This window comes from Crassostrea angulata, unplaced genomic scaffold (assembly GCF_025612915.1).
Source record: "Crassostrea angulata isolate pt1a10 unplaced genomic scaffold, ASM2561291v2 HiC_scaffold_170, whole genome shotgun sequence".
NCBI lineage: Eukaryota > Metazoa > Mollusca > Bivalvia > Ostreida > Ostreidae > Magallana > Magallana angulata.
Genome location: NW_026441723.1, coordinates 1 through 65,000, shown reverse-complemented (window position 1 = coordinate 65,000; position 65,000 = coordinate 1). Strand labels below are relative to the sequence as shown.

The window sequence follows — 65,000 nt, the reverse complement described above, 5'->3', positions numbered from 1 at the left end:
TTTGAATAATGTTATACGCCGCACACTAGCAACGTCATTTTTGAATTCTTGACATTATATAAAAAAAAAAACAAAAAAAACTTCGTAATTTATTTCTTAACAAAGAATTAACCGTGATTCTTTAAAATCATATTTTCCATTTAGTACATTACCAAAAAAAAAAATATCTTCTGTGCTTGAAAGAGTCGTAAAGTGGATTATTTGATGTGTGACCAGTTTTCAAAAAAGCCATAAACGTAGCCTCTGGTCTTATGATATTGCTGGTGATATACGTATCTAGTAGCGTTAATTTTCCTTCCGCGCGTAATTACTCTATCGATTTTTTTAGTCAGCATGGCATAGGCTTTAAAAAAAATATTGAAACCATATGGAGGGTACTCTCTCTCTCTCTCTCTCTCTCTCTCTCTCTCTCTCTCTCTCATGCATGGACATTCATAGATCTAGAAACAAAAAAAAAAGCTCTGAAAGCGTTGTGTAGTTAACCGAAATGAACGCTTACGATTTTCTTATTTTTAAAATGTCTATGTTAATATATCTATTTTAAAATAATTTGTTGCTTAAAGTTTTTCAAATTTAATCGTCATTTACTCTGAAATAAAAACCTTTAAAAAGGCATAGGTTTATGATGCGACAGTGTCACGAATATGATGTTATTAACATATCTTTTTAATCATTCAACAAGATTTAAATCAATTTCCTTATTCGAATTAAAATTTTTACATGTCAATTTTTTTATTATATCATTTTATATAATACATCGCATACGATAAGCGCGGTGCATTGTGTGACATTACTTGTATTGATGATAGAAACGTTTTGTTAATCATGCATATGGTGACGGATTTTATTTCGCATCTTTTCATAAATAAAAAAAAACCTGTTGCAATTGATTTGTGTGCTTTTATAAATTAGAACAAAACAACAGTATGTCTTTGTTATATCATATATCCAAAATCTCTTTTAGCTCTGATCAAACTTATCTCTATCTTATTTTAAAAGAAAGAACTAATGATAAAAGAAGCTGAAAAGGATTAGGCTCTATGTGAAGTACGTTCCCCGACAAACAATAAAAAATATCAGTCGGAATTCCTGTTTCAGATTGCATGTACTAATGTGCTCTTGAGCACATTTTAAATCATGTTTTCGTTTATATTGTAAAATGAATTTTATTTAAAAATTCTTTCATTTAAAAGAAGTAAAATGTACCTCGATGTGCTCAAATGTAAAATCAAAAGTATATAGTTATTTTCATATCCAAAAGAATATTGTTTAAAAGGGATAGATTCATGAAATATTCTTCTGTCCCACGCGTGTCACTTGACATAGATATTGTTATGCATTTTTTTAAGGACAATGCACTTTGAAACAAATTGCAGAAAAATGCATAACCTCGCGCTAAATGGTTATTAATTAGTAATGCTTTTTTTCTGCAGCGATCGCTACGCTACAATCATAACGAAGAAGAATCATTGAATCATCTATACAATTGTTTATACTTACATCTTATATGTAAACAAATTAATGAGTTGATTGATAGAAGTATATGAAATTATTCAAGTCCTGTCAGTTAATTTCTACTAAACTATGAATTACAATCAATTTTCGTAAGAAACCGAACGAATCTTACCTGGTGTTCGTAAATATACATAAATAAATAAACAAACGATCTTAGTTATAGTAAAAGTTTATAACACCTGCGATCAATGATTTTCAAAGGTTTTCTTTTTTCTGAACCGCAATCTCGCTTTTTAAAATAAATACATACTTCTTTAAGTTGCTACGAGAAAAGATGCCATTAAATTATGTCTCATGTGTGAACGTAGTTAATAACAACCGCTAATTGCCTAATGAATTCACCTGCTTACACCAAAGCGCAGGGGGCTCGGGTATAATTATCACACCTGTATGAAGCCATTGTTGTTATACAGGTGTCAACAACAAGCTCCATTTCCTGTTGGTTTTACAATGTTAAAAGAGCCCTAAAACAGTCCTTCATTTCTTTCCAGTTGTGATTTAAAACCGTAATCAAATTTAACGAGCTATTGAATCAGCAATTATTTTCAATACAACGGGTGGAAATTGATTACTTCACTTGTCGTAAGTTTCAGTAATTTTTAAGCAATTATAAAATGATAACTGGTTAAAAAAAAAAGATACGTATAGACACAACTTGAAGATAAGTCAAGATAAAGAAATAATAAATAGACCCCGGACCTTTTATTAGGGCGGACCTTTTCTTATACGGGCCGGACCCTTTTATAGCAAAGGCGGACCTTAAATGTTAACATTTATGGTCCGCCCCGGACCATTTTACAGGGCGGACCATAAATTATACGACACCGGCATACGTCACGGATAAAAGTTAAATTTTCTTAATGATATCACCCTTTTCAAACATTTTCGTCCGGTTGTAGAGTTTTCTCACGTCAAATATTTTTTAAATGAGAAAAACTAAAGATTTGAGCTTTTTGAAAAAGATTTTCTTTATTTTGATGTCAACTATTTTTGTTCGGTAGAGTTAATTAACAAAATTTCAAAATACAAGTTTTGTTTTATTACCTTACGTCATGAGATCAGGCGTATCTAAGGTTTGAAAGTAGCATTCTCCGAAATATTGCAAACAATGGGAGCAAGAAATATCAAGATTTTTCATAAAGAGATAAACCAATGCATGTTTAATGTTTCAACATTTACATTTGCAATTGATGAAAATGTTATATAGGATGTAATGAGCAACAGCCATATTTGAAGGGTGCGAGGCTGGGGTGTCAACGAAACAAGTTGTTACACATTGCCTATTACGGTACACGTACAATGCAAGTAATAATTGATGTTGGATTATCATCACTAACAACGAATCATCATTTTGAATTCAAACAAATTCATGTATTCATGTAGCTGGACTATTTACTGGAGGAACAAATTCGCCGAAGCGGGGTGTGACCCGATTTTCGATCAATTGGGCGAGTTCATTCATCTTGAAAAGGGTGTTACTGACGTGTCATACTAAAAGTATATTAAACAATTACAACTCAAGTGTTTATATATGTTAATTCGATAATTTCTTCTGAAACATTCGATCCAAAGTCTGATATATGTTGTTGTTACAAAACAAATGTCAAAAAATCAGTTGATCCCCTTCAAATAGATCTCTGCCAGTTGATGAGTTCATTCAAACCATTGGAGATCATTTAGTGCTGCGTGAATGGTAAAGCAGGGCTTCACGCCATAATGTGTCTCATTCATAAATTTTGCGTGCCGATTAGTTGACAAGTTCAAATGGGGATCATAAAAATACTCCAGAACACACCGTATATACACATCACAGGCACGCAACATCGGGGGTAGGTGTGCTACCTCTCCCACTATTTTTTTTTTTTTACAGCAGACACGTTTCTTAACTTGACTTATTAAAAAATTTGAAATGTCATGAATGCCCCTTACCCTCCACTTTTGTCGGAGCATGTAATATATGACACTGAAAAAAGGGATTTCAATTTAATTGAATTGAAGTTACAATAACAACTACCCGCCCCTTCAACTCCCTCCCCCTCACCACGGAATAGGATTTTTCTTCTTGATTTTGAGAATTCCTTCCTGTTTTTTAATTGCTTGTCAAGAAGATAATACGTGCTTGACTATCCTTTCCTATTTCCTTAATATTTCTTAATATAACAAAAACAAATTAAAATTTGATTGTTTTATCTTCCGCTTTCAAGCTCACATGCTTAATTACTTGAGTGATACACGCATTTGCATTCCTAAAATAAAATGAAATTATTTACTTTCAATTGATATACATGTACCAGATCAAAGGAAATGACTGAAATATCTTCTTAAATAATAAACGTTCTGTTTATAAATTTATGATCAGCAGCGAAAATTAAAATTAATTTTTTAAAAGATAGCGTCATCGATTCATGCAGGCTTCCATTTAATTGTCAGGCAAGCTTTTTGGAAAGTTATTACTTGTATAATAGAAATTGTTGTCTACAAGTCTGATGCAATTTTAAATTTTTAATATTTGTCTTGTAAATAAAACAAACATTGATGATCAACCTAAAGTCTGATATCCATAAACTATAACACATGTGATAGTGTTACATGCCTTATAAGCTAAAACAATGTTTAATTATGATAGTAAAAATGATCGTATTTACAGATACAGGGTCAACTACATGTACACAAATGATTTATATATGTTTTGACAATAAACATATTGAAGTGATTACAAACTCATGAATAGTTTTTTTTTCTTCAAATTTTTGCAAAGCTACATACTTGGCAATTGGGCGTATTTTTCTTAATCACGCAATCAAATCAGTTTGATAAGATAATTAAAGTGAAGAAATTAACGTATTTCGTATTTTAGATTGTCTGTCAAGAATTTCTCAATTTTAAAAATAATTTTTTTTTTACTTGTTATCATGATTCTTATACGAAATAGTTGTATAACATTTCAAAAAAAACTTATTCCTGAAATCGGTGTGTCTGATATTTCGTACCACACACGAAGTAGAAAAGCGAACAAATCTGTACTCTTGGTTCGCTGACTTCATTTTATTAGTAAACATGATAAAATAACAATCTAACAATCAGCTTGATACATTGTTTGATTTGTTCTATTATTTTGGAGTTCTTCAACATTCAATATAGTTTTATTTCTGCTAGTATTAATCTGTTGTTATAGATACTGCACTAAGCTAATCATAGTTGTTCTAGAGTAGGATAAACAAATATGAGGAAGGAAATCTGAATTGCACAAGCTTTTTCTTATGAATCGTGTCTGTTTCAGTGGAAAAAACTTAGTTTTTATTATAGATAAAGAGTGTATTTAACAGACGTGCGATTAAATTACATTTCAACCCTCAAAAGTATAATTATTTTGAGAAAAACGCTTAACAGACAAACAGACAGACAAACATTATTGTAAATTTTTTGCTTCATATCATTATATATATAACCAACAAAAACAAAAATCGTATTAAAATGTTTAAAATTGATAATTAATTCGCGAATTTTACATTTATTTTCAGATTGTACATTTTTGGTCGTATTTCAGTCATTAATCTTTGACCGTTAATTATTTTAAATTTTGACCGTAGTAATTTCTACGGCCGGGTGAGAATTATTATTGGATAATATAAATTCTTCCCCCCCCAAAAAAAAAACCAAATTGAAGTAGGGTGGTACATTCAAATAAATTTTTTGATGATATTGTCACTCTTCTATAGGTTTTCAACAAAAACAAGAAAGTATCTTTCTTTATCATAAAATATTGAAGGTTTTACATTTGTCGAGTGACAAAGGTAGATAAAGTTGCTTATTTTTTGTGTTGAATGGACCGGCATACCTCAAGGCTGGAAGTTATTCTTTAAGATATAACCCTCTCCAAATATTCTGACGCGGGGATGTCAACAAAAAAATATTAGGAATCGATTTTCTCCACTTCAGAAAGGGGAACAATTTAGGGTATACATTTTATAGGTAATTATAACAAGTATTCCAAAAAATATATACCGTGCAGAAGACTGCGATAGTCAAACATTGTGTTGGTCATTAGTCCTTCCGAGTTCTCTGTGCATCTAGTAGTCTAAAACACTTCGAAACTACTAGTTTTTAAATTCAAATTCATGATTATCAAGTGGTCAAAATATGAAGAACTGTAAAATTTTCTACTTGTTTTAGGTTACAGACATTTGAAACAGCCGAACAATAATCAACCGTGTAAGTTCAAAAAACAAATTTTAACATATCTGACTAAAAACAAATAATTGGGGCATTTATCAATTACCTGTATGTCAGTCCGGTGCTTGGGCTGGTGTTCCTAGCTCTCTCACATTCTACTAGACCGAGGAAAACTCAAGTTTAATCCTGAATGGTTCCACTGTACAGTTACCTAACGTACAGAGGAACCGTTCTGGGACCTACAGATGTGCAGCAGAGAACAACTAAAGTAATGGATAGAAGAAACACACAGTCAAACCATGACTGTTGCTGTTCTTTGTGAGATGTTTGTATATTTTTCATTTGCATGGTATGCTAAATAGTCGAGTAATCATGTGTTTGTCAATTTCTTTTTTTTTTAAGAAGTCTTTATTTTATAAGGTTAGATGCATGATACAGAATTCAACACAAATTCTTTAATGAATTGACCTAACTTGGAATTCAAATCTCCTCAAATGATCTTAAAATTGACAATATCGCGTGCTTCTTGTTTAACTACTGGAAAAACATGTTTAAAAGTAAATAAAAGGAAGCATAATTAAGATATTTTATGTATTTTAAAAGCATTTTTACCTTTCACATGTTTCTTTCTGCAACGAAAAAATTTTTACAAATAGCATTTTCAAATATAATTCAACTTTCCTTTAATGAAAAAATGCCATTCTTATTTTATTTATTTCTCTTTTTTTTGTTTAACCTGAAGTTTTATTTGTATAAAAGTGCTGGCAAAGAACAATATCTGGAAATATTTTTATTTCAGTTTAATTTTTTTTCATCACAACTTAATGAAAATGAGTTTGTTACAGCAGGGTCAGTCCACGCCAGCTGTTGTAAGTGTCGCTACAGATAAATGAATATTTAAAAGAAATACTCAATAATTCATTTTCTAAATTAAATAATATTACAATTAAAATACGTTCTCTTAAGAAATAGCAGAGAGTATTGGGATTCATTTGATTAGAAAAACGTAGGCTAAAGGAGGTTGGCACCTGAAATACTAGTAATGTCAATCATCCAAAAACATCTTGGACAAAAAGATGGTTATTTATTTTCTTTGTTACCTATGTCACATGCCATTTTTGAACACATGTAGTGAGTATAAAAGTAATATTCAAAACAAAGTTTAATAAAAACTTGCTTTACTGATGGCATCAAATGCCAGTACATAATAAATACAACATCAAATGTAAAGATTATTACAAAATTTTGGAGTTTTTAAGTTATATCTCAATTAAAAAAAAAATAATAGTAATGCCATTTTCCCAGACTTTTGCATACAAACAGACAAACATTTAATGTCTCATGTAAAAGTAAAAAAGAGTAGGGGTCACATTTAAAAAAATTGAGATATGACGTGAAGTAATATAATTTTAGGCAAAAATTAATTATTTTTTCTTGACCTCTGGAAAATATAAGCTAAAAACGTCAAAATATTGTTTTAAAATGTTTTACACAATGTCGTTATACAGAAAGAAAAATATAGTACTCTAAAATTTTGGAGGCATGAAAATTCATTTTCTTCTTGAGAACCTTCCGCCATAAAATCAATCTAATTAAGATTAGATGTTTGATCCGCTAGCTTACTGGCTACAGAAAAATCTAACAACATCCCATAGAGGGTCACGTCAGGGGTCAATTTTGCGTAAAAATAGTGACCAATCGTTTTGGAGACGGAAATGCCTTCTTAACCAATGAGAAACGTCTTTCTTCTAATGTTCGGTTGTGCAAGCAAAATGGCGGCGAAAGAGACAATGAACGAAGCAATTGAAAAGGTGTTGAAGAAATTTAATATTCCGAGTTTGAAACGAGAACAGAGACAGATATTGCAGTGTCTAGTGAACTTGGAAGACTGTTTGGCGGTCCTTCCTACAGGATTTGGAAAATCTCTGCCATTCCAGATGGCAATTCCTGTCCGGAGAGAGATGGGCATGAACGTTGGCAAAATTTTAGTATGTTGCCCGTTGATTTCTCTTATGCAGGACCAGGTGGCATATTTACGAAGTATTTCCAACTTGACTGCAGCATATAAAGGTTGGTGTATGAAAAGTTATATTGCATATTTTGTTCTGCTTTATTAAATCGGCTTTGAATAAGATACATTGAAAGCAATGTGCTTTTTGACAGATTATAAAAGAAAAATAAATCGGCACATAGAGTTAACCGAAATGCCCGTGATTTACCGAAATGTCCGTTGAAAACACCGAAGTGCCCCTCAAAATTACCGAAATGCCCATTATAACATCGTATAACATCGTAATATTTTGAATGAATTTACAAGAACATATCCCGGGTATTCAGAATCTATTGAAATATTTATCTTTAGGGTCCAGTGATGAGGATGATAGAAATATTCTTGACGGAAGAGTAGATATTGTGTATGGCTCCCCAGAGGCATTGGTTGGCAACCCAGAATGGAGAGAATCAATGCGTAGTAGTCTTGAAGTCTCAACGATTGTTATTGACGAGTTTCATACAATAGCAACATGGCAAGTGCACATATTTTCAAGTTGCACATTGATACATAATATAGCAAGTGTCCAATTAGGTGGCCTGTGGTGTACATGCAAATGACTGATAGTGAAACATTCTAATCTATATGTTGGATTCAATTAAAATTTCTTTAGAAGAATGATTATAGAGTTCATGGTTAATATTGAATAAATGAAGTTTGAAATGGTTTAGACATGTTGGAGAGCTACGATCATTATTTCCAAATGCCAATGTGTTGGCTCTGAGTGCAACATGCACGAAGAAAACAGCCAAACGTGTAAAGAAGTGCCTCAATCTTAGTGACAAATCCTTAGAAATCATTGTTTTACCTGATAAACCTAACATTAAATTAGTTGTAAAAAGGTGTCAAAAAATATAGAAACTGCCATGTTTTGGCTGATCGACCCTCTCCAAGATTTATGTGAAAATTTCCTAAGGGTTATAATTTATTGTACTTCAATTAATGATGCGTCAAAAGTGTATAATTTTTTAATTGAAGAGGTGCCATCTTGTGTCCATCATATTGACTTATATCATTCAGAAACTGAAGACATTAAGAAAGATTTCATAATTAATGAACTGAAAGAGTTGAACAGTAAACTTCGTATACTAGTTTCAACAAGTGCACTAGGTATGGGTATAGATGCCAAAGGATTTAACAGTGTTATTTTATATGGTGCACAGTCAAATGTCTCAGATTTTGTGCAAGAAATTGGAAGAGTAGGGAGGGACAACATGCCATCTATTGCTTTAGTAATGTTTAATTCGTATCATCAACGATTGGCTGATCAAGCCATTAAGAAAATACTTCTTACGAATGATTGTAGACGTCTTTGTCTTTTGGACAATTTTTTGGATGACCACGAACTGATTAAAGTAAAAGAAAGTTTAGTGGGACAGCATGCATGTTGTGATAATTGTGCCCTCAAATGTATGTGTAAAGAATGTATATTATTGCCAATTGAAAAAATGTATGATTTTAATGTGAACACAGAGGAAAGTGTTGATAGTGACAGTGATAAAACAGAGGAATATGAATCTGATTAAGACTTATATGAACCATTATAACTCTATCCATCAATGTTAATTTCTTATTGATCTTTGAAATTCATTGTTATGTGCTGTCTTATTTACTGAAAACAATGTGTATAAGTCTGAATTTGGAATTTATCTTGAAATCACTGTAAAGGATTTTCAGAGTCTTTTGATAGAGAGTGTTACTAGAGAAACATGTACAGTACTTCATTTCATACCAAAACATGTTCAACAATGATTATATATGCATAAATTTGTTGAAGTTAAAATTAGTTTCTGTTTCATTATTTAGACATGATTTTAGACATAAGCTAGGTATTTTGGCTTTTTAAAATTCTAATGTTTTCATAGATCTCTTCTTCTGAAGGAGATTAAAAAGAGTCTTAAAATGATCGGACAATATAGTCTCTTAATAAACATTTACAGCCTATATAATCAATGTAATTAGAATTTGCTACCAAATAAAATTATAGAGCAAATGTAAACCAAATGTATCGTAATTGAAATAACATTTACAGTGAAACATCAAATAAGGTGGCTATAAAATATTTATTAAAGATGCAATGCATATTTTTGATATCGTGATACAATCACAATGTTGCTCATTTATAACTACCCGTATGTCTGATTGACTTGATACAATGCACCAAAGTTAGGTTGTACATGTAACAATACATGTTAAACAGTAAAAAAAAACACCATAGAAACAGTGTGTAATACATTATGCATGATAAATCATAAACAACAGTACCTACCATTTCAAAAACTAGTAGCAGTCATTACGTACTGATATATGTAAAAGTTGCAGTCATAAGGAAGAAATGGCTAGAAAAGTTTAAGCATAAGACAGTTATACCCGTGGATCTCTTAGGCGAATAAATGGTTGGCTTGGTTTATGTCTATGTATCATAGTAGATAATCCAACAAATGCATTGTCAAATGGGTTTTTGTCCACTGAAATATCTTGAGACTTGAATTTTCGATTTGGAACAATAGAAAGCATATTAGTATTTTGTAAATCTTTTAAGACCTTTAAAACATCTTCCTTGTAACTAGGGATGTGATGGAAGCCCTTTCTGCTATGGATTTCAGTAATAACATCAAAGTGACTAACTAAATTTATTAAGTGGGGATATTCCTTTGAATCGGCAAGGATGCTTTCTTTTGTTTTATGGCCAGAGCAAGCAATCTTACTGTCCCTATTTAACATTTCAAGGTATTCGTCCAATGACACATTGTTGTTTTTTCCACCTTGTAAATTTACGAAGCGGTTGGCTACTAGGCGTTACTTTTGGTCATCAGGGAGAATGCCAGATGTTAACGATATCAAATGAATCGAGCTAATAGAATACTTTACTTTGTTTGTCAGATGGTAGACAGGAAGTTCATATTTTGCTGATTTTACAGCCCTCTCACCGTCACCCATATCAACAGCAGTGTCTAAATTCTTGTGCAAAATAACAAGCTTAAACAGCATGACAAGGTAATCGTGCATTTGGTCTTGAGTTTTATTCTTCGGTTTTTTTGATGGCTTTGCAATGTGAATGTCATGAACCTTCTCTTCGTGGGTTTGTAAAGAGAGAACACGTGCATATGTTTTGTCACAATGATGCCATTTAAATCTTCCACCCTCTAGTGTTGATGTCCAATAGTTTTCTGGGTGTTGTGGGTCACACACAATGTTACGTAAATTCTGAAAAATGTCATCTGTACTGTCAAAAAAATACTTACTCAGAATGTTTTCACTAACAGAGTCAATGTACTCTATTTTTTCTTCATCTGACATAGCTGCAAAGTTTCTTGGCAGTTCAATTGCATGTTCAATGTCTGGAACGTCAAAGAAATTCAGGAAAAGTAGCAAACAGATGGCATCCAGGATCACATAGTACAGCATCTTGTATGCTCTGTAGGCATTATACACTTGCCCTTTCACATTTCTCATGTTCAGGAGGTTCCTACAATCAATTAAATAAAAAATAATTCAAAGCCAGTAACATGTATTTTCACAATAAATCTGTTATTATACACACATTAAATGTATGACATACGAGTCAAATTAACTTGCTTTATCATACCGATAGTAATATACTGTGCCTTGGTCAACAGCACTCTTGGTTGAATATGTCAGTTTGTGTATAGCCTAAAAATAAATGGTACCATGAATTTCAAAGCATTTTAGTCTTCTTTAAATTTTACTTAAAACAAACAATTCTTCTATACACTACTGTCAATCAAGAAACATACTACATGTATTATGTATCAAATACATACCTCTAAGAAATCCATGAGTCTGTGGAAGTCCTCAATTTTGGACACAAAGCCTTGTAATTTTTGCAGCGGTGTTTCAACATTAGCCCAATCTGATTAAAATCAGCTGTTCTGATACGCCACCGCTCTCGAACATCTGAAACAACCCGCATAGAGGTCACGTCCGAACGACCTTTCGATAAGCCAATCAACTTGTGGCTAGCAGAACTCTGCCAGCAGACGATTTCCCATAAATCTGTGCGGTTATATTTACATTTATCCAAGATGGCTGCTCCATCTAAAGAGACACAAACTCCTAAAAAAAACTTACAGTTTATGCAACATGTGCATTATTTGTGGGTTCTCGTTTATCCAGACAATTAAAGACTCGTTTGGAAAGGAGATCACTAAGAAATATTTCGATAGAAAGCTTAAGTTAACGGAAGAACGTAAGAAAATAATAAGCGATGCTATCGGTGTTGATACATACGATGTAGGTAACGACACGGGAGTATGTCAGAAATGTTTCCGTAGTGTTGAAAAACTTAGTAAACTTGAAAAGGAATCGACAGAACTCAAAGATAAGCTCAAACGATCAATCCAAGGGGTGAAGGAGAATTGTTTTCTCTCTCTTCCGTCACCTAAACGAGCAGATATGTGTAAAACTAAACGAATGCTCCGCAGTCCTGGGTTGCAACAACCTACCAAGAAATTGACCCCTCTGTTGCCCATAACCTGCATTCAGCCTATATGTATACAGACATTTGAAGATATCACCAAAGCCGAACAACCAAAGGCAGCAGTTTCTGTACGCAGGTCACTGACAACATCGTTTACTGAAATCTTACATGGGGAAGTGGAGGTACGTCTCAATTTTATGTTGTAATAGTTATTAAATTATTACTTGGTGTTGAATTTTTATATAGCAGCCAATAGCTTACAATGTGATCATATCAAAGCTTGAAAGTTTTCAGTGACGAATAATTTGTTGTTACAAATTTAGTAAAATAAGCTTGCAATAAATCAATAATACAACTCATGACACACATTATTAGTTTTTTTCTTTTTAAAAATAGAGATTAACAGCAGACACTATTTTTTATCATTTATGACTTCTACATGCTGTATATGATCATATTTTGTATTATACCTCAATACAATTTATAGTTTTTATTACATGTTCAGAGTTGATTAAAATAGATGATATAGTACATTTGTATTTTTAATTATAGACCAATTTAACTGATATAATAGAAGGCATCTTTAACCCCACCCTACCCTTTCCAATGTAAAGTTACCCCCCCCCCCCCCATTACCAACTTGTTACACTTAATTGCTAGTTAACAATTTCAAATTTTTAATGTTTTTTTTTATTCCAGTTGTGTTCAAAGTTTATTGTTTGCATGCTGTTCCAATTCTTGTTTTCTTTAACATTTCAGGGTCATTTGTTAATTATTATTTGGTTCAACTGAGCAGTCATGAAGAGGGCAAGGTATTCATATATAATTATTTATGCTGTAAATATTTAACTCAATTTCTTAATTTTATTAAACTGATTATAGATAATTTTTATCAATTATTCATCTTAATTTCAAATGAATAAGTCATGAATATTTATTAATAGATTCCATCAATCTGATTAAAATCAGGCGTTCTGATTCAATCAATTTAATATCAATGTTTAAGTTTTGAATATTGATTTGTAATAGACCAATTTTAATGTAAGTGTTTTACATTTCTTGTATCAATTAGATAACAATTTCCTATCCAAGTGGGAAAAGGACAGCGCTTATTGTGAATGAGGCTCACCAGAAAATATGTAAAGCTATTTTCAAATCAGACAAGGTTGAAAAAACTGTGCTGGATGTGCTGACAATCTCAAACCCAGATGAAGTTGTTGCAGCGGCAGCTAACATCGTGAATGTAGAGTCCAAAGAATTATGTAAAAGAAATTCAGGGTCGCTGTTGCAGAAGAAGGACCATGCCAGCTTGATGTCTTTTACATGGGATAAATTTCACAAGGAATTGGAAATTCGAGCTCCTAATCTTTTAAAGGTGGTCAGTGCAGTTGTTAGTGATATACCAGTAGCACCAGCAGAAAAGAAATTCATGCACATTTTACACACAATTGCAACTGGGTTCCATGGTCGTAGTCAGGAAATGTCTGGGCTACATTAATATTATTGCACTGCATTTTTGCTTGTCCATGGGGGATGTACTCAGAGGGTAATACTTTTATACTGAAATATATTTTACTATTTCTCAAATGATAAAAAAACTATTTTGAAGCATGAGAATAATTATAAAATTCCCTCATATCACTTAATAGTTTAAACAATCATTTCATGTGAAAAATAATCTGTTTGCTGGTCTTGTATATTAAAAATTATTTTCATGATATAACATTAACAAAATCAACTGTCATTAATCTAGGATATCCAAAGACTAGCCAAACTTGGTCTGTGTGTCAGCCCATGGTCTGTACATAACAAGTTGGCATCCTGGATTGACAAGTTAGACGAGGAGATTATTTGTTTGAGAGAAGAATGGGCCAAAGGAAGGCAAGTGAAGTACCAGTTAGTTGGAGACAACTGGGACAAAAACATAATCCCAGCTTTTAGGTAAATTCTTTAAAAAATGCTGCATATAAATTTTTGAAAGGTACATTTCTCTACTATAAGTCTCTATAGGAATTAATTGATTTGAAAAAAAGAGATAGTTTTCATCTCAAAGTAATAGCTTTTTTTTATATACATATATGAATTACATCTGCTGTTTTTTGCCATCTTTTTACTTTTATTACTTTATTCTTTTAATTATCTGATTATAATCAGCCATTCTTATATGCTACCGCTCTCGAGAGCTGCATATCGGAATGGCTGATTTTAATCAGATTGTTTACTAGATAATTGATATGTTAATACTTTTCAAGATGAATACGGCATTTTCTTTCTTTGTATCACTGTCAATGAACATGAATACAGACATTAAATGTGGCACCTTCTTTAACATCAGTAGTCCACTATATTTTTAAGACATCACAACAGAAAACATTATCACGTCACCTGTTTAATGTTGTTGTGGTGGTGGATCGAATAATTCCTACTTTTACACGTATTGGAAATGAAGGAGACCGGAAAACAGACGTACTAGGAGATAAAGAGATATTCATACCATCAATTGAGGAACAGAGTATTCTGATGGATGAGCTGGTATTCCTTTTTGCTACTTCAGTTATCCAAAATGTTCCTCAGATGAAAGCAGAATTTTTGAGCATTTATCCAGTACATCTTCATCATCGATATACTGCACAAGCAGGAGAAAAAACCAAACAGGTATGACATTTGTGTTATATATTATGATTGATCTTATTTGCTGTTTTAAAAGTCTTTCTGTAGCCCATTTAATACATTGAATTGGCTTCTTTTTTCAGTATCCGTTAGGATTATTTGACACCAACGAAACAAAAACCGCAGATATGATTCAACTTCTAAGGGACTTGCAATCAAGATACGTCCCATTCCAAAATGATGAAATTGTGGAATCTGTATTTTTTGGTGGTAAGAGATGTAGTTAGTATGTTTACTTGAAGGGACATTTTACCTATTACTCTTTAAACCTACTCCTCTTGATGACAGTTTTACACACAATGGCTAAGAAGGCATATTATGAGTTCTAAATTTTCTTTTTAAGGTGACAGACTAACGGATGAAAGGGTGCAATGTGCACAACAGTCAGTTCTTAATGGAGACACAGCATCGTCACGATTAGAAGGATTCATCTCAAAAATCGAAGACTTTCATCGTCTCATGAATTTCTTGGAGGTATTTTTTTTTCAAATTTACATTTCTTTGTGAAATGAATGTCTGTTATTCAGAAATGCAGGTTGTTCATAAAAAAAATTTGAGAATTATGTTGATGTATAGTCTTAAACATTAAATTACCCCAAATTATATCAGATTTCAATGATAGGTAAGGCTACATTAAAGCATCTGTAATAGCTTACATGTCACATGGTTTTAACTTTTATTTATTCGCACAACATTCATTTTCATTCAGGCAATCTGCAGACTCACCTATAGCGCAGAGTCAGCAGGGGATAGAGGAACTGCAGCTTACTTCAGAAATTTGTTAAATGCTGTAAATGTCAAGGGAGAAGTTAGAAATGCCTATCGACCATACAAACTTCTCTATTATACAATTTTAGATGCCATGTGTAGTGTTTTATTTTTCCAAAAATTCAGTAAAACATCTGATGAAGAAATTCCACTGCCACATAACTTTCAGAATTTATCATCTGAAGAAAAAATAGCTTGGTTCAATGGAAAATGTTGTGAAATTTTACAAGAATACTTTTTTGAATTCCAAACAGACATTATGAAAGATCTTAGAGAGATTTTAACAGACATGGGTCATCCTGAAAACTATTATCTTTCAAATCTTGAAAATGGAAGAGTACAATGCCATTTTTGTCCAAAATCATACACATGTATGGGTTCCTTGAAAGTGCATGAGGAAAAGGTTCATGGTGCAAAAACTCCAGAAACAAAGAGATCAACGGAAAAGGTTAAAGATGAAGTAGGAAACTATTGTCAACTCTTTTTCAAACTTGCACTGCTTCATAGAAACTTAGATACAGCCGTTGACATGGCAGATGGACACCGTAGTGTGCGGTCTGCAAAATATGAACTTCCCATCTATGTTAAAACAAACAAAACTAAATATGCCATTGGATCTATCCATCTCATTTCTTTAAGGGTGTTATTTACTCAGGGTTTGAGTTCTCAAATTCCGATTGTTTAAAAGTTCAAAGTAATGAGTACAATTTGTTCTAAACACAAAAAGTATTTATGAAATAAACTATTATTGACAAAACATTTTATAGTTATACTTTATTATGGAATTATGCTCAAACACAAATTAACTTTTAGCCAAACAGAGGAAATTCGGACTAAATTTTGCAGATTTTGTTTTCTGCTAAAAGTTTTTTGGCAGTAGTCTAATATTAAAAGTGAGGATTTTATATTTAAGTCTACGTAATTTTGCATATTTTCCGTTGGTTTTACCTCACTTATTCATTAAAAAAATCTTATGGCACGAATAATAAGAATATTGAAAAATGCTTAAAAACGATAAAAGTCATCATATCTCAAAATTTTGATCATTGACCTCATATAAATTTTATGCCAACAGAATAAGGTCAATATAAGTAGTTCAATATCATAAAGGTTTTTGTATTATCATCATTCAATTTTTTGTAAAATTGAATCAAAAATGGGTAGGGATTTGAAAACTGATAGAGGAAATTCGGACTGAATTATTTTTTGAAATTGATGCTGAAATCTTAATGTTGTGTACTTATTTAGTGCCACTACCATTCATAAACTGTATCTTATTTTTTAAAGTGTTTAATCATTTGTAATATTTTTATAATTAAGAAAATCTCAATCGTAGTGTAAAAATTTTATGGGATTTTTCTTGATTTTTCAATATATATTCAATGGCCATTAACTCAAAAAGTAGGTCATTGACCTACTTTTCTGAAAGTGAAAAATAACAATACAAGCAATGGTCTATAACACACAATAGATGGTTTTTCATTATCATCAGTGGATTTTTTTTCATTCTGAGTAAACGTCATCCTTAACAGAAGGAATACTGGATGAGGAAGAAAAGGAAAGGCTAATTGCAAATAGGTGTGTAAACCTACAAGGTGGAAAGAATAATAACATGGCGTTAGACGAATATGTAGAGTTATTGAATAGAGACAGTAAAATAGTTTGCTCGGGTTATCAAACTAAGGACAGTATTATTAGACACTCAAAAGAGTTTCCACACATTGTAAACTTTGTGAAACACTATGATACTTTCTGTGGTGTAACAACCAAAAAGGGAATACACAACCTCCCTTCTTATGAACAGGATGTTAAAAAAATTGTTAAAGAATTAGAAGACTTGAATGCTTTTTTGCATGTTGAGGGAAGAAAATTGAAATGCAAGACTTTATGTACAAACAAAAACATTTTTAATGATTGTTTCAAAGGGTTTGCCACACTTGTCCATAGACACACACCTCTTGTTGCATTTCATCGTCTTAGAAACAAAACAATTTAAAATGGTATTGTTTAAGCCAGCTGTTGTGATACTAATAATGCATAATATTGATATGATGTTTATAACATTTTTGTCAATTTTTTTTTATATGTCAGGTTTATCCCATGTGGTTTCATCAATATTGTTGAGCACAAATTTAAGTGCATTTTGTTATTGACAAAGTAGTATATGTCATAACAGATGTTATCATTAAAACTATTACCAAAATCAAATTGTGTATTCAATATACCATTACAGATGTTTTCACTCTAATTAAAGAGTATGTCATTCCGTCAACTGTAGCTATAATATAAGTATAAAAACAGTTATCATTTTTTAAATGGATTACCAAAAGTGTGCACTGTACAGGTTTTATTTTTTAACATGATTAAGGAGGCTGGCTGGTCAACTAATTACCCATCAAATATACCATGGAATTTTATATTTGATTTGTTTAGCTGTAAATTATAATAATTTAGTTAAAATAAAAATTCTATTAATAACTTTAGCTTTAAAATTTGATTATTATAAGCTCTTCTTCTTAAGGAAATCAGAAGTCTGAAAATGATCATTCAGCCCCCTTAAATAAACCAGAAGTGTGTGTGTGAAAGTTATTTGAATATTACAGTTTATAAGAACATTTAGACATATATATTCAACTTGTAGTACACAATTATGCAATGTTCAACACACTTGATGTTATGATGTATAGTTTGAAAGATTTTGATTATAGATAAAATAGTTAAATGAAGAAAAAAAACTGTGCAACTGATTGTTATTTATTAAATTTATATCACTCTTTAAAATGAGTTACAATTAATCAGACACAAGATCATCAATATTGTCGTCAATCTCATCAGAATTATAAGGTTCGGTATCAGATGAACTAAGGTCACTAAATTTGACAGTACCCACCATAAAAAGTTTCTCTATAGGGGTCAAATCACATGTCCCACAGTCACACCTGTCGGCACAGAGATCACAGCATGAATGTGATATAGTCCTTCTCTTTTCTTTTAAAAGTTCTCCCTCTGATAGAAAGGGCTCCAACATGGAGACACGTCTGCAGTCTTTAGAGGTAAAAACGTCCTTTACCTCAGTGTCAACTGTCCTCAGGTGGTAGGAATTGAAGAGAAGAAGGGCTACAGAGTCCTTTCCATCACGCCCCACCCTCCCTATTTCTTGCACAGTGTCAACTATGCTCTTGGGGGCACCATAAAGAATGACACTATAATACTGTCTAATGTCCACTCCCATACCTAGTGCACTTGTGGCTATAACAAGTTTGGTGGCACTTTTTTCATCCAATAAATCTTGTAGAATTTTGTTCTTGACGTCCTCTGGGGTTTTGAGGCATCTTTTATTGATGTACAGTACAGAATTGTTCTTGGTAACGTCCCATCCGATAAAGCATCAATAATCCAAACCATGGCCATCTCTGTAGTATTTGGAATTTTTTTCACAACAACCTTGATGTTATCTCTGTTGGGTGAAATTCTAATTTCGGTTGTGTCGATGCCAAGTTGGAGAATTTTTGAAACTCTTCTTGATATTTTCTTGGTGCACGTAGCACTCAATGCAAGCACTGAGGCTTTGGGAAAAAGTGATCTCAGTTCTCCAATGTGCGAAAACCATTTGCGGAATGCTTGTTTTCCCTCCTCTTCACCCCTATAAGATAATACATACCAGTAACAGTTATAGTATATTCCAATCAAATAAGATATAAATCACAGTTTGTTCATTAATCATAATACATTGAGTTGAACATATTTAAATGACTATCAAGTTCTTAAAAAAACTTTGATTGTCCTCTCCTGGTTGTATACATAATATTTTACAATGCCATACAGTTAACATTTATAACAATTATAGTACATTCAACAAATTCAATGAAATAGAAATAAAATACTTGTTTAAAATAATTTAGAAAAATCTGTAACACTTCTGTATGTATGGGTAAAATTCTTTAAATATTTCCACATTTTTAATGTAACTTATAAGACAAAGATTTGTAACCCATAGTATATGTATTAAATAAACATATGGGGTTATGTACTTAATTATGCTTACCAGGTTGAAATGGTATGGAACTCATCAACAACTATCGTGGACACATCAAAGGTTTGAATCTTGGCCCGGAACGTTTTATCTCCAACAAGATATTCTGGGGATGCAAAGAGGTTGTCGAAATCCCCGCTTTGTATTAATTCATTATCCTGAGAGCCTCCTACAAGGTGTATTGAGAAAGTTCTAATAGAATTCATTTCTAACGATATACCGAATAGATATACATGTCAATTGAATGAAGTAAAGTTCAATTAAATCTTTACACAATTCTATCTATCACGGTATAAAGTAAACAACATAGTTTTGCTCGCGAACTCATAGAAGAAGATGTATTGTTTCTATATAACCATGATAACGTGATAAATACAATAGCCAAGTCCCGTGATCTCTATTTTTTAAATAAAACTTCAGTACATTAACTAACCTTTATATACAGCTCTCATGCCTGGAATGCTGTTCAGTCTTTCGCATTGATCACGCATTAAAGCCATTAATGGTGAACAAACGATAATTTTACAGTTCATGTCACTCGTTTTCATTTCCCGTCGAACCACAGGGGCTCGTCACGAAGTTTTTTCAACCTTTTATATATACCACCTCTATACTATAAAATATTTTATAGTATAGAGGTGGTATATATAAAACGTTGAAAAAACTTCGTGACGAGCCCCTGTGATCGAATCGATGCATTTCTCCGCCGGAAACTGCCTTTTTACTCAGTTGTTTTACGAGTAAAGATGGCTGCATCCAGTATACAATGTGATTTTGATGAAGCGCTGGAGTTTGCAAAAGAATGTGTAAATATCAACTTCGAACTGAAGAAAAAACAGATACAGACATTAAAATCAAGGGGCATGATACAATGGCAGTTTTACCCACTGGGTTTGGTAAAAGTATTATATTTCAGCTCCTTCCCTTCCTGTTTCAGAGGAAACTCGGTCAACAGCAACCCATGATTAGTTTGATAGTCACGCCTTTAAATTCTATCATGCAGGATCAAGTTCGATCGCTATCAAAACTTGGTATAAATGCCTGTTATCTTAATATTGAAGGAACAGGTGTTAAAACCTTCGATGCGGTCAAAAGGTAGGTGTTGATTAGTACCAGAGACTGGTTGTACAATGAACCAAAGTTATCAAGTTTACATTAGCCTAATAAATTTCTATATCGATAGTTATTATTATACCTGAGACGATCTACAGAAAAACCTTCACGCATAAAAGATATTTATTCATAGTTTGATAAGTTATCTCAAATATATGCAGGCCCCGCCGTCACCAACATCCCTCAACTCAATACTCAGCCTCAACTCTGAGGTTTTCCCTCAAATTCATTCCCTCACCCTCAAGTCGCCGTCACCACACAAAATTGAGGGATAATCTTGAGGAAATCCTCAAATATTTAAGTATAGATTCATAGCAACCTTAAGTTCTTCCTCAAGCAAATCCAACATGGCAGACAGACGTCGCAGACGACGTAGACTCCAGCGGTATTGGAATAGACCGTCCAAAAGGGTGATTCGGGACCGTCTGAACCCCGTAGAGCACTCAAACTCAATAAATGAGTGCAAATAAAGGTGGGTATTGGAAGAAAAATGAAACAGTGTCCTCATCGGTGGAATATTGTTTTTCCAAAAGATTAATATATAAGCTTTATTTTTCTCAATTTTTTTCAACATCAAAGAAAGCGTTTTATTGTGAGCTCATTTTAAACATTGACCATTTTTCTGTGATTAAAGTGCTAGGAAATATCCGTTACTAATCCACCTGTAGCTTGTAAGTGCTTCAAAGAGACATAAAAGGGAAAGGACCCTAATAAATTTTATTTTTTATATTAAGTACATAAAATAGCTGCAAACCAGTATTAGGTTTTTGCTTATACTTCCGATTAATTTCTATCTACTGTCAGCTAAAAGAACGGACCCGAATATGTTTTTACAAAATCAAATGTCATGTCATATAATTTAATCATACAAACTATTTCATATTTGATAGACAAAGACTAAACTACCGGTTTGCTCAAATTTTATTCATTTAACTAACACCAAAACATCTAACCATTTAAAGAAAATCAAAAGCTTTGATAAATCTTTCAAACAGAGATTGAAAAAATAGTACCTCTATTGTAACGCACATTACAGAATAAACAATTGCTATATCAAAATTAAAAACATATCTAAAGGGTCATCTTGCATAGTATTTATGTTCATCCTACAAATACAGTGACTGATACTTATCCTATTTTCAATTAATATTGATACTGATACTGATGGGTATAAATCGATTTTATGTTCATTTGTGTATGAAATATTGCACAGAAATAAGTTTAGATACATGAATTTTAAAATAAGTTTAATTTCTTAAGCAAATGTTTTGTTTTTGGAAAATGTAGTACACTTCGGATTAATTACAAAAACATCTTTAAAAAACCAACATATTGTTTGTAATATAACAGAGACCAGTGTTGTAATTTTCGTTACAATGTGCAAAATGTATAAATCTTAATTAAATTCTTTATAAAACTTTTTGTTTCTTGTAAATGATGAAGTATTTAAAATAGAAATAGCAACTTAAACATCAACAAAACCATAGTAGCTCAGAGTAACATATTTAAACTGTTTTTGAATCAGCTTTAGGAAATGTCCGTTACCTAAAGATTATCAAGTTTTCCCCAAAATTCATTATCGATTAGAAATAATCTTTAAGACTTTCCCAAGGGTTTTGGCTTTTGATTTGGCCTATTTGCTGTTAACAAATTAGATGATTTCGCTGTTTACCATTTCTTTGAGTGTAAAAATGTCAATGAAATGTTTGTTACTTTCGTATGAAATGTACGTTAATCTAGTTTACAAGGATAAAATTGGAAGATACTCCATTATGCTCACGTATTTCCTATTGATAGGTATAACATAATTTCAAAAATATATAAATATGTGTTTATTCAGGGTTTTTTAACAGCTTTTATTGATACGTTTGTTTTAAATGCTGAATTATATTATGTAATTTTATAAGTGCCTGTCCTACGTTGATCTACGATGCAATTTATGAGATAAATCCCACTTGAGTAGCCAGAAATTAATCAAATATGATGCTAAAATAAAAATGTGTGTTTGATTTCAATTTAAAGTTATTTATGATTGCAATAGTTGTTAAAAATTACAATGCTTGTCTATTGAAATGTTCGTTACAATAGGTAACGGATATTTCATTCTTTTTTTGAGATATACTACAAAGATATGAATAAACATGTGGATCGTTTATAATATAAGAACTGATCTACATGACTTTTGTTTTCTGTACCCATTTAAAATTGTTCGATACACATAATATAAACTAATAAATCCTTATGAAGGTGTATGCATACTGATGGGGTCAGACGTTTAGATGGTTTTAGCAGGAATCATGCTGTCTAATTGTCCTTGGCCTTAATGGCGAATATTGATGTATCAACAATTTGTCACGTGTTTTATTTGCATCAACCAAATTGAGCTAGGATTGAAATTACAAAGAGTTTCGTAAAAATATCATAACGAACATTTCGGTAACGAACATTTAAGAACCAACATTTATGTACCTAGGCGGCTTCAAAATAAAATTGTAGTGTTTATCAAAGACAGTTTTTGATTGCGACAAATGCTTATCGTATGTTCAATACTCAGGTTGAACAGTTGTTGCATTTACTTTCTCAGTTATAGCAGTAACGAACATTACAGTCTTAAATCTACGCTCAGACTTTTTTTGTTTTTCGTACTGATATGATTAGTCAAAAGGAATTATATGAATTTTTTTAACATTTATGTGGACAAAAAGACCTCGTAATGTTCTTAATAAGATTTTTGTATTTCTTAATGGAATGTACAACTCTTGCAGTGGTTATATATCTAAAGTAACGGAGATTACATCGAAACTGGAGACAATGTTCAAAATAATTTAAGTAATTCTTGGACTAGTGAAAATAACTTGTTGTCTTTTAAATCATTAAATTTTCATACTGAAAAATAATATGTAAGAACTTATTCCGCACATTGTCCAGTTTATATGGCAAAACATCCTCTTCAAAATGTAATTATCAAAATGGCGACAGTAACGAACATGTCAGTTTAGGCATTTTGTATAGATTTCTCGCTGAAAATAAACGCATTCCATTGATCTTTTTATGTGTTTTGGAAACACATATGAACTAACTTTGTATTACAAAATCAATAACAATTCTGCTGATTTTAATTTTTTTGTAATTTCATGGCGACATCAATTGCACCCATTTATTGAGTTTGAGTGTTAGGCGTATACTGACGACGAGCTTTTTGAGCGTTATCGATTTAGACAGGTGTCGGTAGTGTATTTTCTAAATTTAATAGGTGGTACCTTATTAGAAAGCACTAGAAACAATGCCTTACCCCCGATGTTGCAGCTGTTTGTTTGTCTTCGCTTCTTTGCGACAGGCGCCTATCACAAACGCATAGGTGATAGTTTGAATGTATCAGAGTCCACCGTCGGCAGATGTTGCAGATCGATAACTGAGGCCATCCTCCATGTTCGAAAACAATTTATTGCTTTTCCGAGAGATGATGAAGCCCGGAAAACAAAGCAAGAATTTATCAAAATTGCCGGTATGTTATCAGTCGTATTGTTTTGTTTTCTACTTTCTCTTTTAAAAAAGGATAACTCGTGCTTCGATTTTTGTAAAGAAAAAATTGGGGAAGTTCATCAAATTTCATATTTCAGAAAATGAAATTAAAAGTAGTTACGTGAGATTTTGTCATTTTAAATTATATTTTATGGATGAGGTTCTTGCGTCGTCCCACAAATTTTTCCCTTTGAAAATTTTTAAGGTTATTGTTTTGTTTTGAACATATTTAATTGATTAAACAAAAGGATCAGAAACAAGTTCTGACAATGCTACACACGTCTTCTGTTTGACCACGTTAACTCAACGGATTATTTATAATATTACGATTACAAAAATCATAATTTAATACACAGTTATGTCTCAGTTTTATATAAATAATGTTCTTACACCGTTTACCAAAAGAAACATTAATAGAAAGTTTCGTAACTTTTAGGCATGTGTTTGCAAAACAAATTGATTGAGGTGGCTGCATGTTCTGGCTTCTAAATTTGGTGTATTCCACTGATTGACAGCATTGGGTACACTTTCATTTGTCGACAACCACGATATATACAATAACCCCCCCCCCCCCCACCCCACCCACATGCATCCCATGAACTTTGTGCTTTAAGGGTGTCATATTCTTTAACATTCTAATATTTTTACACAGGATTCCCGAACACACTGGGCTGTATTGATGGCACATTTATTAGAATCCTGGCTCCAACTGAAAATGAACCGGATTTTGTAAATAGAAAGGGGTTTCATTCTTTAAATGTACAGGTCCGGTTTTTTTATTAATTTTCTTTTTCGGTATTTCAAATCACATTAAATGCTTGAAGAAATTTTGAAGAAAAGAACTGAAAAATATATTCAACATCCATACCAACATCTTTGCACTTAATTAATTTTGTAGTGTGATAAATAAATATGCAATAAATCAGCAACTTGTCGGTCCCCTTAAATAATTGGGGTTGAATTTTATTTTTGAATAGATGGTTTGTGATGCCAGATTTAAATTCACAAGCGTCTGTGCCAGCTGGCCCGGGAGTGTCCATGATAGTAGGATCTGGCAAGAGTCCTCCCTTTGTCGACAGTTTCAAAGAGGTAAAAAATATATTTTTAAAAAATTAGATCCAGTTGTCATTTGATAGAGGAAATAAAATATATATTGAAAGCATTAAAAACAATGATGATGAGTTTGTATTTTATAAACTTGTACGTTTAGGTGAACACAATGGAATTTTGTTGGGCGATTCAGGATACCCCTGCAAGCGATTTTTAATGACGCCTTATCTTAATCCACAAACAAACGCTCATCAAAGATTCAATGCTTCCCTTTGCAGAACGAGGGTGCTCATTGAGCAAAGTTTCGGCATTCTGAAACGGAGGTTTTCCTGTCTTCAAGGAATTCTGAGGCAAAAAAGTTTATTAAATTAACATAAAATACATTAACTTCTAATTAAATAACCACGATTGTTGTCTCAAAAGAATAGTCCTACATTGTTTGTTGAAACCATATAATTGACATTTGTTCCTCCAAAACATATTGACGGCCGTTCATTTTGGGGAGTAACATAATCACTTTTGTCCTTAATTCAAGTCAATATCTGTATAATTACATGTATATTAAAATATTTTAGAACGACTCCTGAACAAGCAGTGGGATACGTCGTCGCCTGTGTCATCCTGCATAACCTTGGCATTCAAACTGGTGATGTGATGGATAGAGTAGACCAGCCAATGGACGCATTTGACGAAACCGCCCACTAAGTTGAGTGCAATTCTCCAGAGGGAAGTCACTTGCGAGATTATATCGCACAGACGTATTTCGGTTAGAGGTTCGTACATTGGAATATGCACCTGCGTATATATTTTAAAATTCACAACACACCGGAGATCACTCGAGTGTGGTTTTATCCAAACGTAAATGTGTACATATTCCACTAAATGATTAAAACAACAATTCTTGTATTGAATTTATATATTTTTTCTTCTATTTCAGTTCATTTTGAAAATTTGGAGATACAAGTGGAAAAGTGGTTATTTGAAGAAATAAATAGATGTGTTATATTTAATATTCCCCCAATCTCGAGTTTGTGATCTATTTAAAAGGACATGGTCAAAATGTATTTTTCCTCTTTATATCTATTTCTTTTTTTATAATTCAACATTTAAAACATCTTAGCATTCAAATTGTAAGCAAAAACATGATCTAAGCTTTGTTTACAAGCTCTGTTTCTCGCTTATACCTCTACGACTGACAATCAAATATGGGTAAGTTGCATTTATTTACTGGAAAGCATCACCAATAATTATACGTAAACAATTTATATAAAATAAAATTTGACAAAATCGTGACCATATCACTTCAATTTTCAAAGGTAGTTGGTCATTTACATAAAGGGTCTAAAATGAATTCCGGAAATTCAGAACTTAATTTACACAACAGACAAGACTTCTTAATTTCTAATAATTCGGCCTCAATTTGAAATTTCTTTTCCTCCCTTTCTAATTTTTTCTGCTCTTGTTGAAGATTACTTATTTCTTGGCTGAGCTTTTCGTTTTCAAGTTTTAGGTTTTTTATTTCCAATTCTTCTATGACTTCACGTGTTGCCATCTTCCTCTTCTTTTCTTTAGGCCGTTCATCTAATTATTGAAATATGGACACATTTGCAAATACACATATACTTATAAAATAAGAATTATTAAAGCTGTATTGCAGTTTTCCACTTCGGTATTTACCCGTTTACTTGTAACAAAAATATATAGGTATCTCACCCATCTTCCTGTTTAAAGATAACCCAAATGTCATGCTAGCTGAAGATTCAGAAGAAGCTGAAGCATCACCGGTGCACGTGGTCTCATTACCAGCCAGCGATTGGACAGATGACGTTGGTTCTATAAAATTATATATTCTTTGGGTTTTTTCAGAATGACAATGCAAGAACGTTAATATGAATTTTACTTTGACAATGTTTTACCTATAATAAATATGATATATTTCATTACCATCGGAATCAATGCCCCCGACCAATCCAACAATATTGGGTCGTGTGTCCATTGCTTGGTACAGGGCTTCCTCCGCTTGCGTAAGGGGCGCCGTTGGTGGACCTCCCCCTGTCTTTCATCGGCGTATGCCATCAATTTTCTCTTTCGCTAAAATTTATGTAAATTATCAACATTTAACAATTTACAAAGTTTTAAACTTTAAATGTCAATACATATATATACCTCTTTGTTTGACGTTGTCATACTTTTTGTAGATGGAATCAGACGTTCTGTCATTTTTAAATTGTTTAAATAAAATTTAAAAAAAAGAAGAAGAAAATAAACAATACATTTTGTGCAATGCAAACATTTGGAATATCGCATTTTTCTATTCTATTCGTTTTTTTAAATTGATAATATATGGATCTAAACAAAATTTTTACATTATGATGTATATTTTTGCTGTCTGGAATCGCGTTACGATAATATGCATGCATATACGATGCGTGCGGTGCGTACATGTTATATACATAGTATGTCAATGCAATAATATCAGAGTGTGTTTGTGATTTATAACAATTTAATGAAGTATAAGGAATGCGTTTTTATAAACTCTTCGCTTTTTCCAAAATAAAAGTAGAGCACACGGCCAGTTATAATATCGGACTGGAATATACTGGGGTAAAATTTGTGTATACACCTACTAAGGGAGGTTACAATATGTGCACAAAGGAAATCGTCTGGTCAAAACAACCGACAAGTAAGTGAAATACAGATAGATATCATAATACTTACAAGTTCAAAGTGTCTGCTATAGACTTCCAGGTCTCTTCTTTTATTTTCCCGTGCTTTCCCTTTATCCCCGCCCCTTTCATTTTCCCAAACAACCGATCTTCAAATTTCATGACCTCTTCCATTAGAATTATCTCCTCTTCACTTGTCCAATTAGCCCCCCGTTTCCTTTTCCCCGCTGTAATTAACCCAAGTATATCTTTTTCAGCCATTTTACAAAGAAATAACAAACAGACGACAGATATTTTATTGCGTACAAGCATTACGTAAAAATTCCGCGAAAATGCGCGATATTATTAATGTAACAACTCAACTGAGTTAAGGGAAAAAAAATACACCTTGACCTTAACTGAGGTGATCCTCAGCGCAATTGGTGACTGTGATTTGAGGAAAACCTCAGTTAAGGAAACCTTAAGGACTTGAGTTGAGTACTGAGGTTGAGGGAGAGGAAAGTTTGGTGACGGCGGGGCCAGGTCCAGAACAATCACAAGATTTAGCTGCATAGCTTGATTTACCTACATAGCTTTATTTACCTACCTAAATTAGGTTTTTTTTAGCTACTCAATCATACTTTTGTTTTAATTGGGCATAACTACTAAAAGTCGCACTCGGGTGAAGCTATATTTTTCAATAATTTGACTTTTAGGCTTTAGCAGTTGTCAAGTTTATACTGAACAATTAATAATTGTAAATGTTATAATTTCTTCAAAACTTCAAATGTTTAAATAACCTTTATTTGAAATTTGTCTATTGCATGTATGATTGATTTCGTGTAATTAATTCTGGATGGGCAATTTTTTCTATTTTTGGGTCGGGTAAAACTTAGTGTATTATGTAACTTCCGCCCAGCATCTCTGTGCACATGGTTTGACGAGAACAATAAACGAATCGTAACACTTAGTGACTTGGTCAGGAGAACAAGTTCTTACTGTATCTGGTCATCAAATCGAATGAAGTCTCAGATACTTATTTTGATTATTTACTGACATTGATTAGTGTATATATAAAATTAATGTATGGTTGTTATGTAATTACTAAAAAAAGTTGTATAGTTTACAGTTCTTATGTTGAAGAACACACATTGAAAAAAAATCTTCATCAGTATCAAAGATTTGATTTGATTCGATGACCAAGCAAGCTACAATAATCAATATCTATTAGGGAGGGAATCGAACCCTCGTACAAAGTCATCGAACTGAACTACTTACAAAGATCTCTCTCTCTCTCTTAATTAGATTACATAATCACCAATAAAGCTGATATGGTGTATTCGAGCACATTTCCTGTTACCCCCCAGGAAAAGGAGTGGGTTCAATTCCCACTATCAACAGAAACTAGGTGATACATGTACAATCTAATGGTTAACTTTTATCAAACAAAACACTTGTTCTTATAGCTATCTGTGTCATTTTCTCTAAGTAGCACTTTGAATGTTTTAGAAGCAATTAATTTTATCATTATGTATACAGCTCTGACTATGCGGGGCCACTAGGCTATCTGCCCGCTTTGCACCAGCTTGTTCCATTATGCCTAGGGAGGGAATCGAACTCTCGTACATAGTCATTGAACTGTACCACTTACAAACAAAGATCTCTCTCTCTCTTTCTCTCTGAATTAGATTTCGTAATCATCAATAAAGCTGATATGATGTATTTGAGCACATTTTATGTTATCAACCAGGAAAAGGAGTGGGTTTAATTCCTACTATCAACAGAAAAAAAGAATACATGTACAATCTAATGGTTAACTTTTATCAAGCACAACACTTCTTCTATTTGTGTCATTTTCTCTAAGAAGCACTTTAAATGTTTTTGAATCAATTTATTCTATCATGATTATAATTACAGCTCTGACTATGCGGGGCCACTAGGCTATCTGCCCGCTTTGCACCAGCTTTCTGTTCCATAATGCCTAGGGAGGGAATCGAACCCTCGTGCATAGTCATGGAACTGTACTACTTAAAAACAAAAAATAAATGGTTTAAAGGTTATTTAGCTGATAATCCTTCAGCATATGGAGAAAACCATCTCAGTAGTGTACCTGAAGGGGTAGATGCTGAACTTATAGCTAAATGCATTAAATTTCATCCTGTTTCTACTTTCAGGTAACTGTACTCATGATATAAATCAAGATAAAAGAGAGGATTAAAAGATGAAAAATACCAAAGCAAAGTGATTAAGAATATAGATTTTTAAATGATAAATTCATAACAATGGCTTTCCTACAGGGGGTGTAAGTTCAAAATAATACGATTATCCTCTAAACTAATGGTCATTACTTCTTTGTATCAATGTAACTTAGGATAAATTAGGATATAAATACTGATCTATTAAGATTAAGGGGGTTTACTTAGTGGTTAACGATACTGATTTTTAACCGGGTTTTCCATTATTAAAATAGTGAAAATGGCGGGCGGGCGGCTGCCAAAAGGGTACCCTCATTGTACGGATAACTCCTCCTACAGTTTTCAAGACAGGAAGTTGTTGTTTTGCAGATCAATTGTACATATATCAGAGGTGTGCATATTGCTAGGATTTTGATTTCCAATGATTTATGAAAAAAATACTAGCTTTTGAACTTGGTCATTTTTTGGCAAAATATTGCATATAGGGTACCCTCATTTTATGTATAACTCCTCCTACAGGTTTCAAGATAGGAAGTTGTTCTTTTGCAGATCAGTTGTACATAGGGTATATCAGAGGTGTGCATATTGCTAGGATTTTGATTTCTGATAATTTATGAAAAAAATACCAGCTTTTGAACTTAGTCACTTTTTGGCAAAATATTGCATATAGGGGTACACCATTTCACTTGATATGGGTTGACATAGATTATGGATACAGTTCACATAAAAGAAAACCCGGTTTGCTGTCACATTGACAGCTTTTCACTTGTTTAACGTTAAAATGAAGAATATGGGTTCCTTCATGGGGATGTAATTTCTTAATAAAAAGATTTTTCATTTGATTAATGCTGTTTATTTTCTTTGTATTCATGTAATTAAGGTTATATAAGGGCGTAAGTATTCATACCAAAAGATTTAGGGAGTCTCTTAAGCGTTTAATTATATCAGTTTGTTAAAGTTAAAACGAAGAATATGGGCTCCTTCATGAGGGTGTAATTTCTAAATAAAAAGGTTTTGCCTTAAATTAATGCAGTTTATTTCTTTGATTCGATGACCAAGCCAGCTACAATAATCAATATCTATTCAACAGGTCCAGTACTATCTCTTGATTTAGCTATATAACTTAAATAACCTAACAACTATAGCTTTTTAGGGTCTTCAGTTTCCAACGGAAGACCCTCTTGTTATTCTACGGTTTCTTTTTCTTTATTCTTATTATTCTTTTTTTTCTTTTTCTGACTTTTTTGGAGCGTTATTTCTCAAAAACTACCCAACCGATTTGCAAAAAATTTTTAAGAGTGATAGAACATCATCGTCGCTACATATTATAAAATTTTTGCATGATGACGTCACTTCCGGTTTCAGATATAGACGATTTTGTAAATTTTTAAGGGTCATTTTGTCCACGCCTCTCCTCCGAAACTAATCAAGATAGAAGCTTAAAATTTTCAGGGGTTGTAGATGAATGTCTGTAGATGTACCCCCATGCTTCCAATTATGAAAATTACTCAAGGCCTCGAAGCTCGCCTGAACCTGAAAATTAGCACCAAATTTTTCCACGAAATTTTTGCACATTTTCTGTAATACCTTTCGATGTGTACATAATTTGTTAAAACATGTAATGCAAAAGTTGTTTCAATTTCCACGAGCTTTTCTTTGATATCAAGAAAAAGGGGCTGACCCCTCAAATTAGGGGCCAAGGGGGCTCTAAAGTCTTCTTACAATAACTCTTTACTGAACAATAATTTGTTATTAATTATAGAAGCAAAAATGTTCATTGTACAGCTGTTTATCTATACAGTATCATACTTAAGTCATATGTTACGTAATTAGGGGTTTCAAGGGGCAAGAAGTTCAAAACTTTGATCATTAATATCTGAAAAAGGAGAAATATTTTTGAAAGCAATGTAGAACAAAAGTCGCTCAAAATGGTGTTCTTTTCAATATGCTACCTTAAATGTTTTTGTTTATGACCCCATTTAGGAGTTAAAGGGTCGGCCCCTAAAACACATTCGTACAGATATCTCAAGAACGGTTAACATTTCATGAACACTTGTTGAACAAAATATGTTTAAATTTGCAAGACCTTAAATTTGATACCAAGAAAAAGGGGCTGGCCTCTCAAATTAGGGGCCAAAAGGGCTCTAATGTCTTTTTACAATTACTTTTTACTGAACAATATTTTGTTATTAATTATAGAAGCAAAAATGTTCATTGTACAGCTGTTCAACTATACAGTACCATACCTGAGTCATATATTACGTTATTAGGGGTTTCAAGGGGCCAGAACTCAAAACTATGATCATTTATATCTGAAAAAGGAGAAATGTTTTAAAAAGCAATGTAGAACAAAAGTTGTTCAAAATAATGTTCTGAACAATATTAAACCAACAATGTTGTGTTAGTGGCCCCGGTAAGGGGTTAAAGGGTCGGCCCCTAAAACACATTTGTACATATATCTCGAGAATGGTTTACAATTCATGAACACTTGTAGAACAAAATATGTTTATATTAGCGAGACCTTTAATTTGATATCAAGAAAAAGGGGCTGGCCCCACAAATTAGGGGGTAAAAGGGCTACTAAGTCTTTTTATGATAACTCTTTTCTGACCAATAATTTGATATTTATTATAAAGCAACAAAGCAGCTTTTATTAAGCTTAATTTAAAACTGAAATCCGTTTTAAAATCAGACGATGCATAACAGAGATATCGGGTTTTAAATATTGATTTTTCCGGAAATTTTGTTTCCGCGTCCTTGGTTTAAAAAATAGCGTAATGTTCATAGTAGAATTAACTCGTACCAAAAATAATTGTTAAGTCGTACTTAAACACATTCGGATTTTTTGTTAAGTCGTTCTTGAAATCAAAAAGGTTTTTGTTAAATCGTACTTAAAATCATTCGGGTTTGTTAAGTCGTACCAGGAATGAATCGATTTTTTTCATCTTTTTATTTTAGTTACTCTTGTTATTGGTTTAATAGCTCTGCTTAATACAAGGACTTCCAGCTTTACTTCCGACATTAACGGAAGACCCACTCGTTGCTTTGCAACGAGCTTTGCTCTAGTTATATATGTAGTTTTATCTAGCAATTATCAATAGCTTAAAAAGCTTTATGTCTAATTCAAGTTATCAGCTAAATCAAGATATTATTCTCAATATTCTGGACCTGTTCAATTCATAATTCAATTCATAATTAAAATATTACCTAAGAAATCCTCCACTGTGTTTTGGTAGTTCTCATTTTTTGCCTTTTGTTTTGTAAATGGGTGCAGCCTTCTGGCAGAAGACGCACATAGCAAACAGGAACTTAATGGAATGACTTCGGTAAAAGTAAAAGTGAAACCGAAACTAGGTTAAAAGTAGTTCCTTTCCCAACATTCAAAGAGTGCTATGGATGCCATCGCATGACTACCGAGGTTAATGTCGAGTGCGCGAGACATCCGAGTAGTTCCGAGTGCGATAGTCTTGAAGAGACGGGAATTTTCATTGGTTAAAAAGGTCACGACCTTATATTTAAATATTTAGATTGTCGGGTCGTTCGGACGTGACCTCTAAGCGGGTTGTTTCAGATGTTCGAGAGCGGTAGCGTATCATCTGGAACAGCTGATTTTAATCAGATTGGCATTAGCCATAGCTTTTTGAGCTGCTTGCACTCGTTCATCTGTTAACCTGTCACCTAATTAAAACATTAATTTGATTATATATGTATATAAGTCTATCATTTAAACCTTTATTTTAGAAACACAAAGCAACATAAATTATTGCATTTTTTGCTTAATATTTAACACTACCATTACAAGAAAAATCACGTAAGGATCTTTCTGTAGTATACATGTACTATAATATTGTTATCTTAGATGAACTAAAAAATAACTGCAAGTCTCATTATTATATAAAACAAACCTCCAAAAAAGACAGATTCCACTACTTCTCCATCCTTGCATGGGACATAAACAGATAACGTTTTCAAAAGCCGAATCAACTCAGGTGTTTTATTCTCGTTGCAATCAAAAAGTCCAAGTGGGTACTTTAAAAAATAGAGAGAAAAAATGTAACCTTGTATATCTTCCATTAAAAGCTAAATGGGTTTATATTATTTACTGACAAAATTAAAATGTTTCATAAAGTATATATTTTAATACTGAATCTGTTTCTTTAATAATATCAATTTACATTTAAACAACAATTAATACACTGAATTCTTCTGATTTTCAATGTAAGGAAAAATTATAATTACATGTATAACAAAATTACTTGTTTTGTTTTATTTCCAACACAGTGAGAATATTTATGTTCCAAATGCTTTGGGTAGATCTTTCCATATATTTTCTGCAATTCAGGATGATTTTCGATGACTGATGTGGAGAAAATAAATGTTAGCTCTTTCATCAAGTTCTTTTGGTCGTCTATGGATGGAATGAAGGTTCCAACTTCAATGTCATGTGGTGCGGAAGCATGACAGCCACGTTCAGTTGGGATAACTCTATCCACGATGGCGTACACATCAAACAGATGAAGAGAAATAGTTTTCCGATCCGATGTTCTATATGATGGAAGTAGGTTCTTGTCCCAATTGTCTCCAATTATTTGATATTTGACACTTCCTCCTTCAGCCCAAGAATCCCGAATCTTTAAAATTTCTTTGTCCAACACATCCTGCCAGTCAAGTAGCTTTCTCTTTATAGTGAGTGGATGTACTGTTAACCCAACATGAGATAGTCTTTCTATGTCCTAAAATAAACATAACATATCATATAAGAATACCTTTTTACTTAAGGGTTAATTGTACCATGAAACTATAAATTTACTTCCATTTTAATAATAACGGTACAGGTTAACTAAACAAGAGGCATCACAGATTTTAAAAATGTAAAAAAAAATCTCTTTTTTAAGGAAATATTTTACACAAAGTACATGTATACCCGCTGTGTGCATCCACCATGATATAAAAGAAAACCATTTATGTACTGCATAACAGCCATCTCCTGACTTCTTCCATGAAGTGCTATGCCTACAGTTTGCAAAGCATGAAGAAATGGTTTGCTTCCAACAACAGGTGGAATGTCATGCACAGTAGCTGTTATTATAGATAAAAGTGCTGGACACATCATCTGCAGTTGTTGGTAGATATTCTCCCATCGGAAGTTGAAAAAATCTGCATGGGTTTTCTGTTGGAGTAGTGTTCCTGAACCTCTTTTTGAAACTGCTTTACTTGCACAATCTTCCGGGAGCCTTGCACTAATACCATTGGGTTATGTTTACGCAATATGTCAACTATGGTACTGTCTGCATTTCCACCTCTTGCTATAGCTTTGCAGATCTGTTGGTGGGCATCCTCTTTGATAGTCGCAGATTTTCTCCCACTTGGATAGTGCACCACAACCTGGTAGTTTAAAAAGCTATCAAAATTAAAATCAAATCATGCAAATATGATGAAATACATTTAAATACTTTTTATCAAATTAGACATAAATATACACCTTTTCAAACAATATGATCTTAATGACTAATTATTTAATAATTTTTAATTACCATGTATATATGTACGTTTTTTTTAAATATTTCTAATACTGATTTAAAGTCATTGTATAAGCTAATTAGTGGAATATTGGAAACGTTATCTCTCATTCTTTCTCTCTCTCTTCCTTTCTTTGGTTAGTGTACAAGTTTTTTCAAAAATTCTTTTGTAACATAATGTTAGAATGAACATAAAACAGAAACTCAACAAATTAATAACTAAATTCTAATTCATCACATGCACTAATCATGCATTGAGAGACCAATAGTTTGGAATAAAAAGGCTAATTCTTTAGGGTTTGAAGAATCTTCAGAATTAAAACAGTCAACTATAGTGGAACAACCTACAATAATGATGTCTCAAAAATCAAAAAAGCAGGATTCTACTTCTGGTTGGGTTCTTTTGTCAGATATAGTAACCTTTGCAGATTTGTTTTCTTTTTAATTACATAATTATGTATACCCAAAGCACACTAAAACAAAGGTAACAAAGTTAAATCTAAAAGTCAACAAAAATATTCATTACAACTACATGTAGTATTCTGCTTTTCTACAATAACTCAAAATAAATAAAACAAGAACAAATGTAATCTTAAAATAAGCCAAACAGATAACATGAAAAATAACAATTTTTTTGAAAATTTTAACATTGCACCTCTACTCTCCCATCAAGGGAACATTGGTCAGATTTGTTCTCTTTGACAGAGAAAAGGGCTGTCTTTGTTTTTGGAACTGGTTCTGTCACAATTACATTCATTATACATTATTACATGTGTTAAAGTAGGAATCAGTAGAATAACCCTAACCTAACAATACCTTTAACGATTTTAAGCCGTAAAGACATGTAACGGTAAATCAATGATTTGTCAATTACGTTACCATAAACTTACCTGACAATTTTGTGTTTGAGTACTGAGTGAGCAAGCACATCTAACATAATTTTATTTTGATTGCTCCTATAACAACAGGTGTGCAATACATATTTGATTTGAAAAATACATTTTAAAATTCAATCACTGTGACCAGGGACATATATACTAATATACATCCCTGCTGTGACAGATACTTTAATCCGAAATATTAAAATCTATGTCTCAATTCTTTTAAAATCTATTTTAAGCAACACACACACAACAAACACAGTTTTTAAACATCTTATAAAATCTATACATATATGTACTCATTAACTTACCAAAGTCTTGTTCTTTTTCACTGACTTTGCTCAGGATCTGTAAACATAAAAATACAAATAACTAGATTCGATCTCGTTGCGAGCAACGAGTGGGTCTTCCGTCCAATTTTTGAATAGATAAGATTAAACTTATCAAATCAAAGATAAAATCGTAAATCTAAGCGAAAAAAATGAAAAAAAAAATTGCGGCACTCCAGGCTTGAACCCGGGTCGCCTGGGCCATGTCCACGACTATATCGACTGAGCTACTCGGACTCTCGCTTCAGGACTTTGACGCTTAATTTCTCGAGAACGCCTTGATCGATTTTGAAACAAATTACATATTCTGAATCAGTAAAAGGGTCACTATCATCTTATTGGAAAAAATATATAAAAATAAAAAGTTGAAAATTTTCATTTTTTAATTTTGCTTCCGGTGACGACTGGAAGTGACGGCCAACATTCTCGTGACCGAGGTACACGAGGATATTGCTAGATTTATCATCTCTGAAAATTTCAGTTTTCTATCTTTACTCGTTTTTGAGAAACATCGCCGACAAAATTGACTTTTAAAAATCGTAAAACGACGATTACTTCCGACCGGAAGTGAATTTTTTCAAAATTGTTCCTGTGGTATAAAATTCATATGACTAGGCATCAGCCCTGAACATTTGAAGGAAATCGAACAAGTCATCTCCGAGAAATCGCCTGCACAAAATTTGTAAGACAAATAAAGAATAATAATAATAACTAGACACGATCTCGTTGCGAGCAACGAGGAGGTCTTCCGTCCGATATTTAGAAGAAAATATGACATCATCGACTTTGATTTTCGACAATAAAAAACATGATATGGAAAAAGGAGTGAAGTACTTATGCTTCATTGCATCGCTTTTTATAACTTCTATTGCATTGCTTTTTTTAAATGTTTGCATTTCCTCCAATCAAGAATGAAAAGATTAATTTTGTTTACATCTGGTCCCTAAAAACCCTAATTGTTTAACGCAAGAGAAAATCATTATATTGTTAGGATATAGAAACGTATTATATCTTATCTAGCATTAATAACCTTTCACAAAATGGCTCTCATTAAAAGGCTATATATAAACAATTTTTAGAGCCCTTTGATCCCCTAATTTAAGGGGCCAGTCCCTTTTTCTTGGAATCAAATGAAAGGACATTTAATTCTGAAAACATTTTATCAACAAGTGTTTAAAACTTCGTTACCGTTCTGGAGATATATGAGAAAGAAGGTTTAAGGGGCCGATCCCTTATCTCCTTATAGGGGCCGTTTGGCGAAATTTTGAAGATTTCTTATGGTTAAGAACATCTTTTTGAACAACTTTTCTTCTGTATTGCATTTCAAAATATTTTTCCTTTCTGAGATATGGGTGATCATAATTTTGGACTTTTGGTCCCTTAAAACCTTTAATTACGTAATACATGACAAAATCATTACATTGCTTGGATGCATAACTGTGAGATAAACATATTTGCTTTTATAACCTTTCACAAAATATCTCTCAGTAAAGGGCTACAGATTAAAGACTTTAGAGCCCTTTAGTCCCCTTATTTGAGAGGCCAGCCCCTTTTTCTTGATATCAAATAAAAGGTCATTTAATTCTTAACAAATTTTATTCAACAAGTGTTCAGAAATTTGTTACCATTCTGGAGATATATGAGAAAGAAGGTTTTAGGGGCCGATCCCTTATCTCCCTATAGGGGCCGTTTAACAAAATGTTGAAGGTTGCTTATTGTTAAGAACATTAATTTGAACAACTTTTCTTCTGTATTGCATTACAAAATATTTTTCCTTTCTGGGATATGGGTGATCGAAATTTTGGACTTTTGGCCCCTAAAAACCCTTAATTACGTAACACATGATAAAATCATTACATTGGTTGGATACATAATTGTCAGATAAACATATTTGCTTCTATAACCTTTCACAAAATATCTCTCAGTAAAGGGCTACAGATTAGACACTTTAGAGCCCTTTGATCCCCTTATTTGAGGGGCCAGCCCCTTTATCTTGATATTAAATGAAAGCTCATTAAAATTTAAACAAATTTTGTCCAACAAGTGTTTAGAAAACCGATACCGTTCTGGAGATATATGAGAAAGAAGGTTTTAGGGGCCGATCCCTTATCTCCTTATAGGGGCCGTTTAACAAAATTTTGAAGGTTGCATATTGTTTATAACATTAATTTGAACAACTTTTCTTCTGTGTTGCATAACAAAATATTTTTCCTTTCTGAGATTTGGGTGATCGACATTTTGGACTTTTGGCCCCTAAAAACCCTTAATTACGTAATACATGACAAAATCATTACACTGCTTGGATACATAACTGTGAGATAAACATATTTGCTTCTATAACATTTCACAAAATATCTCTCAGTAAAGGGCTACAGATTAAAGACTTTAGAGCCCTTTGGTTTCCTAATGTTAGAAGCCAGCCCCTTTTTCTTGATATCAAATGAAAGGTCTTGTAAATATAAACTTTTTTTGCATTACATGTGTTAACAAAATATTTTTCAAAAAAGAGATAAACTAAGAAAACCATAAAAAATTAAGGCGTTTTTTTAGTCTCAATTTTCGGGACCGGGCGAGCTTTAACGCCTTTTGAGCATGACAAATATGAATGCCAAATTGCACATCTACAATCTCTTGTCTACAATCCCTGAAAGTTTGAACTCAGTATCTTTTACCGTTTAGGAGGAGATCCCTGGACAAGCCGACCCTCTGAAATTCGCTAAAACGTCATTTTCTCAAGAACGGAAATGACGTCATTAAAATAAAAAAATGTATATTAAGTTCGGATTAATATCTATTAGATATGAAAGTTTCACGAAAATCGGTTCAGCCATTTCCGAGAAATCGCCTGCACAAATTTTGTAAGAAAAAAAAAAAAAATAACTAGACACGATCTCGTTGCGAGCAACGAGGAGGTCTTCCGTCTGATTTTAGAATTTGTTCTATCTTGATTTTGCTATTTAACAGCTAAACATGATTTAGAATAAAAAAAAAACAGGGTCTACATTCTTGGGGGCCAGATACTATTTTGTTACAGGTGTAAGAGCTTTGTTCAACAAGTGTTTAGAATTCGTCACTGTTCTTGAGATATCTTAGAAGAAAAAATTTTAGGGACCGGTCCCTTATCTCCTTATTGGAGCCGCTGAACCACATTTTGAAGATTGCATGTTGTTAAGTACATCATTTTTAGCATCTTTTCCTCTATACTGCATTTCAAAATACTTTTTCTTTTTGAGATATAGGTGGTCATAGTTTTGGACTATTGACCCATAAAAAACTCTCATTATATAACACATGACATTACACTGCTTGGGTACATAATTGTAAGATAAACATATTTGCTTCTATAGCCTTTCACAAAATATCCCTCAGTAAAGAGCTACAGATGAAAGACTTTAGAGCCCTTTGGTCCCCTAATTTGAGGGGCCAGCCCCTTTTTCTTGATATCAAATAAAAGGTCATTTAAATTTCAACACATTTTGTTTAACAAGTATTAAGAGATTTGTTACTGTTCTTGAGATATATAGGAAAGAACGTTTTAGGGCCGATCCCTGAACTCCTTTTAGGTGCCATTGAGTACATCATTTTGACTATCTTTACTTTTATACTGCATTACAAAATATATTTCCTTTTTGAGATATGGGTGATCAAAATTCTGGACTTTTGGCCCCTAAAAACCCCTAATTACGTAACACACGATAAAATCATTACATTGTTTGGATAAATAACTGTAAGATAAACATATTTGCTTCTATAACCGTTCACAAAATATCCCTCAGTAAAGGGCTACAGATAAAAGACGTTAGAGCCCTTTGGTCCCCTAATTTGAGGGGCCAGCCCCTTTTTCTTGATATCAAATAAAAGGTCATTTAAATCTCAACACATTTTGTTCAACAAGTGTTTAGAAATTTGTTACCGTTCTTGAGAAATATAGGAAAGAACGTTTTAGGGGCCGATCCCATAACTCCTTATAGGGGCCATTTAACAAAATTTTGAAAATTGTATATTATTTGGTACATCATTTTGAGCATCTTTACTTCTATACTTTATTTCAAAATATTTTTCCTTTCTGAGATATGGGTGATCAAAATTCTGGACTTTTGGCCCCTAATAATCCCTAATTACGTAACACGTGATAAAATCATTATATTGCTTGGATAAATAACTGTAAGATAAACATATTTGCTTCTATAACCGTTCACAAAATATCCCTCAGTAAAGGGCTACAGATAAAAGACTTTAGAGCCCTTTGGTCTCCTAATTTGAGGGGCCAGCCCCTTTTTCTTGATATCAAATAAAAGGTCATTTAAATCTCAACACATTTTGTTCAACAAGTGTTTAGAAATTTGTTACCGTTCTTGAGATATATAGGAAAGAACGTTTTAGGGGCCGATCACATAACTCCTTATAGGGGCCATTTAACGAAATTTTGAAAATTGCATATTATTTAGTACTTCATTTTGAGCATCTTTACTTCTATACTTTATTTCAAAATATTTTTCCTTTCTGAGATATGGGTGATCAAAATTCTGGACTTTTGGCCCTTAAAAACCCCTAATTACGTAACACATGATAAAATCATTACATTTATTGGATACATAACTGTAAGATAAACACATTTGCTTCTATAACTGTTCACAAAATATCACTCAGTAAAGGGCTACAGATGAAAGACTTTAGAGCCCTTTGGTCTCTTAATTTGAGGGGCCAGCCCCTTTTTCTTGATATCAAATGAAAGGTCTTGTAAATATAAATCTTTTTAGCATTACAAGTGTTAACAAAATATTTTTCAGAAAAGAGACAAACTAAGAAAACCATTAAAAATTACGACGTTTTTTTAGTCTCAATTTTCGGGACCAGGCGAGCTTAAACGCCTTTTGAGCATGACAAATATGAACGCCAAATAGCACATCTACAATCTCTTGTCTACAATCCCTGAAAGTTTGAACTCAATATCTTTTACCGTTTAGGAGGAGATCCCTGGACAAGCCGACCCTCTGAAAATCGTTAAAACGTCATTTTCTCAAGAACGGAGATGACGTCATCAAAATAAAAAAATGTATATTAAGTTTGTATTAATATCTATTAGACCTGAAAGTTTCACGAAAATCGGCTGAGCCATTTTCGAGAAATTGCCTGCACAAATTTTGTAAGAAAAAAAATAATAATAATAGGGAAAAAGAAACCGAACGAAAACAATAAGGTCTTCCGTTGGAAAACGGAAGACCTTAACTAGATTCGATCTCGATGCGAGCAACGAGTGGGTCTTCCGTCCGATTTTTGAATAGATTAGATTAAACTTATCAATTCAAAGATAAAACCGTAGATCTAAGCGAAAAAAAGAGAAAAAATTTTTGCGGCACTCGGAGCTTGAACCCGGGTCGCCCGGGCCATGTCCACGACTCTATCGACTGAGCTACTCGGACTCTCGCTTCAGGACTTTGACGCTTAATTCCTCAAGAATGCCTTGATCGATTTTAAAACAAATTACATATTCTGAATCAGTGAAAGGGTCAGTATAAGGTGTAAAAATTTCAAAGAAAAATATCAAAAAATAAAAAAGTCGAAAAATTCAATTTTTGAAATTTCCTTCCGGTGACAACCGGAAGTGACGGCAGACATTTTCATGACCGAGGTACATTAGAAAAACGCTTGATCTATCATCTCTGAAAATTTCAGCTCTATATCTTTGCTCGTTTTTGAGAAACCCGACAGACAAAATTGACTTTTTAAAATCGTAAACGGACGATAACTTCTGACCGGAAGTGTTTTTTCAAAAATGAAAAAAAATGTATCAGCTTTAGATAAAAACACGTTTGTATTGAAAATTTGAGCGAAATCGACCCAGCCATCTCCGAGAAATCGTCTGCACAAAATCGGTAAGAAAAAAAAAGAATAATAACTAGAGCAAAGCTCGTTGCAAAGCAACGAGTGGGTCTCCCGTTAATGTCGGAAGTAAAGCTGGAAGTTCCTGTAAGAAGCAGAGAAAGTAAAATAAAAAGATGAAAAAATCGAATTATTCCTGGTACGACTTAACAAAATCCGAATGATTTTAAGTACGACTTAACAAAAACCTTCTTGATTTTAAGAACAACTTAACAAAAAAAAATCCGAATGTGTCTAAGTAAGACTTAACAATTATTTTTGGTACGAGTTAATTTTACAATTAACATTACGCTATTTTTTAAACCAAGGACGCGGAAACAAAATTTCCGGAAAAATCAATTTTTAAACCCCGATATCTCTGTAATGCATCGTCCGATTTTCAAACGGATTTCAGTTTCGTATTCAGCATGAACAACTCTACAAACCTCGTAAACATTGAAAATTGAAACGAAAAATTCGAAAATTCGAAAATTTTAAAACACTTCCGGTTTAGACCGGAAGTGACGGAAACTAAATTCCAGCCTTATGTCCAAATAAAAACGATCAATGCTTCAACACAAAAAATTCCAAGTCTCTATCTTGAAGCGTTTTTGAAAAACGCCCTGGACAAAATCACTTTTTTAAAATATAAAATTTGACGTAACGTTGAAACGGATGTGACGTTGTAGTTGAAAATTTAACATCTTTTAGGGACGATAATGGTACATAATCCCTGAAAGTTTCATGTAAATCTGTTGAAAACTTTTTGAGATATTAAGCTTTGAAAAAGTCAGAAAAATAAAGAAAAAGAAAAATAACTAGAGCAAAGCTCGTTGCAAAGCAACGAGTGGGTCTTCCGTTAATGTCGAAGAAAAGCTGGAAGTTCCTGTCAGAAGCAGAGCTCTTAAACCAACAACAAGAGTAACGAAAATCAAAAGATGAAAAAATCGAATTATTCCTGGTACGACTTAACAAAATACGAATGATTTTAAGTACGACTTAACAAAAACATTTCCGATTTCAAGAACGACTTAACAACAGAAATCTGAATGTGTTCAAGTACGACTTAACAATTATTTTTGGTACGAGTTAATTTTACTTTGAACATTACGCTATTATTTAAACCAAGGAAGCGGAATCAAAATTTCCGGAAAAATCAATTTTTAAACCCCGATATCTCTGTTATGCATCGTCCGATTTTGAAACGGCTTTCAGTGGTAGATTCAGCTTAATAAGCTCTACAAAACACATATTCGTTTTTGATTTGATCAGAAAATTCATTTTTTCGAAAAATTTGTTTCACTTCCGGTTTCGACCGGAAGTGACAAAATAATTTTTTCTGTACATTTGCCATAAGTCAATCTGCAGATTTACAATCACAGAAAATTTCAAGTCTTTATAAACAACCGTTTACGAGAAAAGTGCTGGACAAAATCACTTTTTGAAAATTTTTAAAATGACGTAACTAGAAACCGGAAGTGACTTAATGACTAAAAGTTTAAAGGCTTCAAGGGACAAGAAATCAAAATAATCCCTGAAAATTTCTTGCAAATTGGTTGAATAGTTTTTGAGATATAAAGCAAAAAAGAAGTCAGAAGGAAAAACAAGAAGAATAATAATAATAAAAAAAAACAATAGAATAACAAGAGGGTCTTCCGTTGAAAACGGAAGACCCTAATAATAATGAAAAAGAAACAATAGAATAACAAGAGGGTCTTCCGTTGAAAACGGAAGACCCTAATAACTAGATTCGATCTCGTTGCGAGCAACGAGTGGGTCTTCCGTCCAATTTTTGAAAAGATAAGTTTAAACTTATCAATTCAAAGATAAAATCGTAGATCTAAGCGAAAAAAAGAGAAAAAAAATTTGCGGCACTCGAGGCTTGAACCCGGGTCGCCTGGGCCATGTCCACGACTATAACGACTGAGCTACTCGGACTCCGCTTCAGAACTTTGACGCTTAATTTCTCGAGAATGCATTGATCGATTTTAAAACTAATTACATATTCTTAATCAGTAAAAGGGTCACTATAAGGTTTAAAAATTTTAAAGAAAAATATCAAAAAATAAAAAAGTCGAACAACTCAATTTTTGAAATCTCCTTCCGGTGACGACCGGAAGTGACGGCGGACATTCTCTATACCGAGGTACATTAGAAAAACGGTAGATCTATCATCTCTGAAAATTTCAGCGTTATATCTTTAATCGTTTTTGAGAAACCCGACAGACAAAATTGACTTTTTAAAATCGTAAACGGACGATAACTTCCGACCAGAAGTGTTTTTCCAAAAAAAAAAAATTATATATCAGCTTTAGATAAAAACACGTTTATATTGAAAATTTGAGCGAAATCGACTCAGCCATCTCCGAGAAATCTTCTGCACAAAATCGGTAAGAAAAAAAAAGAATAATAAGAAGAAAAGTGAAAAAGAAACAATAGAATAATAGAAGGGTCTTCCGCTGAAGACGGAAGACCCTAATAATAACAATAAGAAAAGTGAAAAAGAAACAATAGAATAATAGAAGGGTCTTCCGCTGAAGACGGAAGACCCTAACTAGATTCGATTTCGTTGCGAGCAACGAGTGGGTCTTCCGTCCGATTTTTGAATAGATTAGATTAAACTTATCAATTTAAAGATAAAATCGTAGATCTAAGCGAAAAAAAGAGAAAAACATTTTGCGGCACTCGAGGCTTGAACCCGGATCGCCTGGGCCATGTCCACGACTCTATCGACTGAGCTACTCGGACTCTCGCTTCAGGACTTTGGCGCTTAATTTCTCGAGAACGCCTTGATCGATTTTAAAACAAATTACATATTCTGAATCAGTAAAAGGGTCACTATCATCTAATTGGAAAAAATATATAAAAATAAAAAGTTGAAAATTTTCATATTTTAAATTTGCTTCCGGTGACGACCGGAAGTGACGGCAGACATTCTCTTGACCAAGGTACACGAGGATATTGCTAGATCTTTCATCTCTGAAAATTTCAGTTCTCTATCTTTACTCGTTTTTGAGAAACATCGCCGACAAAATTGACTTTTAAAAATCGTAAAACGACGATAACTTCCGACCGGAAGTGAATTTTTAAAAATTGTTCCTGCGGTATAAAATTCATATGACTAGGCATTACCCCTGAAAATTTGAAGGAAATCGAACGAGTCATCTCCGAGAAATCGCCTGCACAAAATTTGTAAGACAAAAAAAGAATAATAACTAGATTCGATCTCGTTGCGAGCAACGAGTGGGTCTTCCGTTTGATTTTTGAATAGATTAGATTAAACTTATCAATTCAAAGATAAAATCGTAGATCTAAGCGAAAAATAATGAAAAAAAATTTGCGGCACTCGGTGCTTGAACCCGGGTCGCCTGGGCCATGTCCACGACTATATCGACTGAGCTACTCGGACTCTCGCTTCAGGACTTTGACGCTTAATTTCTCGAGAATGCCTTGATCGATTTTAAAACTAATTACATATTCTTAATCAGTAAAAGAGTCACTATCAGGTGTACAAATTTCAAAGAAAAATATTAAAAAATAAAAAAGTCGAAAAAATCAATTTTTGAATTTTTTCTCCAAAAACGACAGAAAGTGACGGCGGACATTTTGGTGAGTGTGTTGCACCAGAAAAACGGTAGATCTATCTTCTCTGAAAATTTCAGACCTCTATCTTTTCTCGTTTTTGAGAAACGTTGCCGACAAAATTGACTTTTTAAAATCGTAAACGGACGATAACTTCCGACCGGATGTGTATTTTCAGAAATGGATAAAAAACAATAAACTTCAGATAAAAACACGTAAATCTTGAAAATTTGAATGAAATCTATCAAACCATCTCTGAGAAATCGTCTGCACAAAATCGGTAAGAAAAAAAAAGAATAATAACTAGAGGAAAGCTCGTTGCAAAGCAACGAGTGGGTCTTCCGTTCATGTCGGAAGTAAAGCTGGAAATTCCTGTAAGAAGCAGAGCTCTTAAACCAATAACAAGAGAAACTAAAATAAAGAGTTAAAAAAATCGAATTATTCCTGGTACGACTTAACTAAATCCGAATGATTTTCAGTACGACTAATCAAAAACCTTTTCGATTTCAAGAACGACTTAATAAAAGAAACCTGAATGTGTTACAGTACGACTTAACAATTAATTTTAGGTACAAGTTAATGTAACCAAGAACTTGATACTACTTTCTTAACCAAAAAAGCGGAATCAAAATTTCCGGAAAAATCAATTTTTCAAGCCAATTTTCTCTGTAATGCATCGTCCGATTTTTAAACGGTTTTCAGTGTTAGGTTCAGCTTAAATAGCTCTACAAAACACATATTCGTTTTTGATTTGATCAAAAAATTCAATTTTTCGAAAAATTAAAATCACTTCCGGTTTCTACCGGAAGTGACAAAATACATTTTTTTGTTCAAATGCCATAAGTTAATCCGCAGATTTACAATCACAGAAAATTTCAAGTCTTTATAAACAACAGTTTACGAGAAAAGTCCTGGACAAAATCACTTTTTGAAATTTTTTAAAATGACGTAACTAGAAAACGGAAGTGACTTATTGACTGAAAGTTTAAAAGCTTCAAGGGACAAGTATTTAACATAATCCCTGAAAATTTCTTGCAAATCGGTTGAATAGTTTTTGAGATATAAAGCAAAAAAGAAGTCAGAAGGAAAAACAAGAAGAATAATAATAATAAAAAAAAACAATAGAATAACAAGAGGGTCTTCCGTTGAAAACGGAAGACCCTAATAAGAACTAGATTCGATCTCGTTGCGAGCAACGAGTGGGTCTTCCGTCCGATTTTTGAATAGATTAGATTAAACTTATCAATTCAAAGATAAAATCGTAGATCTAAGCGAAAAAAAAACAGAAAAAAATTTGCGGCACTCGGGGCTTGAACCCGGGTCGCCTGGGCCATGTCCACGACTTTATCGACTGAGCTACTCGGACTCTCGCTTCAGGACTTTGACGCTTAATTTCTCGAGAATGCCTTGATCGATTTTAAAACAAATTACATATTCTAAATCAGTAAGAGGGTCTCTATAATGTGTAAAAATTTCAAAAAAAAATATTAGAAAATAAAAAAGTCGAAAAATTCAATTTTTCAAAATTCCTTCTGGAGAAGACTGGAAGTGACGGCGGACATTTTTTAGACAATAGTGCACCAGAAAAACGTTAAATCTATCATCTCTAAAAATTTCAGCTCTATATCTTCAGTCGTTCTTGAGAAACGTCGCAGACAAATTTGACTTTAAAAAAATCGTTTAATGACGATAACTTCCGACCGGAAGTGAAATTTTAAAAACCGTTCCGGCGGTACAAACTTCAGTTGACAAGGCACCATCCCTGAAAATTTGACTGAAATCGAGCAAGCCATCTCCGAGAAATCGCCTGCACAAAATCGGTAAGAAAAAAAAAAAGAATAAGAATAATAAGAAAAGTGAAAAAGAAACATTACAATAATAGAAGGGTCTTCCGCTGAAGACGGAAGACCCCAATAAGAAAAGTGAAAAAGAAACAATAGAATAATAGAAGGGTCTTCCGCTGAAGACGGAAGACCCTAATAAGAAAAGTGAAAAAGAAACATTACAATAATAGAAGGGTCTTCCGCTGAAGACGGAAGACCCTAATAATAATAATAACAACTGGATTCGATCTCGTTGCGAGCAACGAGTGGGTCTTCCGTCCGATTTTTGAATAAATAAGATTAAACTTATCAATTCAAAGATAAAATCGTAGATCTAAGCGAAAAAAAGAGAAAAAAATTTTGCGGCACTCAAGGCTTGAACCCGGGTCGCCTGGGCCATGTCCACGACTATAACGACTGAGCTACCCGGACTCCGCTTCAGAACTTTGACGCTTAATTTCTCGAGAATGCCTTGATCGATTTTAAAACTAATTACATATTCTTAATCAGTGAAAGGGTCACTATAAGGTGTAAAAATTTCAAAGAAAAATATTAAAAAATAAAAATGTCGAAAAATTCAATTTTTGAAATTTCCTTCCGGTGACGACCGGAAGTGACGGCGGACATTCTCTTGACCGAGGTACATTAGAAAAACGGTAGATCTATCATCTCTGAAAATTTCAGCTCTATATCTTTGCTCGTTTTTGAGAAACCCGACAGACAAAATTGACTTTTTAAAATCGTAAACGGACGATAACTTCCGACCGGAAGTGTATTTTCAAAAAATAAAAATAATATATCAGGTTTAGATAAAAACACGTTTATATTTAAAATTTGAGCGAAATCGACCCTGCCATCTCCGAGAAATCGTCTGCACAAAATCGGTAAGAAAAAAAAAGGATAATAATAATAACTAGATTCGATCTCGTTGCGAGCAACGAGTGGGTCTTCCGTCCAATTTTTGAATAGATAAGATTAAACTTATCAATTCAAAGATAAAATCGTAGATCTAAGCAAAAAAAAGAGAAAAAAAAATTGCGGCACTCGAGGCTTGAACCCGGGTCGCCTGGGCCATGTCCACGACCATAACGACTGAGCTACTCGGACTCCGCTTCAGAACTTTGACGCTTAATTTCTCGAGAATGCCTTGATCGATTTTAAAACTAATTACATATTCTTAATCAGTAAAAGGGTCACTATAAGGTGTAAAAATTTCAAAGAAAAATATTAAAAAATAAAAAAGTCGAAAAATTCAATTTTTCAAATTTCCTTCCGGTGACGACCGGAAGTGACGGCGGACATTCTCTTGACCGAGGTACATTAGACAAACGGTAGATCTATCATCTCTGAAAATTTCAGCCTTTTATCTTTACTCGTTTTTGAGAAACCCGACAGACAAAATTGACTTTTTAAAATCGTCAACGGACGATAACTTCCGACCAGAAGTGTTTTTCCAAAAAAAAAAAATTATATATCAGCTTTAGATAAAAACACGTTTTTATTGAAAATTTGAGCGAAATCGACCCAGCCATCTCCGAGAAATCGTAATAATAATAAGAACTAGATTCGATCTCGTTGCGAGCAACGAGTGGGTCTTCCGTCCAATTTTTGAATAGATATGATTAAACTTATCAATTCAAAGATAAAATCGTAGATCTATGCGAAAAAATGAGAAAAAAATTTTGCGGCACTCGAGGCTTGAACCCGGGTCGCCTGGGCCATGTCCACGACTATATCGACTGAGCTACTCGGACTCTCGCTTCAGGACTTTGACGCTTAATTTCTCGAGAATGCCTCGATCGATTTTAAAACAAAATACATATTCTGAATCAGTGAAAGGGTCACTATCATCTAATTGGAAAAAATATATAAAAATAAAAAGTTTAAAATTTTCATTTTTTAAATTTGCTTCCGGTGACGACCGGAAGTTGCGGCCAAATTTCTCTTGACCGAGGTTCACCAGATAATAGCTAGATCTATCATCTCTGAAAATTTCATTTCTCTATCTCTACTCGTTTTTGAGAAACAGCGCCGACAAAATTGACTTTTAAAAATCGTAAAACGACGATAACTTCCGACCGGAAGTGAATTTTTAAAAATTGTTCCGGCGGTATAAAATTCATATGACTAGGCATCAGCCCTGAAAATTTGAAAAAAATCAGACGAGTCATCTCCGAGAAATCGCCTGCACAAAATTTGTAAGACAAAAAAAGAATAATAATAATAACGAGAATGCCTTGATCGATTTCAAAACTAATTACATATTCTTAATCAGTAAAAGGGTCGCTATAAGGTGTTAAAATTTCAAAAAAAAATATTAAAAAATAAAAAAGTCGAAAAATTCAATTTTTCAAATTTTTTTCCGGTGACGACCGGAAGTGACGGCGAACATTCTCTATACCGAGGTGCACCAGGAAATCGATAGATCTATCATCTCTGAAATTCTCAGCTCTCTATCTTTGCTCGTTTTTTAAAAACCTGAGAGACAAAATTGACTTTTTAAAATCGTAAACGGACGATAACTTCCGACCGGAAGAGAATTTTCAAAATCTGTTTCAGCGGTATAAATTTCAGATAACGAGGCTTTAGTCCTGAAAATTTGAGAGAAATCGATTGTACCATCTCTGAGAAATCGCCTGCACAAAATTTGTAAGACAAAAAAAGAATAATAATAATAATAATAATAAGAAAAGTGAAAAAGAAACCGAAGAATAATAGAAGGGTCTTCCGCTGAAGACGGAAGACCCTAATAATAAGAAAAGTGAAAAAGAAACCGAAGAATAATAGAAGGGTCTTCCGCTGAAGACGGAAGACCCTAACTAGAGCAAAGCTCGTTGCAAAGCAACGAGTGGGTCTTCCGTTAATGTCGGAAGTAAAGCTGGAAGTTCCTGTAAGAAGCAGAGCTCTTAAACTAATAACAAGAGTAACTAAAATAGAAAAATGAAAAAAATCGAAATATTCCTGGTACGACTTAACAAAATCCAAATGATTTTAAGTACGAATTAACAAATTTTCTGATTTCAAGAACGACTTAACAAAAAAAATCCGAATATGTTCAAGTACGACAATTATTTTTGGTACGAGTTAATTTTACTTTTTACATTACGCTATTTTTTAAACCAAGGACGCGGAATCAAAATTTCCGGAAAAATCAATTTTTAAACTCCAATATCTCTGTAATGCATCGTCCGATTTTAAAACGGCTTTCAGTGTTACATTCAGCTTAATAAGCTCTACAAAACACATATTCATTTTTGATTTGATCAGAAAATTCATTTTTTCGAGAAATTTGTTTCACTTCCGGTTTCGACCGGAAGTGACAGATTTTCATTTGCAGCCTTATTACAGAGGTAAATCGACCAAATCATAACCATTGAAAATGTCAAGCCTCTATCTTAAAGCGTTTTTGAGAAACGCCGCGGACAAAATGACTTTTTGAAAATTTTAAAAATGACGTTACGTCAAAACGGAAGTGACGTTGTCAAGAAAACTTTAACATCTTTGAGGGATAATAGTTACACATTATCTCTGAAAGTTTCATAAAAATCGGTCAAAAACTTTTTGAGTTATGGAGCCGAAAAGGAGTCAGAAAAAAAAGAAAAAGTATAAAGGAAACATAATTGCATACTTTTATTGAAAAACAAATTTTCACAGCTAACAATTGTAAATTACTTTAAACAGACATAATTTTGTTTGTTATAATTTCTTATCAAACACAAACCACAACAAGGCATGATGCTTTCTTAAAGTTCCATTACAGTAACTGTTCATGAATTATCCGATTTAATTTGAATTACTGGTAAATAGTCTGTAGAACACATTAAAGAATATGCATTTGGGTAGAGGCGACAGGTTAACCTCAAGAGCTGAAAAGAATCAACAGGTAAAAACCATGTGGCCACCAATATCTGAAATTAAAAAAATCAATAAGCTGTGTTAATACATGTACCGGTACTAATAATAGCTGTGTTTACATTAACATATGCATAGTATTTCTGAAAAAAGAATACACTGACCATGCAGTGTAATTAGCATGACATATCCCGATACGTGACATTAAATGGAACAGGACAGTTTTTTTGATACATTTCATTGTAGCCTGGGGACGTGTGTCTTCGGAACCTTGTAACTAGAATTTCCTCAGTTCCCATTCAGCACAAATACCTTTAATTCACTCTGTATAAGGCCAATGACCAATTTCTGAAGAAAATTACTAGTCAAAACCTGTAAAATTTTCTACATACTGGTTTTTATGAGATTTTGACCCTATCATATTTTGCTAATTTTTCAGCTTTTAAGACCTTTTCGTGTTATTTTCCCATACCGTCTGTAACTTTCATTTTCAATGTCTAAAGTCAACACAACAGTCATAGCCGCAGGTTACGCATTTTACTTCTGAATCTCATGTACCTTACATATGGGGCCTACATATTGCATATCAATTTCAACAAGAGACATCCCTCTAACTAATTCTAAATCATTAAAAATCATTTCCTGAATTTTAGCAACACTCATAAGCCTTCAAGTACAGCAACTCTCAATTTTACAAAAATATTGACGGGAACTTTATCCGAAACTGTCCCTTGCTACCTTTAACTTACACTAACATTCTCTGAAAAGTCATCTTGTCTTAAACTTACAAACCTTATGCTATTCTGAGAAAAAGTATACCTCATTTTGCCAATTCCATTCAGGATTAAGAAAAATATGGCCATTTAAGTGAACCCAGCATTTCCACTTTCCTCTATTTAACACAGATTCATAGGGCTCTCCATAAATAAAGCATCTTTAGAGGTCAACTGTTGTTCAACCTCCCTAAATAAGAAACCTTATTCAAAACTACATACATATACATGATATTATCATGACAAAAGCATCACATCACTTAGAAAAACCCTTACATGTATACCCTCCCCCTATTTTTTGATTTTCCTAAGAAGCATTAGTTTGATCACTTTAACCTAATATTATGAAACTTGAGGCAATTCTCTTGAGTCATTTCTCCCACATATTTGAAAACAACCATCACTGATATTGAAAATTGATCTTTTCTTGATAAATGGATGAAATGTAACATTTTTTTTCACAAAAAGACATGCCGCCATACATGTGATTTCTTGTTTTCATGAAACAGTAAGCTTATAATCATATTTAATGAATATCTTATTTATTCTGGTTTCTAGTCTCCTTTTAACTTTGCTAAAATAGTAAGACCTACAAGTGTGATGTCTGCTCTTAATTAAAATGAAATTCAAACACAACTGGGTACCTGGGGACGGATGAGAATTCCATGATAAATGTTAAAATTTTACATGTTTTCCTACATTTTTGATGCATATATACAATAAAAGGGTAAAAATATGTTGTTTCTTGATTATTTCGAGAGTAATTATTATAGCAGATGTTATTTCAAGGTCAAATGTACATTTACATATCCAACATGTAATGGTAATGGAGACAATTGGAAAGAGGGGGTGGCTTTTTGAATTCTGTAAATATATCTAAAATATCACTTTTGGATACGAAGGAGTAAAAACTTGAGTTTTTTTACTCAAGTTGATAACTGCATTTGTCTACATGTGAATTTTATTTGAAAGAAAAATATGCTGTTTTAAAAAAAATGAGTTATCTTAGTCAGGTTGCTTAATGTTATTTCATGAAATCAGACAGCAAAATTGCTGCAAATTTATAATTTAAATAATTCAATTGATCAAAACTCTTTTACAGTATTAATTCTTATCTCGGTAATTACTTTAAGCCTATTAATTGTCATCAGGATAGGAAATGCCTACTTTCTAAGCCAATATACTCTAGTGGTGGTCATTCTACACATTGATTTACCGGTACTTCCCTTGTATATTATAGCTAATAAATCATGTAATGACATATATAACCAACAAAATCATCCATTTTCTTAAAAAAGACAACTTTTGGTACAAAATCCACTCAAAATTACAGTTAAATGAGAAATCTGAAATACCATGTAGTCTTAAAACTTACACTAACATTCTCTGAAAAGTCATCTTGTCTTAAACTTACAAAGCTTATGCTATTCTGAGAAAAAGTATACCTCATTTTGCCAATTCCATTCAGGATTAAGAAAAATATGGCCATTTAAGTGAACCCAGCATTTCCACTTTCCTCTATTTAACACAGATTCATAGGGCTCTCCATAAATAAAGCATCTTTACCTAATCTTTTAGAGGTCAACTGTTGTTCAACCTCCCTAAATAAGAAACCTTATTCAAAACTACATACATATACATGATATTATCATGACAAAAGCATCACATCACTTAGAAATACCCTTACATGTATACCCTCCCCGTATTTTTTGATTTTCCTAAGAAGCATTTAAGTTTGAACACTTTAACCAAATATTATTAAATTTAAATGCTTCTATTCTGATCAATTGAATTTTTAAGCAGCGTGAAATTATAACCATCGCAATTGATACTTTATTTAAAATCATGAAATTTTAACACGGTGGAATTAAAACGACTTACAGTATTTCATCCGAACAGCCTCAACATATAATTTTCTGCTATACCATTTTTTATTAAATGAATTCTACTAAGTTTTTTTTTGCAAATAAATTTAGCGAAGATTTTTTTCTCTTTTCTTATTAATGACAGGTTTTAAAAACAATATTATGTTTAGTATGTATAAAATTCCATAAACAATTTTACAAAGCTTTGGATTTTAGTTGCACAATGAAAAAATGGGAGATTGCATGATAATACATGCTCATTTTGAAATTTAAAGCATTGTTGATTTCTTTTACTGTAGAGATATGCACAAAATGATGTTGCTCTGTGATGCTTTGCCAAGATTAAAAGCATGAGAGAGAGAGAGGGAGAGAGAGAGAGATCTGAGGCACATGTAGTAAAAATTATTACATACATTTGTCTTACTGAAAAAATTGTTTACAATGTAGATGTGTTCTGCATGTAAAGTTTACCTAAAATGAATCAATAAAATTCAATATATATAAAAGATAAACTAATCTCAAAGAATTTACAATGGTTCTGTGAAATAATCAAATCTTGAGAAGAATGTTTTATAGATATCAGGGAACATTAACCTAAAATCTGAACTTAAAGTTCTTTTCATCTTGCACTATGTTTTACCTGCTCTTTCGCAGGCGATAATCATATATAACGGCGAGCCAGACAAAAGTTCTAATTTTAATTAGACTGAATATTTACCATGTCAAATATATTTATTTAATTAAGCACAAGCCTGTCCGAGTTCTTTAATTCATTGATTAAGTGGAGGTGATATGGTAAAGATCTGCTATATTCAAATATTTAGGGTAAAGTTATCATCATGTAATCACACTCTAATTACAACATTCTACTATTGTGTGCCTTTGGACCCCCACCCCTTTTAATTGCACTGTTTTACAGTGTGGCGTGTGTTGTTCAATACAAAATAAGACATACATATACATAATAATAAATAGAAATTCAAAAGAGTAGTGTGCAAAACATACACGTGAAAATACATTGGACAGATAATATCCCGAGATTTCTCTGACTCAAATGCCCGCTTTTATATTGTTACGCACGTCGCGGAGGTTAACGTCAGAGGAATGTCGGATTAGATTGAAAAGTGCACAAACACTTTGAAAAGAAAAAGTCAATACGACATATCCTGTATTGAAACATACCTTTATAATCTGCCATACGTTAGTTGAGCTGAAATTTCCACTATCGCCGTCTTGCAGGCCATTCTTCTGACACACCGCTATCAGCTGCTGTTTGCAGTCAAAACATGGCGAGTTGACATGTTGAATCGTACGATAATTATTTCGATTAAAACTAATAAAACTAATAAAAACTAACAACGTAATTATCGACGGAATTAACGAAATTGTTTCAATAAACACTCTGATTAACTATATAAAAAAGGAGTTCGGTTTTATGACCTGTACGAAATCTTTTCAGCAGGAGTTACTTTAAGTGTGAATTTTGCACTATTTTTTAAACCAATAACGAGGAATCAACATTTCCGGAAAAATTAATATTTAAACCCCGATATCTCTGCAATGCAGTATACGATTTTAAAACGAATTTAAGTTTTGTATTAAGCTTTGCAAACTATACAATATGCATATAATTTTATGTTTTTTTATAAAGTTTTATGATCAGTACGAATTGTTACAGTAGAAGTTACTTTCAGTGTGCATTTTGCACTATTTTTGAAACCAAGAACGCGGCATCAAAATTTCCGGGAAAATCAGTTTTTAAACCCTGATATCTCTGTAATGCATGCTCCGAATTTTAAACAGTTTTCAGCATTAGATTCAGCTTAAAAATTAAAAAAATACGTATACGTTTTTTGTTTGATCAAAAAATTCAATTTTTCGAAAAATTTGATTCGCTTCCGGTTTCGACCGGAAGTGGCGGATTTTTATTATATAGCCTCATTACAGAGGTAAATCGACCAAATCATAACCATTGAAAATTGCAAGCCTCTATCTTAAAGCGTTTTTGAGAAAAGTCCCGGACAAAATGACTTTTTTAAAATTTTAAAAATGACGTAACGTCAAAACGGAAGTGACGTTGTCTTTAAAACTTTAACATCTTTGAGGGACGATAACTTGCTAAAATCTCTGGAAGTTTCATTGTAATCGGCTGAAAACTTTTTGAGTTATGAAGCAAAAAAGGAGTCAGAAAAAAAAGAAAAAGTATAATAATAATAAAAAGAAACCGAAGAAAAACAAAAGGGTCTTCCGTTCCGGAAACGGAAGACCCTAACTAGATTCGATCTCGTTGCGAGCAACGAGTGGGTCTTCCGTCCAATTTTTGAATAGATAAGATTAAACCTATCAATTCAAAGATAAAATCGTAGATCTAAGCGAAAAAAAGAGAAAATTTTTTTGCGGCACTCGAGGCTTGAACCCGGGTCGCCTTGGCCATGTCCACGACTATAACAACTGAGCTACTCGGACTCTCGCTTCAGGACTTTGACGCTTAATTTCTCGAGAATGCCTTGGTCGATTTAAAAACAAATTACATATTATGAATCAGTAAAAGGGTCACTATAAGATGTATAAATATCAAAAAAAAATATTAAAAAATAAAAAAAGTCGAAAAATTCAATTTTTGAAATTTCCTTCCGGTGACGACCGGAAGTGACGGCGGACCTTCCCTTGACCGAGGTACATTAGAAAAACGGTAGATCTATCATCTCTGAAAATTTCAGCTCTATATCTTTGCTCGTTTTTGAGAAACCCGACAGACAAAATTGACTTTTTAAAATCGTAAACGGACGATAACTTCCGACCGGAAGTGAATTTTCAAAAAATAAAAATTATATATCAGCTTTAGATAAAAACACATTTATATTAAAAATTTGAGCGAAATCGACCCAGCCATCTCCGAGAAATCGTCTGCACAAAATCGGTAAGAAAAAAAAAGAATAATAAGAATAAGAAAAGTGAAAAAGAAACAATAGAATAATAGAAGGGTCTTCCGCTGAAGACGGAAGACCCTAATAAGAAAAGTGAAAAAGAAACAATAGAATAATAGAAGGGTCTTCCGCTGAAGACGGAAGACCCTAACTAGATTCGATCTCGTTGCGAGCAACGAGTGGGTCTTCCGTCCAATTTTTGAATAGATAAGATTTAACTTATCAATTCAAAGATAAAATCGTAGATCTAAGCGAAAAAAAGAGAAAATTTTTTTTGCAGCACTCGAGGCTTGAACCCGGGTCGCCTGGGCCATGTCCACGACTATACCGACTGAGCTACTCGGACTCCGCTTCAGAACTTTGACGCTTAATTTCTCGAGAATGCCTTGATCGATTTTAAAACTAATTACATATTCTTAATCAGTAAAAGGGTCACTATAAGGTGTAAAAATTTCAAAGAAAAATATCAAAAAATAAAAAAGTCGAAAAATTCAATTTTTCAAATTTCCTTCCGGTGACGACCGGAAGATACGGCGGACATTCTCTTGACCCAGGTACATTAGAAAAACGATAGATCTATCATCTCTGAAATTTTCAGCCTTTCATCTTTACTCGTTTTTGAGAAACTTGAGAGACAAAATTGACTTTTTAAAATCGTAAACGGACGATTACTTCTGACCGGAAGTGTTTTTCCAAAAAAAAAAATTATATATCAGCTTTAAATAAAAACACGTTTATATTGAAAATTTGAGCGAAATCGAACCAGCCATCTCCGAGAAATCGTCTGCACAAAATCGGTAAGAAAAAAAAAGAATAATAATAATAACTAGATTCGATCTCGTTGCGAGCAACGAGTGGGTCTTCCGTCCAATTTTTCAATAGATAGATTTAAACTTATCAATTCAAAGATAAAATCGTAGATCTAAGCGAAAAAAAGAGAAAAAAATTTTGCGGCACTCGAGGCTTGAACCCGGGTCGCCTGGGCCATGTCCACGACCATAACGACTGAGCTACTCGGACTCCGCTTCAGAACTTTGACGCTTAATTTCTCGACAATGCCTTGATCGATTTTAAAACTAATTACATATTCTTAATCAGTAAAAGGGTCACTATAAGGTGTAAAAATTTCAAAGAAAAATATTAAAGAATAAAAAAGTCGAAAAATTCAATTTTTCAAATTTCCTTCCGGTGACGACCGGAAGTGACGGCGGACATTCTATTGACCGAGGTACATTAGAAAAACGGTAGATCTATCATCTCTGAAAATTTCAGCCTTTTATCTTTACTTGTTTCTGAGAAACCCGACCGACAAAATTGACTTTTTAAAATCGTAAACGGACGATAACTTCCGACCGGAAGTGTTTTCCAAAAAAAAAAATTATATATCAGCTTTAGATAAAAACACGTTTATATTGAAAACTTGAGCGAAATCGACCCAGCCATCTCCGAGAAATCGTCTGCACAAAATCGGTAAGAAAAAAAAAGAATAATAACTAGATTCGATCTCGTTGCGAGCAACGAGTGGGTCTTCCGTCCAATTTTTGAATTGATAAGATTAAACTTATCAATTCAAAGATAAAATCGTAGATCTAAGCGAAAAAAAGAGAAAAAAATTTTGCGGCACTTAAGGCTTGAACCCGGGTCGCCTGGGCCATGTCCACGACTATAACGACTGAGCTACTCGGACTCCGCTTCAGAACTTTGACGCTTGATTTCTTGAGAATGCCTTGATCGATTTTAAAACTAATTACATATTCTTAATCAGTAAAAGGGTCACTATAAGGTGTAAACATTTCAAAGAAAAATATTAAAAAATAAAAAAGTCGAAAAATTCAATTTTTGAAATTTCCTTCCGGTGACGACCGGAAGTGACGGCGGACATTCTCTTGACCGAGGTACATTAGAAAAACGGTAGATCTATCATCTCTGAAAATTTCAGCTCTATATCTTTGTTCGTTTTTGAGAAACCCGACAGACAAAATTGACTTTTTAAAATCGTAAACGGACGATAACTTCCGACCGGAAGTGTATTTTCAAAAAATAAAAATAATATATCAGGTTTAGATAAAAACACGTTTATATTGAAAATTTGAGCAAAATCGACCCTGCCATCTCCGAGAAATCGTCTGCACAAAATCGGTAAGAAAAAAAAAGGATAATAATAATAACTAGATTCGATCTCGTTGCGAGCAACGAGTGGGTCTTCCGTCCAATTTTTGAATAGATAAGATTAAACTTATCAATTCAAAGATAAAATCGTAGATCTAAGCGAAAAAAAGAGAAAAAAATTTTGCGGCACTCGAGGCTTGAACCCGGGTCGCCTGGGCCATGTCCACGACTATACCGACTGAGCTACTCGGACTCCGCTTCAGAACTTTGACGCTTAATTTCTCGAGAATGCCTTGATCGATTTTAAATCTAATTACATATTCTTAATCAGTAAAAGGGTCACTATAAGGTGTAAAAATTTCAAAGAAAAATATCAAAAAATAAAAAAGTCGAAAAATTCAATTTTTCAAATTTCCTTCCGGTGACGACCGGAAGATACGGCAGACATTCTCTTGACCCAGGTACATTAGAAAAACGATAGATCTATCATCTCTGAAATTTTCAGCCTTTCATCTTTACTCGTTTTTGAGAAACTTGACAGACAAAATTGACTTTTTAAAATCGTAAACGGACGATAACTTCTGACCGGAAGTGTTTTTCCAAAAAAAAAATTATATATCAGCTTTAAATAAAAACACGTTTATATTGAAAATTTGAGCGAAATCGAACCAGCCATCTCCGAGAAATCGTCTGCACAAAATCGGTAAGAAAAAAAAAGAATAATAATAATAACTAGACACGATCTCGTTGCGAGCAACGAGGAGGTCTTCCGTCTGATTTTAGAAATTGAGATTTATGTTCGATCTTGATTTTGCTATTTAACAGCTATACTTGATTTAAAACAGGAAAAGAGGAATAAACATTTTAAGTGCCTGATACTATTTTGTTTCAGGTTTAAGAGTTTTGTTCAACAAGTGTTTAGAAATTCGTCACCGTTCTTGAGATATCTCAGAAAAAATATTTTAGGGGCCGGACCTTATCTCCTTATTGGGGCCGCTGAACAAAAATTGTAAGGTTGCATGTTATTAGGTACATTATTTTGAGCATCTTTTCTTTTATACTGCATTTCAAAATATTTTTCCGTTTTGAGATATAGGTGGTCAAAGTTTTGGACTTCTGACCCCTAAAAATCCCTGATTACGTAACACATGAGAAAAATCATTATAATGTTAGGCTACACAACTGTTAGATAAACATATTTGCTTCTATAATCTATTACGAAATACCCCTCGGTAAAGAACTATAGGAAAAAGACTTTAGAGCCCTCTAGGTCCCTAATAATTGGGGGCTACATGTAGCCCCTTTTTCATGGTATCAATTGAAAGGTCATTTGATTATAAAGACATTTTGTTCAACAAGTGTTCAGAAATCCGTTACCATTCTTGAGATATCTCAGAAAGAATATTTTAGGGGCCGGTCCCTTATCTCCTTATTGGGGCCGCTGAACCAAATTTTTTTAGGCTGCATGTTGTTAAGGACATCATTATGAGCATCTTTTCTTTTATACTGCATTTCAAAATATTTTTCCGTTTTGAGATATAGATGGTCAAAGTTTTGGACTTCTGACCCCTAAAAATCCCTGATTACGTAACATATGAGAAAATCGTTATACTGCTTGGCTTCATAACTGTAAGATAAACATATTTGCTTCTATAATTTATTACAAAATGTCCCTCAGGAAAGAACTATAGTAAAAAGACTTTAGAGCCCTCTAGGTCCCTAATATTAGGGGCTAGCCCCTTTTTCTTGGTATCAAATGAAAGGTCATTTAATTATAAAGACATTTTGTTCAACAAGTGTTCAGAAATTCGTTACTATTCTTGAGATATCTGAGAAAGAATGTTTTAGGGGCCGGTCCCTTATCTCCTTATTGGGGCCGCTGAACCAAATTTTTTAGGTTGCATGGTGTTAAGTACATCATTTTGAGCGTCTTTTCTTTTATACTGCATTTCAAAATATTTTTCCGTTTTGAGATATAGGTGGTCAAATTTTTGGACTTCTGACCCCTAAAAATCCCTAATTACGTAACATATGAGAAAATCGTTATACTGCTTGGCTTCATATCTGTAAGATAAACATATTTGCTTCTATAATTTATTACAAAATATCCCTCGGTAAAGAGTTATGGGTAAAAGACTTTAGAGCCCTCTAGGTCCCTAATTTGAGGGGCCAGCCCCTTTTTTCTGATATCAGCAGAAAGGTCTTGTAAATATAAACTTTTTTTACTTTACATATTTTAACAAAATATTTTCCAGAAAAGAGATAAAGAGAAAAAAGCACAAAAATTCACGACGCTTTTTTAATGTCAATTTTCGAGCCATAGCGAGCTTTGGCGCCAGTAGTGCTTAACATTTAAAACAACAATCATGCAAAACTTCAATCTTTCCTTTACCTACCGTAAAAATTTGAGCTTAATATCTCTTATAGTTTAGGAGAACAACAGAAGACAAAATACCCATATAAAAATTAGAAAAATCTCAATATCTCAAAAACGGATGTGATGTCATCAATACAAAAAATTTCCAATCAAGTTCAGACCACTATCTATCACATCCTAAAATTTGATTGAGATCGGCCGAGCCGTTTCTGAGAAATTGCGTGCACAAAAAAAGGAAGAAAAAAAATAATAATAACTAGACACGATCTCGTTGCGAGCAACGAGGAGGTCTTCCGTGCGATTTTTTGAAGGTAATTTGACCTTGACTTTGATATTTGACCCTTTATCTCCTTATTGGGGCAACAACAAAAAAAATTGATGGTTGAATTTTGTTAGGAACATCATTCTCAGCATTTTATTCTATATTGATTTTCAAAATAATGCTTTTTAAAATATTTGTTCTGTTTGAGGTATGTTATCAAAGTTTTGTACTTCTGGCCCCTTAAAACCCATTAAAACCCCTTAATACGGAACACAAAATAAAATAATTATAAAATGTTGTTAAATAAATGTGAGATGAACATTTTTGCTTCCTAAACATATAACAAAATATTTTTCAGTAAAGTGCTATGGAAGAAAGACTTTAGAGCCCTTTTGGTCCCTAAATTGAAGGGCCAGCCCCTTTTTCTTGGCATCATACGAAAGTTCTTTTGATATTAAACATATTTTGTTCAACAAGTGTTTAGAAATTCTTTGCCGTTTTTTAGCTATCTGGGATATGACGTTTTAGGGGCCGACCCCTAATCTCCTTATTGGGGCCAGATAACGAAAATTTTATGATTGAATATAGTTTAAAACATCATTCTAAGCATCTTTTATTCTATATTGCTTTTCAAAATATTTGTCCTTTTTGAGATATATTCGATCGAAGTTTTGGACTTTTGGCCCCTTAAAACCCCTAATTACGTAACGCATAATAAAATTTTTATAATGTATAGTTTTATGAGTAAAAGATGAACATTTTTGCTTCTTAAACATATTACGAAACATTTCTCAGTAAAGTGCTATGGAAGACAGACTTTAGAGCCCTTTTGGCCCCTAAATTGAAGTAACAGCCCCTTTTTCATGGCATCATACGAAAGTTCTTTTGATATTAAACATATTTTGTACAACAAGTGTTTAGAAATTCTTTGCCGTTTTTGAGCTATCTGAGATAGGACATTTTAGGGGCCGACCCCTAATCTCCTTATTGGGGCCAGATAACGAAAATTGTATGATTGAATATTGTTTAAAACATCATTCTGAGCATCTTTTATTCTATATTGCTTTTCAAAATATTTGTCCTTTTTGAGATATATTCGATCAAAATTTTGGACTTTTGGCCCCTTAAAACCCCTAATTACGTAACGCATAATAAAATTTTTATAATGTATAGTTTTATTAGTAAAAGATGAACATTTTTGCTTCTTAAACATATTACAAAACATTTCTCAGTAAAGTGCTATAGAGGAAAGACTTTAGAGCCCTTTTGGCCCCTGAATTGAAGGGCCAGCCCCTTTTTCTTGGCATCATACGAAAGTTCTTTTGATATTAAACATATTTTGTTCAACAAGTGTTTAGAAATTTTTTGCCTTTTTTAGCTATCTGGGATATGACGTTTTAGGGGCCGACCCCTAATCTCTTTATTGGGGCCAGATAACGAAAATTGTATGATTGAATATTGTTTAAAACATCATTCTAAGCATCTTTTATTCTATATTGCTTTTCAAAATATTTGTCCTTTTTGATTTATATTCGATCGAAATTTTGGACTTTTGGCCCCTTAAAACCCCTAATTACGTAATGCATAATAAAAAATTTATATTGTATAGTTTTATTAGTAAAAGATGAACATTTTTGCTTTTTAAACATATTACAACATATTTCTCAGTAAAGTGCTATGGGAGAAAGACTTTAGAGCCCTTTTGGCCCCTTATTTAAGAGACCAGCCCCTTTTTCTTGTTATCAAACGGAAGATCTTGTAAATATAACTTTTATTTGCTCTATATGTTATGGTAAAATGTTTTCAGGAAAGGAGATAAAGAACGAAAACCATTAAAAATTACGTCGTTTTTTTAAACTCGATTTTCGGGTCCAGGCGAGCTTTGACGCCTTTGAAGCCAGACAACCACAAATGCCTTTAAACACATATACAATCTTTTGTCTACAATCCCTGAAAATTTAAATTCAATATCTTTTTTCGTTTAGGAGGAGATAGCAGGACAAAATGACCCTCTAAAAATCACTAAAACGTCAATATCTCCCAAACGGAAATGACGTCATTAAAATAAAAAATTATATATAAGGTTTTTATCAATATCTACAAGATCTGAAATTTTCACGAAAATCGGTCAAGTCGTTTTTAAAAAATCGCTTGTACAAAAAAGCGTAAGAAAAAAAAAAAAAATAAAAGGGAAAAAGAAACAAAGCAATAACAATTAGGTCTTCCGTTGGAAACGGAAGACCTTAACTAGACACGATCTCGTTGCGAGCAACGAGGAGGTCTTCCGTCCGATTTTTAGAATACGGAATGACCTTGCTTTTGATCTTCGTCAACGAAACGTATCTGGAAATGGAAGCGGGGTCTAAGAGTAATGGGTGAAAGACTATCTACCCCTTTTGTGTACCTTTTTTGAGGGATTAGCTCCTTTTCATTCATTTTAGTTAAAAGGTATTTTTGTGTACTGCTAATAAGTGTTTAGAAATTGGTTATCGTTTTTGAGATATATGTGAAAAATCATTGTGATATTTGGTCCTAAACTCATTTTAAGGTCTAGATTACAAACAATATATGGTTGTACATTGTAAAGCACATTATTTTGAGTATCTTTTGTTAAATACTGCTTTTCGGAATTGTCCTCCATTTTGAGATATAGAGGATCAGAGT

The 65,000-nt window shown here is 33.0% G+C and overlaps 1 protein-coding gene, 1 long non-coding RNA gene and 3 pseudogenes across 2 annotated transcripts; 2 read left to right on the top strand and 3 right to left on the bottom strand.

Moving 5' to 3' along the window:
- The first annotated feature begins 7,385 nt into the window (after positions 1-7,385).
- Positions 7,386-9,355, top strand: LOC128169684 (bifunctional 3'-5' exonuclease/ATP-dependent helicase WRN-like; annotated as a pseudogene).
- A 1,182-nt stretch (positions 9,356-10,537) lies between these two features.
- Positions 10,538-35,425, bottom strand: LOC128169682 (uncharacterized; annotated as a pseudogene).
- On the top strand, positions 23,945-26,321 carry LOC128169681 (putative nuclease HARBI1). The gene is made up of 6 exons (XM_052835782.1): positions 23,945-24,268; positions 24,938-25,050; positions 25,263-25,374; positions 25,496-25,685; positions 25,911-26,108; positions 26,273-26,321. The coding sequence occupies exons 1-5, from the start codon at positions 24,061-24,063 to the stop codon at positions 26,038-26,040; spliced, it is 753 nt and encodes a 250-aa protein (XP_052691742.1). The 5' UTR covers positions 23,945-24,060; the 3' UTR covers positions 26,041-26,108; positions 26,273-26,321.
- LOC128169680 (uncharacterized) lies at positions 26,417-28,262 on the bottom strand (annotated as a pseudogene).
- Positions 35,426-51,786: 16,361 nt separating the features above from the next.
- Positions 51,787-56,280, bottom strand: LOC128169683 (uncharacterized). Its single transcript, XR_008241574.1, has 2 exons — positions 55,844-56,280; positions 51,787-52,079 (listed from the first exon to the last, which is right to left on the bottom strand). It is a non-coding gene; the product is annotated as an uncharacterized LOC128169683 (long non-coding RNA).
- Positions 56,281-65,000: the final 8,720 nt, after the last annotated feature.

Bases quoted from the DNA above. Each gene is read 5' to 3' on its own strand.
- LOC128169681 (XM_052835782.1), top strand. From the start codon at position 24,061: ATGTTGCAGCTGTTTGTTTGTCTTCGCTTCTTTGCGACAGGCGCCTAT. The intron at 25,051-25,262 runs GTCCGGTTTTTT...ATTTTTGAATAG, and splicing joins TTCATTCTTTAAATGTACAG to ATGGTTTGTGATGCCAGATT. The intron at 25,375-25,495 runs GTAAAAAATATA...TTGTACGTTTAG, and splicing joins TTGTCGACAGTTTCAAAGAG to GTGAACACAATGGAATTTTG.